Source organism: Elephas maximus, chromosome 17, assembly GCF_024166365.1.
Source record: "Elephas maximus indicus isolate mEleMax1 chromosome 17, mEleMax1 primary haplotype, whole genome shotgun sequence".
NCBI classification, from domain to species: domain Eukaryota; kingdom Metazoa; phylum Chordata; class Mammalia; order Proboscidea; family Elephantidae; genus Elephas; species Elephas maximus.
The window spans coordinates 3428498-3500586 of NC_064835.1; positions in this window are offsets into that span (position 1 = coordinate 3428498).

The following is a 72089-nucleotide window of genomic DNA, read 5'->3' on the forward strand; positions in this document are numbered from 1 at the left end:
TCTTCTTTAGTGAAGTGTCTATTCATACCTTTTGCCCATTTTTTAATTGGGTTATTTGTCTTTTTGCAGTTGAGTTTTTGCAGTATCATGTAGATTTTAGAGATCAGGCGCTGATCAGAAATGTCATAGCTAAAAACTTTTTCCCAGTCTGTAGGTAGTCTTTTTACTCGTTTGGTGAAGTCTTTGGATGAGCAACGGTGTTTAATTTTTAGGAGCTCCTAGTTATCTAGTTTTTCTTCTACATTCTTTATAATGTTTTGTATGCTCTTTATGCCATGTATTAGGCCTCTTAGCATTGTCCCTATTTTTCTTCCAGGATTTTAATCATTTTAGATTTTATATTTAGGTCTTTGATCCATTTCAATTTAGCTTTTGTGCATGGAGTAAGGTATGGGTCTTGTTTCATTTTTTTGCAGGTGGATTTCCAGTTATGCCAGCACCGTTTGTTAAAAAGACTGTCTTTTCCCCATTTAACTGTTTTGGGGCCTTTGTCAAATATCAACTGCTCATATGTGGATGGATTTATGTCTGGATTCTCAATTCTGTTCCATTGGTCCATGTATCTGTTGTTGTACCAGTACCAGGCTGTTTTGACTACTGTGGCGGTATAATAAGTTCTAGAATCAGGTAAAGTAAGGCCTCCCACTTTGTTCTTCTTTTTCAGTAATGTCTTATTTATCCAGGTCCTCTTTCCCTTCCGTATGAAATTGGTGATTTGTTTCTCCATCTCATTAAAGAATGTCCTTGGAATTTGGATCAGAATTGCATTAAATGTATAGATCACTTTTGGTAGAATAAACATTTTTATAATGTTCAGTCTTCCTATCCATGAGCAAGGTATGTTCTTCCACTTATGTAAGTCTCTTCTGGTTTCTTGCAGAAGTGTACTGTGGTTTTCTTTGTATAAGTCTTTTACATCTCTGGTAAGATTTATTCTTAAGTATTATCGACTTGACGGCACTGGGTTTATTTTATCTTCTTAGTGGCTACTGTAAATGGCATTGATTTGGTGATTTCCTCTTCGATGTTGTTTTTGTTGGTGTAGAGGAATCCAACTGATTTTTTTATGTTTATCTTATCTCCCGATACTGTGCTGAACTCTTCTATTAGTTTCAGTAGTTTTCCGGAGGATTCCTTAGGGTTTTCTGTGTGTAACATCATGTCATCTGCAAATAGAGATACTTTTACTTCTTTCTTGCCAATCTGGATGCCCTTTATTTCTTTATCTAGGCTAATAGCTCTGGCTAGGACCTCCAGCACAATGTTGAATGAGAGTGGTGATAAAGGGCATCCTTCTCTGGTTCCCGTTCTCAAGGGAAATGCTTCCAGACTCTCTCCATTTAGGATGATGTTGGCCTTTGGCTTTGTATAGATGCCCTTTATTATGTTGAGGAATTTTCCTTCTATTCCTATTTTACTGAGAGTTTTTATCATGAATGGGTTTTGGACTTTATCAAATGCCTTTTCTGTGTCAATTGATAAAATCTTGTGATTCTTGTGTTTTATTTATGTGGTGGATTACATTAATTGTTTTTCTAATGTTGAACCATCCTTGCACACCTGGTATAAATCCCACTTGGTCATGGTGGATTTTTTTTTTTTTTAATATGTTGTTGAATTCTATTGGCTAGAATTTTTTTGAGGATTTTTGCATCTATGTTCATGAGGGATATAGGTATGTAATTTTCTTTTTTTGTTGTTGTCTTTAGCTGGTTTTGGTATCAGGGTTATGCTGGCTTCATAGAATTAGGTAGTATTTTGTCCTTTTCTATGCTTTGAAATTCCTTCAGTAGTAGTGATGCTAACTCCTCTCTGAACGTTTGGTAGAACTCTGCAGTGAAGCTGTCAGGGCCAGGGCTTTTTTTTGCTGTTGTTGTTGGGAGTTTTTTGATTACCTTTTCAATCTCTTTTTTTTTGTTGTTATGGGTCTATTTAGTTGTTCTACTTCTGTTTGTGTTAGTTTAGGTAAGTAGTGTGTTTCTAGGAATTCATCTATTTCTTCCAGATTTTCAAATTTGTTAGAGTACACTTTTTCATCGTAATCTGATATGATTCTTTTATTTTCAGTTGAGTCTATTGTGATATGGCCCATCTCATTTCTTATTCAGGTTATTTGTTTCTTTTCCTGTGTTTCTTTAGTCAGTCTGGGCAATGGTTTATTAATTTCGTTATTTTTTTCAAAGAACCAGCTTTTGGCCTTGTTAATTCTTTCAATTGTTTTTCTGTTCTCTAATTCTTTTAATTCCACTCTTTTATTGTTTGCTTTTTTCTGGTGCCTGATGGCTTTTTTTTGTAGCTTTCTTTCTGTTTGTTCAAGTTGTAGGGACAGTTATCTGATTTTGGCTCTTTCTTCTCTATGTATGTGTGCATGTATTGATATAAATTGACCTCTGAGCATTGCTTTTGCTGTGTCCCAAAGATTTTGATAGGAAGTGTTCACAGTCTTATTGAATTGTATGAATTTCTTTATTCCCTCAATGTCTTTTATAACCCCATCTTTTTTGAGCAGGGTATTGTTCACTTTCCAAGCATTTGGTTTCTTTTCCCTGGTTTTTCTGTTATTGATTTCTACTTTTATGGCCTTGTGGTCTGAGAAGATGCTTTGTAATATTTCAATGTTTTGGATTCTGCAAAGGCTTGTTTTATGATGTAATATGTGATCTATTCTACAGAATGTTCCATGTGCACTAGAAAAGAAAGTTTACTTTGCACCTGTTGGGTGGAATGTTCTTTATAAGTCTATGAGATCAAGTTGGTTGATTGTAGCAATTAGATCTTCCATGTCTCTATTGAGCTTCTTACTGGATGTCCTATCCTTCACTGAAAGTGGTGTGTTGAAGTCTCCTACTATAACTGTGGAGCTGTCTATCTCACTTTTCAATTCTGTTAAAGTTTGTTTTATGAATCTTGCAGCCATATCATTGGGTGCATAAATATTTAATATTTAATATGGTGTATCTTCCTGGTGAATTGTCCCTTTAATCATTATATAGTGTCCTTCTTTATCTTTTGTTGTGGATTTAACTTTAAAGTCTATTGCGTCAGAAATTAATATTGCCACTCCTTCTCTTTTTTGATTATTGTTTGCCTGGTATTTTTTTCCCATCCTTTGAGTTTTAGTTTATTTGCATCTCTAAGTCTAAGGTGTGTGTCTTGTAGGCAGTATATGGATGGATCGTATTATTTAATTCAGTCTGCAACTCTCTGTCTCTTTATTGGTGCATTTAGTCCATTTACATTCTGCATAATTAGAGATAAGTATGAATTTAGTGCTGTCATTTTGATACCTTATTTTGTGTGTTGTTGACAATTTTATTTTTGCACTTTTTTGTGCTGAGTTTTTCTTTGTAGAATGTGTGTTCTTCCTTTTCATAGTAGTTGAATTTATTTTTGCTGATTTGTTATGTTTATCTTGGTTTTTGTTTTGAAATATGGAATTCTTAGCCTCTTTGTGATTACCTTAGTATTTACCCCTACTTGACTAATTAAAAACCTAACTTGTATCACCCTGTATCACCTTGGTTTCATCTCCATATGTAAGATCTATGCCTCCTGTATTTAGTCCTTCTTTTTTGACTATTGTAATCTTTTACATAATGACATAAATAATTCCCTGTTTTGAGCAATTTTTAAAAAATTAATCTTATTTTATTTTTGTGATTTCAGTATCTGAGTTGATATCAGGATGTTTTGTTCTGTGACCTTGTGTTGTGTTGGTATTGTTGATTTTCTGACCAAAGAATTTCCTTTAGTAATTCTTGCAGTTTTGGTTTGGTTTTTACAAATTCTCCAATATTCTGTTTATCCATAAATGTCTTAATTTCACCTTCATATTTGAGAGAGAGTTTTGCTGGATATATGATTCTTGGCTGGCAGTTTTTCTCCTTCAGTGCTCTGTATATGTCATCCCATTGCCTTCTTGCTTACACGGTTTCTACCAAGTAGTCCGAACTTATTGATTCTCCTTTGTAGGTGACTTTTCGTTTATCGTTGGCTGCTTTTAAAATTCTCTCATTATCTTTGGTTTTGGCAAGTTTGATGATAATATATCTTGGTGATATTCTTTTGGGATCTATCTTTTATGGGGTTCGATGAACATCTTGGGTAGATATCTTTTCATCTTTCATGATGCCATGGAAGTTTTCTGCCAACAGATCTTTAGCTACTCTCTCTGTATTTTCTGTTATCTCTCCCTGTTCTGGAACTCCAGTCACATGCAAGTTAGTCTTCTTGGTAGAGTCCCACATGATTCTTACGGTTTGTTCATTTTAAAAAATTATTTTCTCTGATTTTTCTTCAACTATATTGCCATCAATTGCTTTATCCTCTGCATTCCAATTCTGCTCCTTCTGACATCCTATTGAGTTGTCTAATTCTGTAATTTTATTGTTAATCTTTTGGATTTCTGAATGCTGTCTCTCAATGGATTCTTACAGCTTATTAATTTTTTCACTATGTTCTTGAACAATCTTTTTGATTTCTTCAACTGCTTTATCAGTGTGTTCCTTCGCTTTTTCTGTAGATTGCCTTATTTCATTTCTGAGGTCATCCCTGATGTCTTGAAGCATTCTGTATATTAGTTTTTTATATTCTACATCTGGCAATTCCAGGAATGTATCTACATCTGGGAATTATTTTGATTCTTTGATTTGGGGGGCTGGTAGAAGCAATCATGGTCTGCTTCTTTATGTAATTTGATATCGACTGCTGTCTCTGAGCCATCTATAAGGTATTGTAATGTTTTCTTTTATATTTGCTCACTGAGTCTTATCTTCTTGTTTCGTTTTGTTACAATACACCCAGAGAGCTACTAGATTGTGCTATCTTGATTGCTGTAGATTTTGAATCACTTATGTCCTGTTACCAGCTGATCTGAGCTGTTACCAGGTATATAAGCCTATGAGTCCATTCACTATTCTTGAATATAATCAGCTCAGGTGTCCTGAGAGCTGGTCCCCTAGTGTGTGGTATAGGTTCTCACCTATTAACTTAGAGGAGTAGTGGTGATAGTTGTATGTGCCAGTTCCTAGTAGCAGCAGGGTGTCACACTCCAAGGAAAGCAGGATGCTAACAGCCTTCCCTCAAGTTTCAGTAAGGTAGGAGTGGCTATATTCTCTAGAACACTCTGGTGGGTGGACTCTGCAGCTGTACCTTAGGCACCCAATGCTTGCACCTCTATAGATTGGTAGGCGTCACTATCCCTGGTCCCCTTTAGCAGGTGGCTAGGTGGTGCGGGTGGAGCCTCAGCCCTCAGTTCCCCATTGTGGATCAGTGAGGGCTCTGTTTAATAGGTAGAGAGGTGTGTGACCTCCGAAACTTGCCTTTCCACTGCTCAGCTAAAACACTTACAGTCAGATCACTATCAGAATTGCCTTTGCATTATAATAGCCACCTGGTTACCTGTAGGGATGAAAGCCAAAGACTGTGGGTCTCTTATGCCTGGATAGAGCTGGTTCTGTATTGTTATTCCAGGTTAGGGAAGTCAGGGAAGGATTTTTCCTTTGATTGTTAAATGCTGCTTTTCTCAGGCCAGGAGCATGGGTTAGAAAAAAAAGAAGAAGAAGAAAAAAAAAAAAAAAAAACCTGGCAGTGCACTTCACTCTCTGGCCCAGGGAATTCCAATGTTAATGAATCTGGCTGGGGCAGGGAGGGGAGGGATCAGATAGTTAGTAGAGGGTAGCATGGAAAGTTGGACAAAGTTACTTATCTTGTTTGGTGGGGGCTGTTTTTTCTGAGATTCCAGAGGAGTGTGTAGCTTGTGCTCTGGCTGGTTCCCCACTGAGACTGCCCCAAAGGTTTAGGGCTGCGTCCTGTGCCTGTGCCATTTCAGGAAGCTGCAATCAGCTCCTCCACGCTTAGTCCAAAGCTCAGCGCCAAGGTTTCCTGTCTGGGATGCTGCGCTTCAGGCTCCAAAACCAGTCGCTGCTTCCCTGTGGCTTTTCGTTTGCCTGTCAGCCGCGTTGGAGTGCAGCCTGTGTGCACTGGCTGGGTCCCCTCTGAGGTTGGCCCCAAGGGTTAGGCCTGCATCCGTGCTTGCCCCGTTTCAATAAGCCACAATCAGCCCCACTACTCTGGCACCAGGGAACCACGAGGGCTCAAGGCTGCGGTGTGGCACACTAGCTCCGGAAGTGGTCGCTGTTCAGCATGTGGCTTTTCACTCCCCTGTCACTCAGGCGAACTCCTTAGTTCTGTGTTTGATGGTCAGAGTTCATAGATTGTCATGTACGTGTTTGATTCACTGGTTTTTTTGAGTCTTTGTTGCAAGAGGGATAAGCAGAAGCTTCTACCTAGTCAGCCGTCTTAGTCCTACCTCCCCAGCACTGCTTTCTTGGTGGCATGAGGTACCAATATCTCTCTGCTTGCTTCTCTTTTATACCTCAAAAGAGATTGGCTTCAGACACAACTTAATATTGTGTATTGAGTCCTGCCTCATCAACATAACTGCAGCTAATCCCATCTCATTAACATCATAGAGATAGGATTCACAACATCTAGGAAAATCACATCAGATGACAAAATGGTGGACAATCACATAACACTGGGAATGATGGCCAAGCCAAATTGACAGATATTTTGGGTGGGCACAATTCAATCCATGACAGTGGCTATGGGTTGGAACCAACCTGATGGCACCTAACAACTACTACAACTCTTGTGTGTCATAGTAGAACTGTGCTCCATAGAATTTTCAATGGCTGATTTTTTTTGGAATTAGATCTCTCCAGCCCTTTCTTCCAAGGCACCTCTGGGTTGATTTGAATTTCCAGTTTTTCAGTTGGCAGCTGAGCACGTTACCTGTTCCTACCACCCAAGGAATCCATTTTAGAGAAGGAGGAAAAAGTTGCCCAGGGAAGGCAAGTGTCCTCCCAAAGAGCACTCAACTAGTTGGTGTTGCTATTAAATCTGAGTTGGTTCCCTATTGGGTCCTCTGTTGTGTCTCAAAGGGGTAGAGAAAGGGAGGGACAAAAAGAAGGAAGAAAGAGGTAGATAACTGTTAGAAGAAAGAGAAAGGCTATACTTGTTTCCTAACATAGGTGGTGGTGGGGTGGATAGGAGGTGAGGGGGCACTTCATCACTCTCTGGGAGTACTCAGCATATGATCTTAACCACCACATTATATTAAGTTTACCCTTAGAGGTTATTATCACTATCATGATCTGAAACCAGACGTGACTTATGGTAGGAAGTTGCCTGCTCTTGTCGTAAGTTAGGGCAAAAGGCAAAGCTGTTGTATCAAAACACCCAACTGCACAGTGGTTTAAAGAATGTTGGAGCTTATTTCTCTCTCATTTAGCAGTCTTTGGTGCGAAGGTGAGCTGATTTATTCCACAAGGTCATTCAGGAACCCAGCATCATCCCCAGAACTGTGTGACTGAGGCTGGGATGCAGGCACTTCTGGGTTCCAGAAGGAACCTGGAGGAGGACATGGAGGTATTTTAAGGCCAGGATTGGCAGTGGCACATGTCACTTTACTCACTTTCCAATGGTGAGAATTTCAGTCCCATGGATGCAGGGAACCTTGGGAAATGCAGTCCTTTCTGAGTAGTTACAATTCTGTTCCTATAAAAGAAGCAGAGAGAGAGGGAGGGGAATTTTGGTGACCAACAAGTGTCTCCACTGTAGCTCTCAAGGGAATTTATTTACGGTTTCAATCATTCTTCCAGTCAAGAAGCACCTACTATGTGTCAGGAGGGAAGGCAGCAGTGGTTCAGTGGTAGAATTCTCACCTTCCATGCAGGAGACGCATGTTTGATTCCAGGCAATGCACCTCAGTTACAGCCACCATGTGTCTGTGAGTAGAGGCTTTCGTTTTGCTGTGATGCTAAACAGATTTTAGTGGAGCTTCCAGGCTAAGAGGGATGAGGAAGAAAGGCCTGGCAATCTACTTTGAGAAATCAGCCAATGAAAACCTTATGGGTTACAATGGGCCAATTTGTTGTGCCTGGGGTCACCATGGGTTGGGGGCTGACTCGACAGCAGCTAAAACAACAACGTGTGTCAGGCAGGCTTAGGAGTGGGAGCACCAAGCAGGGGCATTGAGGTTAGATTTTTTTTTTTTAGATTAAGGTATGTTCCACAGAGGTGGAAATTTTGGACTGAATTTAGAAGATGAGTAGACATTAGAGAAGAATAGTTTAGGCAGAAGAAACTGTTTGTGCAAAGGCTTGGTGGTGGATGGCATAAGTGAAGAGTTAAGTGTGGCAGAGTGGCAGGAGACGGCCTAGAGAGGGCAGGCAGAGGCTGAACATGCAGTGTCTTAATGATGAAGCAGAAGTACACGAACTTTAAATTAATAGTTTTGTGGAGGGAATCCGCTGGCATCTACACATGAAAGGGAACTTGAATGGGACCGGTTCCTCAAATTTTAACCTGTGGCGGTTAAGATCGTGTGTCACCTTGGCTGGGCCATGATTCTCAGTGTTTTGGCAGTCGTATAATGTTATGATCACCTCCCTGTTGAGATCTGATATGTGATCACCACCGTGATGGAATCTGCTGGGAGTAGCCCATCAGTTCAAAGGGAGTTTCCTTGGGCGCGTGGCCTGCATCGACTACAAGCAGAAGTTCTGGCAAGACTTGGGGAGTTTTTGCTTGTGCTGGATCCTGCAGCTAGCTCCTGTGCGCCTGACCTCTGGTTCTTGGGACTTAAGCTAGCAGCTTACCTACGGTCTTGCCCGCTGATCTTCGGATTCATCAGTCTTCGCAGTCTGTGAGCAGGAGCCCTGCTCTCTCACCTGCTGATCATGGGTTCACCAGTCCCTGCCTCTATGTGAATCAGGAGAAGCCTCTTCCCTGACCCACAGACTTGGGATGTTCCAGCCTCTACATCCTCGTGAACCATTTCCTTGACATAAATCTCTCTCAATACATATATTTACATGTATGTTTACTGGTTTTGCTTCTCTAGAGAACCCAGTCTAATAAAAAAATTTTTTTTTTTATTAGTCTAATACATAACCTTTATTGAAAAGAAACTAAAAAGAGCATGAACTGGTGATGGTTGCACAACATTGTGAATGTAACTAATGCCACTGAATTGTATGCTTAAAAAATGGTTACAATGGCAAATTTTATGTTATATGTATTTTACCACAGTTAAAAAAAAAAAAAATAACTACACGGACTGAGTTTTTGCTGTCCCCTGCACGTGGGTTAAGAATGGAATCAGCCAGAAGGTGGGAAATGAACCACTGTTGTTTGCCACTGTGAGATGGTCTTGCTCAAGCCCATCTGGACTATAGGGTGGAGTTGGGGTGGTATGCTCTGGAATGGGTGGGTATAGAAGAGGGAAATCCAGGGCACATATTATTTTTTGAGACAAGTCTTAGGCTGGGTGAGGCAAGATCTCTCTCTGACTCAGTCTCCAGAACATGAAGGTGCCTGGTGCGTTTCTGGTGGTGGGAGATGAGTGACACCCGGCCCTTGAAGATGAGTGGGTGTGAGGTGGGATGCAGATGGGTAAGGGCCTTAGGCTACACCTGGCCTATCTAGGTCCCTTCAATCTCCTCCAATCCTCCAGGAAATTCATGGTAAAAGTGGCAGCCTGGTCTCAGGTGTCTGTGTGGAATTGGAGAAGGAGATTTTTCAGTAAGAACTGAGAAGTGGCATCAGAGCAGGGTCCTCTCCCTAGTGGCTGGAGTGGCCTTCATGGTTGGGGGCCCCCTGGTGGAGGGCAGCTGTGCCTGCAGAGCAGTGAGCTCATGGGCAGCAGGGTGGCAGCCTGATGCGGAGGCCAGAGTGGAAGGACTTCCACTTCTGGGACTTGCTCTTGAGCCCCTGTGAGGCAGCCATGGCACCCCTCAGAGACGGCTGCAGGACATGCTGATAGTTGGGCTGGTGGGGGCTTAGGCCTAACACCTTAGATGATCACAGTTTGGGAGCTGAAAGTAAATGTGATCTGGCTTTGTAGTCACCAGCTGGTAAGGTCTAGAATATTCTTGATATGCTTACATTACTCCCTCCCTCATCACCAAACCACTCTCGAGGGGCCCCTCTCATGGCTCTCATTGATGGTGAAAGCTCATTCTTTTATTTATTTATTTTTTAATTCTTCAAAAAATTTCTGCTTCAGCCTCTCAATTTGTATTTGTGTCTCCATATCTCCTCCACATTCCTCGTTCCCTCTCTCTCTTTTCTTCCCACCACCTTTCAGTGTCCTCTGCTCTTGCCTCTCAGCACTTGGTCACCTCATGTTTCTTAAATGTTTGTTCTCTCTCTAGCCTCTCCAAGACCTGCTGCAGAGAAGCTGCTGTTTCTCCACAGGCAATGGGGAGGTTCTGCCTGCCTGTTTCCTGAGCTGCAGCCTTTTTCTCTGGTCACTGGTTTCAGGGGGCCTTTTCCACACCCACTGAGCTGCCAGTGTATGATGAAAGGGGGTGCTCTGCTTTTCTGAAATAAAGTATGGGGGGCAGAGCTGATGACTTTGGTCTTCCCAGCACTGGCTTCCCAGGGCAGGCATTTGCCAACTTGCCTCTTCAGTCATCTTTACTCTTACAAGTTGCTGCTTTCTTGCTATCCATCTCTTGCGAATGGGTTTTTTTGGCAATAGGTGTCAAAGATATTTTTGTTGTAAGGGTGGCTGGGGCTGTCATGTGGAGGTGGGAGCAATCACAATGAGCTGATCACAGCCCTCAGAGGCCTGGGCACCAACTGTGGTAAAAAAATGTGAAGTTGAGTCGTGAACAGTTTGTTCTGAACAGTCAGTGATGCAGGGTCAGAGTCTTAAGAAATGACAGTAGCCTATGGCCAGGCCTTTCCCAGCATGGAGTTTGTGGTTTTAGCAGGCTACTGCCCCAGGGCAGGGACCAGGGTGCAGGTACCTGTGTGCTTGGCTAGATGACCTTTAAGGTTTTCCCCAAGATCCTGTAAATGCTGATAACACAGACACTAGAACTATGGTGACCATGTCTTCCCAACCAAATGTCAGGCCATGTGGTCTGGTCATTCATTCATTCATTCATCACAAATATTGAGAAACAGCATTCTAAAATTAAGGCTTGATGGTGTGACTGAGGCTTTTAACTAAAATGTAGGCCCCAAATCTTTTTTTTTTTTTTTTGTTAATTTGACTGTTCCTCAGAATTTTCTTCTCCTTTGCGTTTCTCAGAAAAACATGCTAACTAGGTCAAAGGTTGCTAACTGAGTTAAGATTGCTATGGAAGCCTTTAGACTCGCACAGGTGTTCCAGAAAGCACGTGACTTTAGTGGTTAAGCTTGAACATGTAGAAAGATATGCATATGGTTAGAATAAGCTGATATATTGCTTAAAGGTTTTCAAAACCCTTTTCCCCCTTGAACCTTCGATTAATTTTTTGCATATATGCTTTAAAGAATATAATGCTAACCTAACTCCATTAACTCCTTTGTCCCTTTTCTGTGACATAACCTAGTCTACTGTCCTCAGAAACACAGGCCTGCAAGTGTCTAGATGGCCTGCATAGACTATATCCAAACTTTCCAGGGAACCAGTGGTCAGCCAACTCTCGGAAAGGAATGAGCCCTTAGCCAATATCCTGCTGATGTATAAAAAACCCAAACCCATTGCCACTGAGTCAACTCCAACTCATAGCAACCCTATAGGACAGAGTAGAGTTGCCCCATAGGGTTTCCAAGGAGTGGCTGGTGAATCCCAACTGCTGACCTTTTGGTTAGCAGCTAGGCTCTTAACCACTGTGCCACCAGCACTCTGCTGATATACAGGTCAACCAATTAAAACTTTTCTATGATTTCTGTAGACTAGCCCCCAAGAAAATCTAACACCTCCCCTTAAATACTGTAAATGTCAACCAATCAGAAATGTTTTAGCTGTACCCTCCTCTTGTGGGGTTTTGCTTTTTTAACCCCAGCTCTGGGAGCCCTGGTGAATTTACTTTTTCCCCAGTTTAAACTGTACTTTGATTTCCACAACAAACTTTAAAATTTTACCTTTAACAAAGCATTGATGTTTTTCAATGCTAATACAGTATTTGTTCAACTTTGTTATGGATTGAATTGTGTCTCCCCTAAAATGTGTATTGTAAATCCTAACTCCTAAACCTGTGGGTATAATCTGATTTGGGAATGGGTTTTCTTTGTTATGTTAATGAGGCAGTATTAGTGTAGAGTGTGTCTAAAATCAATCTCTTTTGAGATATAAAAAAGAGCAGATTGAGCAATCTATGATGCAAGCAAGCAGAGATGGGGGAAGAGAGATGCCAAGCCACATGAAGATCACTGAGGAATAGAAGCTCAAGAGACAAGGACATTTCTCTAGAGCCAACAAAGAAAGAAAGCTTTCCTCTAGAGCTGGTGACCTGAATTCAGGTTTCCAGCCTTCTAAACTGTGAGAAAATAAATTTGTTTGTTAAAGGCATCCATCTGTGGTACTTCTGTTACAGCAGCGCTAGGCAACTAAGACAAGCATAGTGCTAAGGGCTGGAGACACAAAGATGGAGATATAAAAACACAGTTTCCACCTCAGAATAGCTCAGGATTTGGTTGAGGAGACAGACCCACATACATGTAATTGTAGTGTAGTGTGGTAAGAACAGGATCCATTTATACGTGGGGTATTTTGAGCATAGAGGAGAGATACCTAGCCCAATGTCAGGGGCTAGGGCAGACTTTCTGGAGCAACAACCAATGGAGTTTAGTCTTAAGGAATAAGCAGGAATTAGCCAGGCAAGGCATGTAACAGTTGCTGTCACATTGACTGTGACTCATGGCTACCCCATGTGAGTCAAAGTAGAATTGTGCACTATAGGGTTTTCAATGGCTGATTTTTCAGGAGTAGATTGCCAGGACTTTCTTTTGAGGCACCTCTGGGTGGTTTCAAACCTCCAATCTTTTGGTTAGCAGCTCTCAGCACATTACCTATTTGGACCTTCCAGGGACAAGGGGGGTGTAAAGGTCGGGAGAGGAAAAGCAAATTCTTTTCATTTCTGAACCACCCAGTTTAACCGTAACTTGGTGAAACAAGGCCATATAAAAAGGGAGATGACAAAGCCCAGGCCCCTTGATTTTACAAACCAAACTTTAATCTCCTTTCTTTTGTACAAGGGTCTCAAACACAATGACCAGCCACCTAACCTCTAACCTGTAGATCCCCTTCACAGTTCCTCCCAGGGGCTTGTGGCAACCTAAAATTCCCTGGGGTCTGCAGATGACTGTGCCCTGATAAGTCTTCCTTCACTCAGGGACTGCCTACGATGTGTGCCCTTAGCATCCAGTGCAGACAGCCCAAAGGGTACTCACCAAATCTTTGATTACAGCAGTGTGTGTGTTATCCTCTTATCCGCCAGGATGATAAACAAGAACTTGGCAGTTAGAGGTAGCCATGACAGTTATATATGTTGTTAAGTTTACAGGGGAACATGGGCCAGGTCAGAAAGATAAAGCTGTGAGACGGCCCCCTGTGGCAGCCACGGCGCCAGGAATCACCCAGGAAGGCTCTTCCAGGGAAGGGCACTGTCTTAATCATCTAGTGCTGCTATAACAGAAATACCACAAGTGGATGGCTTTAACAAAGAGAAATTTATTTCCTCACAGCAAAAAAAAAAAAAAAAAAATTCAAAGTAGGCTAAAAGTCCCAGTTCAGGGGAAGGCTTTCTCTCTCTGTTGGCTCTGGAGGAAGGTCTTTCTCCTCAATCTTCCCCTGGACTAGGAGCTTCTCTGCGCAGAAACCCCAGGTTTAAAGGATGCACTCTACTTCTGGTGCTGCTTTCTTGGTGGTTTGAGGTCCCCCTTCTCTCTACTCAGCTTCTCTCTTTTATATCTCAAGAGATTGCCTAAAGACACGATTCAATCTTGTAGGTTGATCCCTGCCTCACTGACACAACTGCCACCCATCCTCCCTCATTAACATCATAGAGGCAGGATTGACAACACATAGGAAAATCACCCAATACCAGGAATCACGGCCTAGGCAAATTGATACACACATTTGGGGGAACATAATTAAATCCATGATAGGCACCTCTGCTGTTCTGTACTGGAAGTGGGAGGCTCAGGCCTCCAGTGGGCCTATTCCCACCTGGGCCAATTTCTCTTCTAAGGACTCTGGAGATTAGCCCCCAGGCTCCATTTCCTGACTTTGCCTCTGGCCTCAGGTTTTCCAAGCAGTTAACAGGAAGTCCACTGCTATTTGGACTGAGAGGACTAGCTACATTTACAGGGAAAATGTTAAGTGACATAGGAAGCATCAAAAGAAAATGGAAGGAATACACAGAGTCACTGTACCGAAAAGAATTGGTAGATGTTCAACCATTTCAGGAGGCAGCATACAATCAGGAACAGATGGTACTGAAGGAGGAAGTCCAAGCTGCGCTGAAGGAATTGGTGAAAAACAAGGCTCCAAGAATTGATGGAATATCAACTGAGATGTTTCAACAAATGGATGCAGCGCTAGAAGTGCTCACTCTTCCATGCTAAGAAATTTTGAAGGCAGCTACTTGGCCAGCCTTCTGGAAGAGACCCATATTTATGCTTATTCCCAAGAAAGGTGATCCAACCAAATGTGGAAATTATCGAACAATATCATTAATATCACACTTAAGTAAAATTTTGCTGAAGATCATTCAAAAGTGTCTATAGCACTGTATTGACAGGGAACTGCCAGAAATTCAAGCTGGATTCAGAAGAGGATGTGGAATTAGGGATATCATTGCTGATGTCAGACGGATCCTCACTGAAAACACAGTACCAGAAAGATGTTTACCTGTGTTTTATTGACTATGAAAAAACATTCCACTGAGAGGATCATAAGAAATTTTGGATAACATTGTGAAGAAGGGGAATTCCAGAATGCTTAATTGTGCTCATGAGGAGCCTGTACATGGATCAAAAGGCAGTTGTTCAAACAGAACAAGGGGATACTTTGTGCTTTAAAATCAGAAAGGTGTGTGTCAGTGTTGTATCCTTTCGCCATACTTATTCAATCTGTATGCTGAGCAAATAATCTGAGAAGCTGGACTATATGAAGAAGAATTAGGCATCAGGATTACTGGAAGACTAATTAACAATCTGAGATATGCAGATGACACTACTTTGCTTGCTGAAATTGAAGAGGACTTGAAAAACTTACTGATGTGAAATCAAAGACTGCCTCCTTCAGTATGAATTACACCTCAACATAAAGAAAACAAAAATCCTTCCAGCTGGACCAATAAGCAACATCATGATAAACAGAGAAAATATTGAAGTTGCCAAGGCTTTCATTTTACTTGAATCCACTATCAATACCCATGGAAATAACAAAAAAAACCCAAACAAACCCAGTGCCATCGAGTCGATTCTGACTCATAGAGACCCATGGAAACAGTAGTCAAGAAATCAAACGATGTGTTGCATTGGCAAATCTGCTGCAAAAGACCTCTTTAAAGTGTTAAAAAGCAAGGATGTCACCTTGAAGACTAAGGTTTACCTGACCCAAGCCATGATGTTTTCAGTCACATCATATGCTTGCGAAAGCTGGACAGTGAATAAGCAAGACTGAAGAAGAACTGACGCCTTTGAATTGTGGTGTTGGCGAAGAATGTTGAATATACCATGGACTGCCAAAAGGAGGAACAAGTCTGTCTTGGAAAAGTACAACCAGAATGGTCCTTAGAAGCAAGGATGGTGAGATTACATCTCACACATTTTGGACGTGTTATCAGGTGGGATCAGTCCCTTGAGAAGGATATCATATTTGGTAAAGTAAAGGCTCATTGAAAAAGAGGAAGAACTTCAGCGAGATGAACTTACACAGTAGCTAAAACAATGGGCTCAGGTATAACAATGATTGTGAAAATGGCTCAGGACCTGGCAGTGTTTCATTCTGTTGTACATAAGGTTGCTATAAGTTGGGACAGGCTCCACGGCACCTAACAACAACAACAACAACAGGAAGACCATGGAGGCAATGGGGTTTTATGAAGACAGGCAGATCTGAGTTTGAATTTTATCTCTGTCACTCCCTCCTGGGCAACCTTGGAGGGAGGCTTAGCTTCTCTGAACCTTGATTTCCTTATCTATAAAACGGGGTTAATTATATCTATTTTTGGAGTCCCTGGGTGGTACAAACGGTTAAGTGCTTGACTACTCACTGAAAGGTTGGCAGTTCAAGTCCACCCAGAGGTGCTTCTGAAGAAAATCTTGGCGATCTGCTTCCAGAAGATCACAGCCATTGAAAACCCTATGAAGCCAGTTTTACTCTGCACACATGAGGTCACCATGAGTCAGAATCAACCAGATGGCAACTGGTTATATATAACAAGACATGTTGAGTCACCATGAGTTGGAATTGACTCAACGATAACTTTTTTTTTTTTATCTAAACATTTAAAATGTATTTCTAAACAGAATGGACTGCCTCAATCACAATTACTGGGGATCTCCATAGCAGATCAATGGCAACTGGTTTTTTTAAATATCTTTTTTTTTAATGGCTGTTGTGAAGATCAAAGGGGGTAACACAAATAAAGCACATTCGTCAACACATTTCATCTCTCTGCCCTGGCTATAGCTACTTTCATTCATTAAACAATTACTTAATGTCTTTTTATTGCTAAGCATAGTTCTGGGTTGTGGGGAAATGAACAAAACAGACAAAGTCTCTGCTCTCACAAAGCTCACATTGTGATGGGGGAGCTAGAAAATAAGCCAGCAAAACAAATAAAAACAGGATAGTTTCAGATAGTGATAAGATCTATGAAAACAAGGAAATAGGCTGATATGGGAGAGAGTGACTTGGTGGGAGGCCTGAGAAGGCTTATTTAGACCTCGACCTGTAAGCTTAGAAGGAGTTGGCCTAGCCAAGACCTGGGGAATAGCATTCATGGCAGAGAAAACAGCAAGTACAATGTGCTGTAGAGGAAAGGCACTTGGCATATTCAACAGTAGAAAGAAGGTCTTTGAAGCTGGAGCCCCATGAACTCTGTGGAATGCAGTAGGAGATGAGATGGTCAGCAGAAGATAGGTCCAAGTGCTCAGGGGCTCTGGGGGACATTTTACATGTTAGAGGCAAACACTGTGTCTTAGCTATCTAATGCTGCTATAAGAGAAATACCACAAATGGATGGCTTTAACAAACAGAAATTTATTCTCTCACAGTTTAGGAAGCAAGAAGTCTGAATTCAGGGTGCCAGCTCCAGGGGAAGGATTTCTGTCTCTGTAGGCTTTGGAGGAAGGTCCATGTAATCATTCTTCCCCTGGTTGAGATGCTTCTCAGCACAGGGACTTTGGATGAAAAGGATGTCCTCCACTCCTGGCTCTTCTTTCTTGGTGGTAGGATGTCCCTCTCTTCTCTGTTCACTTCTCTCTTTTACATCTGAAAAGAGATTGACTCAAGATACAACCTAATCCTGTAGGTTGTGTCCTGCCTCATTAACATAACTACCTCTAATCCTGCCTCATTAACATCATAGAGGTTAGGATTTACAACACATAGGATAATAACATCAGATCAAAAAATGGAGGACAACCACACAATAGTGGGAATCATGGCCTAGCCAAGTTGACACACATTTTTGGAGGACACAGTTCAATCCATGACACTGCAATACTGGACATCTGGGGATCCATGAAAATGACCATTTCAGGGTAGTTTTCGGTTTTGACAGTATCCTACATGCCTTTTGATGATGTCACATCTTTGCAAAGCTAGGTTTTCATTGGTTGCTGTGATAAAAACGTAAGTAAACCAAAACCAATACTGTTTCAGTGGAGTTGATTCCGACCCATAATGACCCTGTAGGACAGAGCAAAACTGCCCCATAGGGTTTCCAGGGGGTGGCTGGTGGGTTCAAACTGCCAACCTTTTGTTTAGCAGCCTAAGCTCTTAACTACCAAGCCACCGGGGTTCCCAAAAATAAGTACCATGGGAAAAGCAATATAGAATAGGAAATGGGGTGTCAGTGTCTAATCTGATTCCAGGGTTTGAGAAGCTGTGCAGTGCCCAAAAAGCACACTAATAATAAACAGAAGGTTAAGCATTTCTTTTGGCCTAGAGGTGTTGTGAAAAAATTACTGAGATACTCCAAAAAAAAGCCAAACCCATTGCAGTCAAGTCGATTCTGACTCATAGGGACCCTACAGGACAGAGTAGAACTACCCCAAATGGTTTCCAAGGAGCAGCTGGTGGATTCGAACTGCCGACTTTTTGGTTAGCAATTGAACTAAGGGCACCATAAAGAGAGAACATTGGAAACCTCTCTCTGGGTTGGGTAGTGGCTGGCAGATTCGAACTGCTGACTTTTTTGGTTAGCAGCCCAACTAAGGGCATCATAAACAGAGAACATTGGAAACCTCCCCCTGGGCTGGGCAGTGAGCTGTCAGGAAAATTTCTCCCCTCCCTATCTGTAGGCCTGATACGGTGTATTTGTCTTTTCACAGATCTTAGGAGTTTGTGTGTGTTAACCTGAAAAGGTCATCTAGATTTTCTAACTAGGTGTGCCCCCAACCTGCCTGACCGTTTGGATCACCTGGGAGAACTTCACAAGAGTAGTTTCTGGGCCTCGACCCCGGGGTTTTGAATTCGGTGGGTCTGAGGTAAGGCCCAGGAATCTGAACTTAAAAATCTCTGCTTTAACTTGCAACCCTTTAAGTCAGGAAGGGCCAGGTGGATAGGGTCCTGATTTGGGGGTCCTGTTGGTTATCCTGTGTACCCGGGGGCCGCACTGTGGGCTGGGGAAACTGGCTCTTCAGAAATCTCCAGGCGGTAAGGGGAGTGGGAGTCCTGTCCTACAGAGCCCTTGGGGAGGTCCGTGCGGGCCGCAGTCATCCCCACACATCCAATCTGAAAGGAAGACCCGAAGGGAAGACGCTTCTCTCTCTAATAAGCCCCTGCCGGGAGAGTCGTCACCTTGCCATGCCCAGTGATGACGTACCGCCCCTGCGACGGGCGCCCAACACCCCGAAACGCCTAGGGAAGGGAGCTTGGGGCGGGGCCGGAGATGGCTGAGTGCGCGATGGGAGAGAGGCGGCCGAGAGGTGGCAGCAGCGGCCCGCCCGGCGCCCCTAGCCTCCCGGCGTGTCGGGGACGCGGGGACAAGGGCAGCTCCGGGTGGACACACCCCTCCCGCGGGCGCGCAGGAGGCTGCTCGGGCAGACTCGGGAGAGGACCTGGGAGAGGCGATGGACTCCTCTGGGGTATCGGTTGGCCTTGGAGCTCGGAATGGACCAGACTACAGGACCTGTTTTGCTTGTGGTTTGGTTTGTACACACACGGATATGTGGGGGCGAGTCACTGCGTTGAGTAACACCAAAGTGAGCCAAGGCGTGAGTGTACGAGGCCCTCGGTACACAGGCGGGAGCCACTGTCTCAATATGATGCGATGTGAGCAATTTTTTGCGGGGGGGAGGGGTAGAGGGTGAAAATACCAACTTCGCTGATGTTCAAAGTACCACTATTAGAGATGCATTCTTCTGTCTTAAATATTTGTCCTCTCTTCCAAGCCCTGGAAAAGCACTGCATTAGAACTTGAACTCTTTAGGGTGTGTGAATGCCTTGATTTGCTCTTTCTTCCCGTGGAGAGATAGGTTAGGCCAGAGCACTCAGGAAACAAGAGGACTGACAGCGCAGTAATTGGTGCTTGCTAATCAGGCACTCCCTCGGAAAGTCTCAGAACATCTGCCTTGGAGAGAAAGCTCTTTGGTCCTGGAAAACCAGTAAACCAGTTGCCATCCAGTCAATTTCCACTCATGGCGACCCCATGTGTGCCAGAATAGAACTGCACTTCATGGGTTATCAGTGGCTGATTTTTCAGAAGCAGATTGCCGGGCCTTTCTTCCAAGGCGTCTCTGGGTGGACTAGGACTGCCAACCTTTCGTTTAGTAGCCAAGGGAGTTAATCCTTTGCACCATCCAGGGACTCCAGCAGCCTCATATCTACTTTGTGAATGTTTTATTGAGATTACTGAGGGACTAGTACAGTATGATTAGTTCAATGTGTTGCATGGCCATCATCATCATTATTGTTATTATAAAAATGGAAGTATTTATACTTTTAACAGTTCCTTCTACACCTATGAGAGGGTAGCATTCACAGTGAGCAGAAACTCTGCAGTCCTTCCATGCTAGATTTTAGGAAGCCTTTTTTTTTTTTTTTTTTTACCAGAAGGAATTCCCCATCCATGGGTAAACAAACAAACAAAAAAACCCATTGCCATCAAGTTGATTCTGACTCATAGTGACCCTATGAAGAAGAACTATAGGTCAGAGTAAAACTGCCCCATAGGGTTTCCAAAAAAGCAGCTAGTGGATCCAAACTACCGACCTTCTGGTTAGCAACCATAGCTCACCATAGCTCTTCAACCACTGCACCACCAGGGCTCCAAAAGTTTAAGTATCACTTGAGACTTGTTCTCCACAGGTTGTTTTTTTTCAACAAATTTAACTCTCATTTATTCATGTAACAAATTAAAATCTATCCTTGTTAATTGCCGTCAAGTCAATTCTGACTCATGGCAACCCCATGTGTGTTGACTAGAGGCCTTCAGATGACAAATACCTTGAGGCAGGGGTGAAGTTTTATTGATCTTTTCAAGGACAGCCCCTTACTCTCATATGTAATGTCTTTCTAAAAATGTATATGAACACCCTTCAATCAGTAGTTCTCTGATTGTTAAAGTCAAAAATAAAATGGTATTTTTAGGACACAACTGTGTCAAATGAAGTTTTTTGCATATTTTTATTTCTCTCCCCACCTTTCCCCCGACCTGGAAATTTATTAGTTGAATATGAGTTTGGCCTCTGGGTTATTATTAATTATTTTGATGTTATGTCTTGTTTCTAGAGTTATTTTTGACATTTATACTCAGTCTTGTAACTGTATTTAAACAATTGTTTCAGACCTATCTCCATGTGTAATTGCCTTCAGTGTTCACTGCTTGTGCTTTTGTACTTCGATTCTCTCATTCTTGAGCTCCTAATTTTAACTCATCACTTGGACAGCTGGAGTATATTTTATAGTGATTTAAAAAATATGTGAGTGGGAGACATTCTGAGCTCTTGTATATGTAAGAATGCCTTTCTGTTGTTTCCTCCTGAAAGAGAAAACTCAGCTGTGAGTAAAAATCTTGTCTAAATCTTTTCCATGTGAAAATTTTACACATTATTGTTGCCAAAGAGAAGACTGAGATTAGCATGGTTTTTATTCCTTTATAAATATTCCAACTTCTTTTTTTTTCTAGATGTATATAGAAAGCTTTTTTGTTTGTTTCTAATTTAAAAAATTGCTAGGATATTTCTGGTTATGAGTCTTTCTTTGTTACTTTAATCTGGAACCTGGTGAACCCATTTTATTCCCCTCAGGTTCCCTTTTTCCTATCCTTTTTTGGAAAGTTTTCTTTAATTATATCTTCAATTATTGCTTCTCTTTTGATTGTTCTGGATTCTTCAGAAACATTTATATATATATATATTTCATTGTGCTTTAGATGAAAGTTTACAGCTCAAATTAATTTCTCATTCAAAAATTTATACACATGTTGTTTTGTGACATCGGTTAAAATCCCCACAATGTGACAGCACCCCACTCCTTTCTACTCTGAGTTCCCTATGCCCATTAGTACAGTTCCTGTCCTTTCCTGCCTTCTTGTACTGCTTTTGGACAGGAGCTGCCCATTTGGTCTAGTGTATTTGATTGAACTAAGAAGCACATTCCTCACATGTGTTATTTTTTGTTTTATAGGCCTGTCTAATCTCTGTCAGAAAAGTGAGCTTCGGGAATGGTTTCAGTTCTGGGTTAGAAGAGCATCTGGGGGCGATAGTTCCAGGGGTTCCTCCAGTCTCTGTTAGATCGGTAAGTCTGGTCTTAAGTGAATTTGAATTCTGTTCTACGTTTTTCTCCTGCCCTGTCCAGGACTCTCGGTTGTGACACCTGTCAGGGCAGTCATTGGTGGCAGCTGAGTACTACCTAGTTCTTCTGGTGTCAGGCTGATATAGCGATATGTTTATATTTCTTAGGCTGAATATTCCTGGTCTTCCATATCTATCATCTTCCATTTAATTACTGTATTTTATTGAATCTAGGAAACCCTGGTGGCAGAGTGGTTAAGAGATCAGCTGCTAACCAAAGGGCCAGCAGTTCCAATCCACCAGATACTCCTTGGAAACCCTATGGGGCAGTTCTACTTTGTCCTATGGGGTTGCTGAGTCTGAATCAACTCGACAGCCACAGATTTGTTTTTTTTTTTTTTGATATTGAATCTAAGATAGTATTGATTATAAGACGTATTATTATTTTATGTGTAACTAAGGAAGATAAATGTGCTGTTGATTAAGCTATGACATAATGCTATAATTACAGTTCTGTGAAACTAATAAGTCAATCACGGGGTCTCTCTCCTGTTTTAAAATGTTTCATTTATTTTGAGGCATTTGGCAGTTTTTCCTGCTTTCAATTGCATTGTTTTTAATATGCTAGGCAATCCTCTTTGTATGCATATCAGTTACAAAATATAACACAACTTCTACTTAAAAATACCTTACTTTCTTAGGTCCTGTAACTCGCTTGTTTTTTCTTAAAGAAAAAGAAAAGAAACTGCAGTCATTGGTCTGACAACAAATATTTGCTTCAGTAATATCAAATTACACCCTGCTGTTCCAATTCCACGCCTTTCTACGTACACAATAACTTCCTGTTTCAATGCCAAATCATAGTGTAGTCTTTTAAAAGACATTTTAAATGGCAATTAAACTCAACCCGTGTAATTGCCACAATGTATATAACTCAGTTGAGGTGCTCACGACATGAACAGCTGAGACCAAGTTCATCCATGCCCAGGGCTTGACAACCTCATCATGACAGTTCCCTGGCCAGTCATGATAGGAAGTTGTGACTGATTGTAAGACCCAACCTGGTTTCAGAAATATTGAAATGTGGAAAACTGGGCGTGTCAGACTCAATGAGACGTGATGGTTTCAATTCTTTGACCCCTTTCTCTGCATTTTGAAAGTGTTTCTCAAAGTTGCCACCTATAATACTTATTTGACTTTCTACTGTACCAATTCCACTCATTTACTGCCTCCTCATTCATTAAAAAAATTTTTTTTTTGTTTTGTTTTGCTTAGTTTTCACTTCACTGTTTTAATTATTGTTTAATCATTTTATTTTCTTGGAAATATTTTCTTATGACAACCAGGTTCCAGTCCATCTGTTCTTGGAGGCCATTGGTCAAATTCTCCTGTATAGGCCTGAAGCTCCCTATTATTAACCATACAACTGAGTTCTAGTGAATTGAAGTGATGTGTGTGACTTTCAGGACTGTCCTAAAACAGCCTTCCATGAGTTCTCCTGCATGTTCTTTTTTCTCTGTTTCCACTGAGTGCCAGGAAATGACTTTGACAACCTTGGAGGACACATGCTGAAGATGGCAGAAACTTTGTTAGCCTGGGTGCCCAAGGGTGGAGAGCTGTTCTTGCCAAATGGGAGCATTTGCCTTGGGCTATTATGAAAGTGACAGACTTTTATTTTGTTTGAGTCAATATGCAAATGTGGAGTGTATTTATAGGGCAGCTAGTTACTCTAACAGTACATATTCTGAAATTACCATGTACCTTTTCTAAATTTTTTTGAAAATTGCCCTGAATTTTATTTTCTTGATTATTTATTATCACTAGAAGAGAGAGAGAGAGAGAATAACTTGTACAATGAAATGATCTCAAATGTGGTAATGAAATTATTGGATTTTAATGCTTCCATCATTTCTTAAAAAAAAAAAAAACTTCAGAATACCATCCTTTCCCCTTGCCTGTTTGTAGGCAAAATGCTCTGCCTGTCTACACACCCCACCCTTCTAAAAGATTTGCTTAGACATTTTATGAAAGAAGCAAGCAAAAAAGAGGCTGAAGCCCAAGTGGATAATATCCAAATATTATTTGACCCAAAACAAGATAAAATATTAAAAAACAAAACAAAAAACTTCACCCTTTTAACTAACTGCTGTCTCTTGGTGTTCTAAAAGTTCTTCCTCATTGTTTGTTTTAAAAGAATCACAATTAGGCCTGCTATAGCATGAACAAGGTCCTACAACATCATATTTTTGTAAGAACCTAAAATATCATCTCAAGTGGCAACATTTGAAACTTGCCCTGGTATCAGTTTACATCAGCTTACCCTCTATATGGTTTTTAGTTTCAATTTCGTAGGATGGTCTTGCTTTTTTCATATTATAGAAGCCTATTTCTTAAAATTTTCTTCTCATTTCTAAGGTAAGTCATCTACAGAGATATGCTCCTTTTTTTTAACTTTCTGGGAGATGCTTTCTTTCCCTTATGTGGTACTGTTTTTCTGTAGTTCCTATGAGGATTTTCCCCCATACCCTCCACTTTAGTTACCTTTAAACAAGTACAGTTTTATCAAGACTTTGTGCTTCTTACAGACAGGAAGTAGGGATTGTCCTTGGCTTTTTTACTACCCCATTCTTAGCTCGAAAAAAGGTATTTGCAATGAATAAGTCGTTGGTCTTGCAAAATTCTATCGTGTGATTTCCAGTGTCCTTTCTATCACCAAAGCCATATTTTCCAAATACTGAGCCTTCCTCTTTATTTTGAACTTTCTCATTCCAATAACCAGTAATTATCAATGCACCTTGATTACATGTTTGATCAATTTCAGACTGCAAAAGTTGATAAAAATCTTCAATTTCTTCATCATTGGCATTAGTGATTGGTGTGTAAATTTGAATAATAGTCTTGTTAACTGGTCTTCCTTGTAGGCATATTGATATTATCCTATCACTGACAGCACTGTACTTCAGGATAGAGTTTGAAATGTTCTTTTTGACGATGAATGCAACACCAGTCCTCTTCAATTTGTCATTCCCAGCATAGTAGACCATACGATTGTCTGATTCAAAGTGGCCAATAGCAGTCTATTTCAGTTCACTAATGCCTTTTTTTTTTTTTTTTTTAATGCCTAGGATGTTGATCTTTACTTTTTTTTTCAACGACATACCCAAAACCCAGTACCGTCGACAACATAAGCAGTGGCAGTACGTGTGGACCTCGCTGGATGGAATACACAGGAATAACATCAACTACATCTGTGAAAAGAGATGATAGAGAAGCTTGATGCCATCAGTCAGAACAAGACCAGTGGATGACTGCAGAAATGACCATCAATTACTCATATGCAAGTTGAAGTTATATATGAAGAAAATTAAAACAAGTCCACGAGAGCCAATGTATGACCTTGAGTATGTCCCATATGAATTTAGGGACCCTCTCAAGAACAGATTTGACTCAGTGAACACGAATGATCATAAAACAGGTGTGTTGTTTGTGGAGCACATCCAGAACACCATAAAAGAAGAAAGCAAAAGGTCATTAAAAAGATAGGAAGGAAAGAAAAGTCCAAAATGGATGCCAGAAGAAATTCTGAAACTGGCTTTCGAATGTAGAGTAGCTAAAGCAAATGGAAGAAATGATAAAGTAAAGAAGCTGACCAGATTTCAAAGGGAAGCTAAAGAAGACTAAACCAAAAAAAAAAAAACCCGAACTGGTTGCCGTCAAGTCAATTCTGACTCACAGCGACCCTATAGGACAGAGTACGCGAAGACTAAGTAAAGTATTATAATCAAATGTGCAAAATCAAAAGAGAAGAACACACTTGACATTTATCAAGCTTAAAGAACTGAAGAAAAAATAAAAGTTTCAAAAAGCAATACAGAGGAGGCGGAATCAAGATAGTGGAATAGACAGACGCTTCTGGCAAGCCCTCTTTACAACAAAGACCAGAAAAAAACAAGTGAAGCGAGTATATTTATGACAAGCTAGGAGCCCTGAGCATCAAAGGCAAACTTAGAAAATGAACTGAGTGGCAGAGGGAGGAAGAGACAGTTCAGAAGTGGAGAGGAGTTTTCCAGACCTAAATCGCAGGGAACATCAGGGACTATTCCTGGAGTGGCGGCAGCGGCAGGCTGGTACTAGCCTTCGGCTGCAGTTTCCTCAGGGAGAAGCAGCCAGCCACACAGCCTACTCACACCTCCGGAACCAGAGAAGAACGGCACTCTCAGCAAAAGCTAAGTACTTGTGTATATGTTACCATGCCCCCTCTCCAAGCCAGCTTCAGCGGCTGAATTCCCTGGGCCTGAAATAGGCCCTGTTGAGTGCCTAGAGCCATTATCCTGGCCTTGGAGAAGGAAAAAAATTGCAATTAGGGGTAAAGATAATTTGCCAGCTCCACTAACTGGGGCAGCTTAGGACAGAAGCGGCTCCTGTCCAAGCATAAATGGTCCATGGACTTTGAGTACCTTTCCCCTCTGTGTGGACCTGTGTGGGCCTATTTCAGGAGAATAGGCCCTTGTTGACAGACGCCAGTTGTTTCAGCTGTGCAGCGGAGAGGTGGGTGTTTGATGTTTGATATTGCTTTGCTTATTAAACAGGGTCCTCACCTACCCACATCAGGGGCCTAAGGACTGGTAGCTCCACTCAGGTCACCCAGCCACTCATGACAGAAGTCCAAGGATAACTGGTACCTCCCAGTCATTACAACCAAAAACATTGGGTGCCCATGGTCCGTCTGCAGAACCCACCCACCTGTATGATCTATGGATCAGGAACATGCATTCCTCAGAGACACATGGGGGATGATTCTTCACCCCCAGCCTTGTTTAGAGTGTGATCCCCTGCTGCAACCAGATACCAGTGCCTGTACCAATCACCCCTGCCACTCTAAGACTGTAGGACAGAGCCTGTACCACACACTTAATGATCAGCTACCTGGAAACCTGAGATGAATTCATACAAGAAACCTGAATGGAATCCTAGACTGATATACCTGATAACAGCTCTATCCATCTGGGGGCAGGCTGTCAGAGCTGTAAAGGTGAAAATAATCAAGTTTGTTCACTCAAGCTAGGATACAGTAAGCAAACATAAAATAAACAAATACAGTAACTTATAAATGCCTCAGAAACAACAGTCAATATCAAGTCACATAAAGAAACAGACCTTGATCACCTCAACAGGCTCTCAAAACGAAGAATCAAGGGATCTTCTAGATGAAAGTGCATTCCTGGAATTACCAGAGGCAGAATACAAAAGATTAATATACAGAACCCTTCAAGACACAGGAAGGAAATGAGGCAATATGCAAAACAAGCCAAGGAACACACAGAAAAAGCAATTAAAGAAATTAAAAAGATTATTCAGGAACGTAATGAAAAATTTAATAAGCTGGAAAAATCCATAGACAGATAGCAATCAGAAATTCAGAAGATTAACAATAAAATTACAGAAGTAGACAACTCAGTAGAAAGTCAGAGGAGCAGAATTGAGCAAGTGGAAGGCAGAATTTTTGAACCTGAGGATAAATCACTTGGCACTAATGTATTTGAAGAAAAATCAGATAAAAGAATTTTAAAAAATGTAGAAACCTTAAGAATCATGTGGGACTCTATCAAGAGAAATAACCTACGAGTGACTGGAGTACCAGAACAGGGAGGGATAACAGAAAATACAGAGAGAATTGTTGAACATTTTTTGGCAGAAAACTTCCCTGATATCGTGAAAGATGAGAAGATATCTGTCCAAGATGCTCATCGAACTCCACATAAATAAGATCTTAAAAGAAAGTCACCAAGACTTATTATAATCAAACTTGCCAAAACCAAAGTTAAAGAGAGAATTTTAAGAGCAGCTAGGGATAAATGAAAAGTCACCTACAAAGGAGAGCCAATAAGAATAAGCTTGGACTACTCGGCAGAAACCATGCAGGCAAGAAGACAATGGGATGACTTATTTAAAAAATTGAAGGAAAAAAAATGGCAGCCAAGAATCATATGTCCAGGAAAATTGTCTCTTAAATATGAAGGTGAAATTAGGATGTTTCCAGATAAACAGAAGTTTAGGGAATTTGTAAAAACCAAACCAAAACTACAAGAAATACTAAAGGGAGTTCTTTGGTTAGAAAATCAATAACATCAGGCATCAACCCAAGACTAGAACACTGGGCAGAGCAATCAGAAGTCAACCCAGACACGGAAATCATAAAAACAAAGCAAGATTAAAAAAAAAAAAAAAAAAAAGCTCAAAACAGGGTAACAGCAATGTTATTATGTAAAAGAAGACAACACTAAAACGGTAAAGAGGGACTAAGAAATGTAGTCATAGATCATCCATATGGAGAGGAAGATAAGGCGATACAAAGAAATAGAAGTTAGGTTTAAATTTAGAAAAATAGGGGTAAATAATAAGGTAACCACAAAGGAGACAAGCTATTCTACACTTCAAAATAAAATACAAGAACAAAATAGAGATTTGGCAGAAACAAAATCAAGAAAAATGAATATGAGGAAAGGAACAACATATAAAGAATATCTACTCAGCACATAAGATTAAGTGGGAAAAAGAAACTGTCAACAACACACAAAAAAAGACATTAAAATGATAACACTAAATTCTTACCTATCCATAATTACCCTGAATGGAAATGGACTAAATGCACCAATAAAGAGACAGAGAGTGGCAGAATGGATTAAAAAACACAATCCGTTTATATGCTGCCTACAAGAGACACATCTTAGACTTAGAGACACAAATTAAAACTCAAAGGATGGAAAATACATCAAGTAAAAAACAACCAAAAAACAGCAGGAGTGGCAATATTAATATCGGACAAAATAGACTTTAAAGTTAAATCCATCAAAAAGGATAAGGAAGGACACTATATAATGATTAAAGGGACAATACATCAAGGAGATATAACCATATTAAATATTTATGCACCCAATGACAGGGCTGCAAGATACATAAAACAAATTTTAAATCAGCGTGGAAAAGTGAGACACTTCCACAATAATAGTAGGAGACTTCAACACACCACTTTTGGTGAAGTACAGAACATACAGAAAGAAACTCAATAAAGACACGGAAGATCTAAATGCCACAGTAAACCAACTTGACCTCATAGACATGTACAGAACACTCCATCCAACAGCAACCAGGTATACTTTCTTTTCTAGTGCACTTGGAACATTCTCTAGAATAGACCACATATTAGGTCATAAAGCAAGCCTTAGCAGAATCCAAAACACTGAAATATTACAAAGCATCTTCTCTGACCATAAGGCCATAAAAGTGGAAATCAATAAAAGGAAAAGCAGGGAAAAGAAACTAAACACTTGGAAACTGAACAATACCCTGCTCAAAAAAGACTGGATTATAGAAGACATCAAGGATGGAATAAAGAAATTCATAGAATCCGAAGAGAATGAAAACACTTCCTATCAGAACCTTTGGGACACAGCAAAAGCGGTGCTCAGAGGCCAATTTATATCAACAAATGTACACATCCAAAAAGAGGAAAGGGCCAAAATCAAAGAGTTATCCTTATAACTTTAACAAATAGAAAGACAGCAACAAAAGAAACCATCAGGCACCAGAAGAAAACAAATAATAAAAATTAGAGCAGAACTAAATGAAATAGAAAAACCATTGAGAGAATTCACAAGACCAAAAGCTGGTTCTTTGAAACAAATCCACAAAATTGATAAAGCATTGACCAAAATGACAAAAGAAAAACAAGAAAGGAAGAAAATAACCCAAATAAGAAATGTGATGGGTGATATTACAACAGACCCAACCGAAATTAAAAGAATCATCAGATTACTATGAAAAATTGTACTCTAACAAATTTGAAAACCTAGAAGAAATAGATGAATTCCTAGAAACACACTACCTACCTAAACTAACACAGAGGTAGAAAAACTAAATAGACTGATAACAGAAGAGATTGAAAAGGTAATAAAAAAACTACCACCAACAACAAAAAAAAGCCCTGGCCCAGATGGCTTCACTGCAGAATTTTACCAAACTTTCAGAGAAGAGTTAACACCACTGCTACTAAAGGTATTTCAGAGCATAGTAAAGGCTGGAATACTTCCAAACTCACTCTATGAAGCCACTATACCCCCGATACCAAAACCAGGTAAAGACACCACTAAAAAAGAAAATTACAGACGTATATCCCTCATGAACTTAGATGCAAAAATCCTCAACAAAATTCTACCCAATAGAATTCAACAACATATCAAAAAAATAATACACCGTGACCAAGTGGGATTCATACCAGGGGTGCAGGGATGGTTCAACACTAGAAAGCAATTAATGTAATCCATTATATAAATAAAAGACAAGAATCACATGATATTATCAATTGATGCAGAAAAGGCATTTGACAAAGTTCGACACCCAGTCATGATAAAAACTCTCACCAAATAGGAATAGAAGGAAAATTCCTCAATATAATAAAGGGAATTTATACAAAGCCAACAGCCAACATCATCCTAAATGCAGACAGCCTGAAAGCATTTCCCTTGAGAACAGGAACCAGAGAAGGATGCCCTTTATCACCACTCTTATTCAACATTGTATTGGAGGTCCTAGCCAGAGCAATTAGGCTAGATAAAGAAATAAAGGGCATCCAGATTGGCAAGGAAGAAGTAAAATTATCTTTATTTGCAGATGACATGATCTTATACACAGAAAACCCTAAGGAATCCTCAAGAAAACTACTGAAACTAATAGAAAAGTTCAGCAGAGTATCAGGATTCAAGATAAACATACAAAAATCAGTTGGATTCCTCTACATCAACAAAAAGAACATTGAGGAGGAAACCACCAAATCAATACCATTTACAGCAGCCCTCACGAAGACAAAATACTTAGAAATAAATTTTGCCAGGGATGTAAAAGACTTATACAAATAAAATTACAAAACACTTCTGCAAGAGACCTAAATAGGTGGAAAAACTTACCTTGCTCATGGATAGGAAGACTTAACTTTGTAAAAATGTCTATTCTACCAAAAGCCACCTACAGATACAATGCAATTTCGATCCAAATTCCAACAACATTTTTTAATTAAATGGAGAAAAAAAATCACCAACTTCATATGGAAGGGAAAGAGGCCCCACAGAAGTAAAGCATTACTGGAAAAGAAGAACAAAGTGAGAGGCCTCACTCTACCTGATTTTAGAACCTTTTATACCACCACAGTAGTCAAAACAGCCCTGTCCTGGTACAACGACAGATACATAGACCAGTGGAACAGAATTGAGAATCCAGACATAAATCCATCCACATGAACAGTTGATACTTGACAAAGGCCCCAAAACAGTTAAATGGGGGAAAAGACAGTCTTTTTTAACAAATGGTGCTGGCATAACTGGATATCCACCTGCAAAAAAGTGAAACAAGACCCATACCTCGCTCCATGCACAAAAACTAACTCAAAATGGATCAAAGACCTAAGTATAAAATCTAAAACAATAAAGGTCATGGAAGAAAAAACAGGGACAATGCTAGGAGCCTTAATACATGGCATAAAACATTATACAAAAGATTACTAACAATGTAGAAGAAAAACTAGATAACTGGGAGCTCCTAAAAATCAAGCACCTAGCCTCATCCAAAGACTTCACCAAAAGAGTAAAAAGATTATCTACCGACTGGGAAAAAGTTTTTAGCTATGACGTTTCCGATCAGCGTCTGATCTCTAAAATCTGTGTGGTACTGGAAAAACTCAACTGCAAAAAGGCAAATAACCAAATTAAAAAAATGGACAAAAGATACATACAGACGCTTCACTAAAGAAGATATTCAGGTAGCTAACAGATACATGAAGAAATGCTCAGGATCATTAGCTGTTAGAGAAAGCAGATCAAAACTACAATGAGAGTCCATCTCACTCCAACAAGGCTGGAGTGTTTTTAATCCAAAAAACACAAAATAATAAATGTTGGAGAGGCTTGGAGAGATTGGAACACTTATACACTGCCGGTTGGAACGTAAAATGGTATAACCACTTTGGAAATCGATTTGGCGCTTCCTTAAAAAGCTAGAAATAGAACTACCATACAATCCTGCAATCCCACTCCTTGGAATGTACCCTAGAGAAATAAGAGCCTTTACACCAACATCTGTTTATTGCACACCCATGTTTATTGCAACACTGTTTACAATAGCAAAAAGATGGAAGCAACCAAGGTGCCCATCAATGGATGAATGGATAAATTAATTATGGTATATTCACACAATGGAATACTATGCATCGATAAACAACAGTGATGAGTCTGTGAAACATTTCATAAAATAGAGGAATCTGAAATGCATTATTTTGAGTGAAATTAGTCAGTTGCAAAAGGACAAATATTGTTTAAGACCACTATTATAAGAACTCGAGAAATAGTTTAAACAGAGAAGAAAATATTCTTTGATGGTTACGAGACGGGGAGGGAGAGAGGGTGGGAGAGGGGTATTCACTAATTAGAGAGAAAAGAACTATTTTAGGTGACGGGAAAGACAACACACAATACAGGCGAGGTCAGCACTACTGGACTAAATGAAAAGCAAAGAAGTTTCCTGAATAAACTGAATGCTTCGAAGGCCAGTGTAGCAGGGGCAGGGTTTGGAGACCATGGTTGCAGGGGACATCTAAGTCAATTGGCGTAATAAAATCTATTAAGAAAACATTCTGCATCCCACTTTGGAGAGTGGCATCTGGGGTTTTAAACGCTAGCAATCGGCCATCTAAGATGCATCAATTGGTCTCAACCCACCTGGATCAAAGGAGAATGAAGAACACCAAGGACACAAGGTAATTAGGAGCCCAAGAGACAGAAAGAGCCACATAAACCAGAGACTACATCAGCCTGAGACCAGAAGAACTAGATGGTGCCTGGCTAAAAGCGATGACTGCCCTGACAGGGAACACAACAGAGAACCCCTGAGGGGACAGGAGAACAGTGGGATAAAAACACAGACCCCAAATTCTCGTAAAAAGCCCAGACTTAGTGGTCTACTGAGACTACAAGAACCCCGGTGGTTATGGCCCTTAGACCTTCTGTTGGCCCAGGACAGGAACCATTCCCAAAGCCAACTCTTCAGACATGAATTAGACTGGACAGTGGGTTGTAGAATGATGTAGGTGAGGAGTGAGCTTCTTGGATCAGGTGGACACTTGAGACTATGTTGGCATCTCCTACCTGGAGGGGAGATGAGAAGGTAGAGGGAGTTAGAAGCTAGGGAAATAGACATGAAAAGAGAGAGTGGAGGGAGGGAGCATGCTCTCTCATTAGGGGGAGTGCAAACGGGAGTATGTAGCAAAGTGTATCTAAGTTTTTGTGAGAGAGAGTGACTTGTTTTGAAAACTTTCACTTAAAGTACAATAAAAATTTAAAAAATAAAATCTTTGAGTGGCAATTTTGAAGGAGTCTGTGGGTGAAATACTGAACACCGCAGGAAGCATCAAATGAAGTCTTTGTACAAAGAATAATTGGTCGAAATTCAATCAGTTCAGGAGGTAGCATATGATCAAGAACTGATAGTATTGAAGGAAGAAGTGCAAGCTGCATTGAAGGCGTTGAGGAAAAACAAGGCTCCAGGAATTGTTGGAATACCAACTGAGATGTTTCAACAATTGGTTGCAGTGCTGGAGGTGCTCACTTACCCATGCCAGGAAATTTTGAAGACAGCTACCTGGACAACCACCTGGAAGAGATCCATATTTGTGCCCATTCCAAAGGAAGCTAATCCAGCAGAATGTGGAAGGTATCAAACAATATCATTAATATCACACTTAAGTAAAATTTTGCTGAAGATCATTCAAAAGTGATTGCAGCAGTACATCTACAGGGAACTGCTAGAAATTCAAGCTGGATTCAGAAGAGGACATGGTATGAGGGATATCGTTGCTGATGTCAGATGGATCTTGGCTGAAAGCACAGAATACCAGAAAGAAGTTCATCTGTATTTTATTGACTATGCAAAGGCATTCAACTGGGTGGATCACAACAAATTATGGACATTTTTTTTTATTAACTTTTATTGAACTTCAGGTGAACGTTTACAAATCAAGTCAGTCTGTCACATATAAGTTTATATACATCTTACTCCTTACTCCCACTTGCTCTCCCCCTAATGAGTCAGCCCTTTCAGTCTCTCCTTTCGTGACAATTTTGCCAGCTTCCAACTCTCTCTATCCTCCCATCCCCCCTCCAGACAGGAGATGTCAACACAGTCTCAAGTGTCCACCTGATATAATTAGCTCACTCTTCTTCAGCATCTCTCTCCTACCCACTGTCCAGTCCCTTTCATGTCCGATGAGTTGTCTTCGGGAATGGTTCCTGTCCTGTGCCAACAGAAGGTCTGGGGACCATGCCTGCCGGGATTCCTCTAGTCACAGTCAGACCATTAAGTATGGTCTTTTTATGAGAATTTGGGGTCTGCATCCCACTGATCTCCTGCTGCCTCAGGGGTTCTCTATTGTGCTCCCTGTCAGGGCAGTCATCGATTGTGGCCGGGCACCAACTAGTTCTTCTGGTCTCAGGATAATGTAGGTCTCTGGTTCATGTGGCCCTTTCTGTCTCTTGGGCTCTTAGTTGTCATGTGACCTTGGTGTTCTTCATTCTCCTTTGCTCCTGGTGGGTTGAGACCAACTGATGCATCTTAGATGGCCGCTTGTTGGCATTTAAGACCCCAGACGCCACATTTCAAAGTGGGATGCAGAATGTTTTCATAACAGAATTATTTTGCCAATTGACTTAGAAGTCCCCTTAGAGCATGGTTCCCAAACCCCCGCCCTTGCTCCGCTGACCTTTGAAGCATTCATTTTATCCCGGAAACTTCTTTGCTTTTGGTCCAGTCCAATTCAGCTGACCTTCCATGTATTGAGTGTTGTCCTTCCCTTCACCTAAAGCAGTTCTTATCTACTAGTTAATCAGTAAAAAACCCTCTCTCTCCCTCCCTCCCTCTCCCCCTCGTAACCACAAAAGTATGTGTTCTTCTCAGTTTATACTATTTCTCAAGATCTTATAATAGTGGTCTTATACAATATTTGTCCTTTTGCCTCTGACTCATTTCGCTCAGCATAATGCCTTCCAGGTTCCTCCATGTTATGAAATGTTTCACAGATTCGTCACTGTTCTTTATCGATGCGTAGTATTCCATTGTGTGAATATACCACAATTTATTTACCCATTCATCCATTGATGGACACCTTGGTTGCTTCCAGCTTTTTGCTATTGTAAACAGAGCTGCAATAAACATGGGTGTGCATATATCTGTTTGTGTGAAGGCTCTTGTTTCTCTAGGGTATATTCCGAGGAGTGGGATTTCTGGGTTGTATGGTAGTTCTATTTCTAACTGTTTAAGATAACGCCAGATAGATTTCCAAAGTGGTTGTACCATTTTACATTCCCACCAGCAGTGTATAAGAGTTCCAATCTCTCCGCAGCCTCTCCAACATTTATCATTTTGTGTTTTTTGGGTTAATGCCAGCCTTGTTGGAGTGAGATGGAATCTCATCGTACTTTTAATATGCATTTCTCTAATGGCTAATGATCGAGAACATTTTCTCATGTGTCTGTTAGCTGCCTGAATATCTTCTTTAGTGAAGTGTGTGTTCATTTCCCTTGCCCACTTCTTGATTGGGTTGTTTGTCTTTTTGTGGTTGAGTTTTGACAGAATCATGTAGATTTTAGAGATCAGGCGCTGGTCGGAGATGTCATAGCTGAAAATTCTTTCCCCGTCTGTAGGTGGTCTTTTTACTCTTTTGGTGAAGTCTTTAGATGAGCATAGGTGTTTGATTTTTAGGAGCTCCCAGTTATCTGGTTTCTCTTCGTCATTTTTGGTAATGTTTTGTATTCTGTTTATGCCTTGTATTAGGGCTCCTAGGGTTGTCCATATTTTTTCTTCCATGATCTTTATCGTTTTAGTATGGACAACATTTTGAAGAATGGGAATTCCAGAACACTTAATTGTGTTCATTAGGAACCTGTACACAGACAAAGAGTCAGTCGTCCAAACAGGACAAGAGGATACTGTGTGATTTAAAATCAGAAAAGGTATGCATGAGTGTTGTATCCTTTCACCATACTTATTCAATCTGTGTGTTGAGCAAATAATCTGAGAAGCTGGATTATATGAAGAAGATCGAGGCATCAGGATTGGAGGAAGACTCATTGAACTAAAAATCCCATTGCCTTCCAGTTGATCCTGACTCATAGTGACCCTATAGGACAGAGCAGAACTGCCGCATAGTGTTTCCAAAGAGTGGCTGGGTGGATTCAAACTGCTGACCTTTTGGTTAGCAGCCGAGCTCATAATCACTGCACCACCAGGCCTCCAATAATCTGAGAAGCTGGACTATGTGAAGAAAAACACGGCATCAGGATTGGAGGAAGACTCATTAACAACCTGTGATATGCAGATAACATAGCCTTCTTGTTGAAAGCGAAGAGGACTTAAAGCACTTACTGCTGAAGATCAAAGACCACAGCCTTCAGTATGGATTACTCCTCAACATAAAGAAAACAAAAGTCCTCACAACTGGATCAAAAAGCAACATCATGATAAATGGAGAAAATATTGAGGTTGTCGAGGTTTTCATTTTACTTGGATCCACAATCAACACCCATGGAAACAGCAAGCAAGAAGTCAAAAGATGCATTGCATTGGGCAAATCTGCTGCAAAAGACCTCTTCAAATTTTGAAAAGCAAAGATGTCACTTTGAGGACTAAGATGTGCCTGATCCAAGCCATGGTTTTTTAATCACCTCATATGCGTGCAAATGCTGGACAATGAATAATGAAGACTAAAGAATTGATGCCTTTGAATTATGGTGTTGACGAAGAATATTGAACATACCATGGACTTCCAGAAGAACGAACAGATCTGTCTTGGAAGAAGTGTGACCAGAATACTCCTTAGAAGCAAGGATGAAGAGACTTCCTCTCACGTACTTTGGATATGTTATCAGGAGGGACCAGTCCCTTGTGAAGCACATCAAGCTTGGTAAAGTTGAGAGTCATCGAAAGAGAAGACCCTCTAATGAGATGGATGGATGCAGTGTCTGCAACATTAGGCTCAATTATAGCAATGGTTGTGAGGATGAAGCAGGACTGGGCAGTGTTTCATTCTGTTGTACATAGGATCACTATGAGTTACAGCCCACTCAATGGCACCTAACAGCAACGACATTCTTAGCTTGGATCCCTGGTAGTGCAATGGTTAAGTGCTTGGCTGCTAACCAAAAGGTTGGGTGTTGGAACCCTCCAGTGGCTCCATGGGAGAAAGACCTGGTAATCTCCTCCTGTAAAGATTGCAGCCTAGAAAACCTTATGAGGCAGGTCTACTGTGTCACATGGGGTCACTATGAGTTGAAAATTGACTCGATGGCACCTAACAACATTTTTGGCTTAAGGAACCCTGGTAGTGAAATAGTTAAAGCTGGGCAGCTAACCAGGAAGGTCAATAGTTTGAACCCACCAGCTGCTCTGTGGGAGAAAAGACTTGGTGATCTGCTCCAGGAAAGATTTCAGCCTAGAAAACCCTGTGAGGCAGTTCTATTCTGTCATGCAGGGTCACTCTCAGCTGGAATTGACTACATGGCACAGAACAACAACAACAATGTTCTTAGCTAAGTCTGTAGCTTGAGGGCCAGCTGAGCTGCATAGCTCCAAAACAATTTTCAGAATTGATGGGCATTTATCTTGTGTAGCCCTGCTGAACTGATGTGGAATATTCTACTTCTTCTGCCCATTTTACAACATTCAGAACCTGATGGAGTATGTGCAAATTTTACTCTCTGGCGTGAATTGCCTTTGTCCTGCCTACAGAGCATTAAGTGTGGAAAAAATACTTCCAAAATGGGATAGCTGTGATGGTTAGGTTGTGTGTCAACTTGACTGGGCCATGAGTATCAGTGGTTTAGCAGTTATGTAATGATGTAGTTTGGCAGTTATGTTATGATGTAATTTGGCAGCTATGTAATGATGTAGCTATCCTTCATTTTGTGATACAATGTAATGACCTCCATGATATGATCCGATGCAGTCAGCCAATCAGATGTAAGGGGAGTTTCCCTGGGGATGTGGGCCTGCATCCAATATATATATAGATGCTCTGGCAAAGCTAACTTGCTGGGTTTTGCTTGCTCTGGATCCTGCCTCCAGCTGTCATTATCTGACTCAGTTCTCAGGATTTGAGCCAATGGCCTGCTGTATTGCCTGCCCATCTTGGGATTCACTGGCCTCTGAGGCCTGTGAACCAGCAGCCTACCATCTGACCTGCCGATCTTGGGTTTGTCAGCTACTGTAGCTATGTGAATCAGGAGAAGCCTGCAGTCTGATGCCTGACCCATGGACTTGAGACTTGCCAGCCTCTGCAACCATGTGAGCCACTTGCCGTTGAGTTGATTCCAACTCATAGCAACTCTATAGGACAGAGTAGAGCTGCCCCATAGTGTTTTTGAGGAGGAGCTGGTGGATTTGAGCTGCTGACCCTTTGGTTAACAGCTAAGCTCTTAACCACTGTGCCACCAGAGGTCCTTTGTATCTATCTATACATATACACTTCACTGGTTTTGCTTCTCTAGAGAACCCAGCCTAAGACACTAGTCTTCTCCCGCTTTCTGCTCTATGGTTCCCAGTAATCACATTTGATGAATGGATTTAGATAGGTTTGGGAGGAAAGAACAGTTCTGTGGTCCAACCAAACAGTAGTACCATAGTAAAGAGCCAGGTTTTTGTTTGGTTTGGCCATGGTTTCTGAGCTGGAGGTAGAAAGTGGGAGAGAAAGGAAAAGTTTTCCTATCATCTTTCAGGTGGATGGGCGTCTTAGTTATCTAGTGCTAAAAAAAAAAAAAAGTGCTACCATAGCAGAAATACCACAAGTGGATGGCTTTAACTAAGAGAAGTTTATTTTCTCACAGTAAAGTAGGCTGAAAGTCCAAATTCAGGGTGTCAGCTCCAGGGGAAGGTTTTTTCTCTCTGTCAGACTTCTCATCAATCTTCTGCCTGTCTAGGAGCTTCTCTGGGCAGGGACCCCGAGTCCAAAGGGCATGCTCTACTCTAGGTGTTGCTTTCTTGGTGGTATGAGGCCCCCAACTCTCTGTTTGCTTCTCTTTCCTTTTATTTCTTGAGAGATAAAAGGTGGTACAGGCCACACCCCAGGAAAACTCCCTTTACATTGGATCAGGGATGTGACCTGGGTAAGGGTGGCATCACAATCCCACCCTAATCCTTTTAACACAAAATTACAATCACAAAATGGAGGACAACCACACAATACTGGGAATCATGGCCTAACCAAGTTGATACACACATTTTTGGGGGGACATAATTCAATCTATGACAATGGGCTACTCTGTTTTATAAGGAGAAGCATGGATGTTTGTCTCAGTGTATCTGCTTCATTAGCCTTACTGAGTTACTAGAGATTCTTTCGAGATTCTGGAAAGAAGTTTTTAGTCAGTCCTCATATTTTTATCTTCTTTCCATGTCATGAGTAATTTAGGGAGATGTTTGGAGACATTTCATCAGGAGCTTCTACATGGACCTGGTATTATTTTACTTTTAAAAGCTAGGTCTAGGAATTCATTGAGTTTACTTATTCATTATGTTCTGTATGCCTTAAGCCATTTAATGAAGCATCCAGTGGTTCCAAGTTGACTTCAGAGGGGCCGGGGATAGGTGAGACCTCTTTTGATAGCTTGTATCCATGTCAAACAGTCATCAAATGGCCAGTGATTTCTCTCACTTGGGGTCTTACTCAGGGTTCTTTTGGCTGTTAATAATAGAAACTGACTACAGTCAGTGCAAAGAAAAAGTTTATTGGGACATTTGAGTGTCTTACAGAATCTAAGAGATTCTGGGAGCAGTATCTCTGAACGGGTTAAGAGCTTTGACCCCTCATTCCCTCTCTGCCTCTGCTACATTTTGAAAGAAGCATTAGTTGTAAACAAAGTCCTGTTCAGGATATGCACGTGACTATTCTTTGCTTCTCCACGTGCATAGTGTAAAATGGATGCCTGATAGTTCCTGAGTTTTCTATTCAAGTAATCCAGCTCATACTGACTGGGTCTCTCTAAATCCTAATTCTAAGCCCCAGGAAGAGAGAAAATTACATGGTCCTGGCTTGGGTCAAGTGACTACCCTGGTCCAATCAACTGTGGTTGTGTGTTTATGTGTATGTGATGGTACGAGTGTGACTGCCGGCTCCACCTAAGGGGTTGGGGCAGTTCCCAGGGAAAGAGGGTCACCATGAGCTGGGCAGAGTCCTAAAAGGTACCTACCACTCTCGGATTAAAACTCATTAGATCCTGTCTTGAGGGGAGATGGAATCCAGGCCATGATCCTCCTCGCAGACCATGGCGTTACTCGGGTGGAATGGAGCACCAGTCTTCTCATTGTGCGTCAGGGTCTTAAAGGCCTGGATTTTCTTCTGGACACTGCTTTTCACATAAAACTTTAGACTTCAGGCAATTTTATAAACTTTACAAATTTAAATCTCAGTTTTAAAATTCGTAAAATGGGAACAATAATACCTTCTTTGTTTACCATCTGTAAAACAAAACAAACCAGTTCCCTTTTAGTTGATTCTGACTCATGTAGTAGAACTGTGATCTATAGGGTTTTCTGGCTGATTTTTCGGAAGTAGATCATACAAGTCTTTCTTCTGAGGTGCCTCTAGGTGGACTCGAACCTCCATCCTTTTGCTTAGCAATTGAGCATGTTAACTTCTTTCATCACTCTGGGAGTTCTTACCACCTGTAAAGTACTTTAATTAGGATCCAAATCTAAATACAAGGTATTCTTATTACTTGATGTTATATGGACCATTCATAAATATCCAACCACATTCCAATAGTTAATAGAGATTTGTACCATCACATCAGGAGGAGAATTGAGAACTCAGAAAGAGCGGTTAAACAATTCATCTCATGTCATAAAGTAAATTAAAGGTGGAGCTGGGATTAAACATAAAATTCTGACCTGATCCTCACCCGCTGAAGGATCAAACTTGAACACAGTTCTTCTCCACGTCCCTCTTCTTTCCCGAAAACCCTCCTGTCTCACTTTGCAGTTTACCCCTTCCTGATCTAGCAGAAAAAAGAGACTCCACGTTGAGATTGAACGAGAGGTCTTGCCTAGCCCACATGGTGAATAATTCTCTGTACCCTGGACAAGACTTTGTAGCTAATCCTGACCGGTTTGTAGGGCTGTCAGGCCTGTGAGGTCTGACCTGATTGCTCTTTCTTCTCTTCTTTCAATGCGTCATATACCAAGGAGTGTTGTGAGGGAGATGTGAAGGGACAGGGTAAGCAGGAGACTCAATAAGTACTAAGATAGGCGAATCCAGTTGGCTATTTTTCCCCCTTCCATGTCTTCTAGAAACATTGTGGGGGTGAATTGAGGTTAAATTATATGACAAAACCAGAAGAAATGAAGGCTCACTTTTGTTTTGAAGCTGCAGAGGAAATGTGGCATGAAAAGCAAAAAGGGTAGGTACTACCATAATAACATTCATGGTTCCTGGGTCACACAACTCCACAGACAACCCCATGGGGTGGTTATTGCTATTATCAGTTCTATCCCGATGAGAACCCTGGAGCTCAGAGATGTGAGGTAACATTCCCGAGATGACATGGTTAGTAAATGTGAAGCTGAGTCTGACTCCAGGCTTTTTCCTCTTAACAACCATGTGTTAATGCCCACCTGGGTGGTTAAAAAAAAAACTGATGCCTGCACTGCAGTCCCACAGATTCTAATTTAAGTGATCTGGGGTGTGGCCTGGACACTGGGATTATTAAAACTCCCCCAGGTGATTCAACATCCATCGGAGGCTGAGAACCACTGCTCTATGCAGCCAATTTAGTGGCTGGCCACCTTCTGAGCTAGCCTCTGAGCTGGTGTTTCCCAGACTTTAACATGCGTTAGAAACTGCTGTGGATCTTGTTAAAAATCAGACTCTGATGCAGTAGGTCTTGTTGAGCCTGAGCTTCTGCATTTCTAACTAGCTTCCAGATGCTGCTGCTGATCCTGGAACCATAGCAAGGTAATCTGACCAACATGCTTCCTTAATACCAACCACCTGCAGGGCTTTTACTGTCACATGACCCAGGTTCGGTCATTCGACCAGATGCATCCACTGCCCCTCTGGTGTGAGGCTCAGGCTGCTTGTGTGACTGTACTTTGAGCTGTGGTGCCCCTTCCCTCTACCACTGGGTCTGCTGCTGTGGGTTGTGAAGCAAGTATCCTTCCAGCACCTGCTTCTGGTTCTAGGATCTGGTGCCTCCCAGTTACTGCATCTGGTGATGTCAGTGCATTCTTGAGGTGTGACAGAGCAGGGGGGAGGCCATGCTGTGAAGACCCCAAAGCCTGCTACTGGGGCCAGATAGGTTTGAGTCTTGACTCTGCCACTTACTGGCTGTCTGACCTCAAGCAAGTTACTTGACCTCTCTGAGCCTTAATCTCCTCACATATTAGGGGATAAAGATCCCTATGCCATAGTTTTGCTGTGGGATTATATAAGATGATGTAGGTAAGGTGCCCACATCAGGGACTGGTATGCTCAATAAACAATAATTATATCATTAAGGCCATCACCTGTTGTCAGTTTGTCATACTGTGGTGGCTTGCATGTTGCTGTGATGCCATTGGTTTTTCAAATACCAGTGGAGTCACTCATGGTGGACAGGTTTAAGTGGAGCTTCCAGAGTAAGACAGACAAGGAAGAAAGACCTAGAGATTTATTTCCGAAAATCAGCCAATGAAAACCCTATGGATCACAACAGAATAGTGTCTGACATGGTGCTGGAAGATGAGCCCCCTAGGTTGGGAGGCACTCAAAACACACAGTGGCCACAACAATGGACTCCAGCATACCAGTGATCATGAAGATGGCACAGGACCAGGCAATGCTTCATTCTATAGTACATGGGGTCACCGTTAGTTGGAGCCAACTTGACTGCAACTAAGAACAATATTATTTAAGAGGCTAGGAACTAAACCTTTATAGAATGTTTAGCATGTGCCATACCTGCAAAACCAAACCGTTGCTGTTGGGTCGATTCTGACTCATGGTGACCCTTAGGACAGAGTAGAACTGCCCCATAGAGTTTCCAAGGAGTGCCTGATGGATTTGAACTGCCGACCTTTTGATTAGCAGTTGTAGCTCTTAACTACCACGCCACCAGGATTTCCCCATACCCTGTACCAGATGATTAATAGACATCATCTTATTTGAGCCTCAGAACCACCCTGCAAGTTAGATATTATTTTCTCTGTTTTACAGGTGAGGTATTTGAAAACAGAAAGGATGCACAGCTAGCATGCTGTAGGGTCAGGATTGGCATCCAGATCTCTCCGATTTCGAAAGCCTTTTGCGGGTCCCCTTTGCCAGAGTTGTGGCTGGTTTGATAGTCTAGACAGGAGGCTCCATGGATGGTTGTTGACTTAGCTGTTTAGGGGGAGCAGCACCCAGAAGGCCAGAAGCAGCCTGGCTGCTCTCCATTTGCCGTTGGAGGACAGGCTGGCATAGGAGCAGTAGGTGAGAGAGAGAACCACCAGGCTAGAAAGTGACTTAGATAGGCAGACAGAAATAATAGTGCCTGTCTGGCCCCTGCCCTGCCAGCCAGGAAATGTAGGGGCTGCAGGAACTGTAGACTTCTGGACCCTCCATGAGCGTGAAAAGCAATTTTCCTGTGCCCTACGGGATTGAGAATGAACTGCCTGCAGCAGCTGCGAGTTCAGTGGATGGGGAATGAATGAGATTTCCCTCAGCTGAGGCCTGGGGTGGAAGGAGGGCAGTCAGCAGCCTTCCACTGCTATCTCCAAGCAGAAGAGCTCTGGGGGGCCCAGGCCCAGCAGTCTCACCGTCTCCTGTCAGTCCCAGGTGCCAGTCAGCAGTCTCTGCCTTTGTCACATGTGGCACCAGGCTGGTCATGTAGAATGTAAAGCATGCCCCTAATAAAGCAGCAGCGTTGGAGCTGGGAATATGTTGATGAGAAACTGGAAGTGGATTGAGGGGCTGCAGGGAGCTTGCAGCTCAAAGACACAAACAGCATGACCATTGTGGTGAATGTGGTGTTTGTCCTGTCTCTTGCAGAGGACCCTCTGGAATCCCAGGTGCTGCTCAGGGGATTGAGGAAACCCTGGAAGGAGAATTGGTGACAACTGAGAGATGAGGCTTAAGACGTCACATATGGCTGTCCCAGGGTGTCTACATTTCGTAATGCTGCTGTAACAGAAATACCACTAGTGGGTGACTTTAATGAACAGAAATTAATTTTCTCACAGTTTAAGAACCTAGAAGCCCAAATTCAGGGTGTCTGCTCCAGGGGAAGCCTGTCTGTCTGTCTGCTCTGGGGGAAGGTCCTTGTTTATTATCAGCTTCTGTTCCTGAGTCCCTTGGCGATCTTCACTTGGCATGTCTCTTCCCCTCCGTTTGTGCCTCCTCGATTCTGTGGGTAATTTGTTCTTTTTATGTCTCAGAGTCTACTGACTTAAAATACACCCTACACTGATATGGCTTCATTAACATAAAGAAGACCCTATTCCTAAACGGAATTACATCTACAAATACATACAGGGGTTGGGGTGTACAACACACAATTTGAGGGGACACAATTCAATCCGTAACACAAGGTGAGACTAGTTACTTCGTCTACTGTCTCCTCCAGCCAAGCAAGCTGCTGCGAAATGACCCAGACTGCTCCTCAGGGCTGTGATAGGATGGCTGTGCCCTGCTATGAAGTTGGATATTGGTGTTCAGTTTGCACTGCCCTCTTATATATCTTAGCAAGGTGCTAAGACGAACCCATTTTATGGATGAGGAGACTGAGCTAAAAGAAACTCTTCAAAGTCTCCTGCCTTCAAAGTTGGAAAACGGAGTCACCCGCCCTGCTTCACACCAGCTCTTCTAGCTCCAAAGCCGGTCCTACTTTTCTGGAAGAAAAATCTGTAAATTTTATATAATTACAACAACAACAACAAAAAAGCCATGATGTATGCTTTTATATATATTTTTTATGCTTTGTTATTGATATAGCTAGTTTCAAATATTTTTGGAAAGTTCTAGTATGTTTTCAACAGTTACCAAAACACTTTTTCACTGAGACTGGGGTGTTGGGGCTTGCATCCTTATAATTGCTAAGTTGAAATTGTTTAATTCATTTAAATTCTTATTTATTTTTTACCTTTTCATCTGGAATTAATTTTAGACTTAGAAAAAAGTAGTAAAAATAACACAAAGAATTTCTATATACTTCTCACCTAGTTTCCTCGAATGTTAACATCCCATAGAACCTAGAGTACAGTGATCAAAATCAGGAAATGAACATGGTTGCGTATAATACTATTATCAATTCTACAGATTTTATTCGAATTTTGTCAATTTTCCCACTGATGCCCTTTTTCAGGCCCAAGTCCAATCCAGTATCACCTTTCCATTTGGTTGTCAAATCTCCTTAGTTTTCTTTTATCTGAGATAGTTCCTCAGTCTGTCTTTGTCTCTCATGACCTTAACACTCTTGAAGAGTACTGTTAGTTGCTGTTGATTCTGACTCATGGTGACCCCGTGTGTCCAAAGTAGAACTGCTCCATGGAGTTCTCAAGGCTGTGACCTTTTAGAAGCAGACCACCAGGCCTGTCTTCCAGGTGGGTGGGTTCAAACTGCTGACCTTTCGGCTAGTAGTCTAGCGCTTAATCATTTGCGTCACCCAGGGACTCCTCTGAAGAGAATATAGGCCAGTCATTTTGTAGAATGTCCTTAATTTGGATTTGAGTAATGTTTCCTCGTGACTGAAATCCAGGTTATCCTTTTGGCAAGAATACCACGTAAGCGATGCCGTGTCCTTCTCAGATCATCCTATCTGGAGGCATATGACCCCTGTTTGTCCCACTACTTAAGATGTCAAGTTTGATCTCTTGTTTAAGGTGGTGGCTGCGAGGTTTCTCCACTTTAAAGTTACAATTTTCCCTCTTGTAATTAAGAAGTATTTTGCGGGGGAAATACTTTGAGACTTTGTAGATACTCTGTTTTTTTATCATACTTTTGCCCACTGATTTTAAGATTTATTAATGATTCTAGACTGAAAGAATTATTACTGAGGGGCTTGATTCATTTTTAAATGTGAAGACTATACATTTATAAAGCAAAGATAAAAGAAATGTCTAGGCATGTAGGCATGATTGTATTGCTTCTTACACCTCTATTTTCTTTGTTCTTCTCATAGTTGTGGTCTAATTTAGTACAGCTTAGTCAGTTGTTGGTGCATGAAGTGTTGAACGTCACATCTACGCCACCATGTTTACTTTTAGGGAAACAATATTTCAACTGATGCTTGATCATTCTGTCTGATTCATTCTTGTCTTTCAGAGCAAACAGTCCCTTTGGAGTTCAGAACTACTTTCTAAATTTGATCTGAACTTAAGTTCTGTCTCCCTTTATTTAGGCTGAAGATATGTGGGGTTACTCTGAGAGCCTCAGCAATACTAATTTCTACTCAGTACCAGCCTTTGCTTGGTGAATGACTCAGCATTTTAGCATTTGACATTTTAAAAGAGCTAGACCACTTTTGTATTAAACTGGTGTTGTATATTAAAGTTAAACCCTAAAGCAAGCCTGGGTTCAACGAAGGTTAGACAAAGATAAGACAATTTGTCACACCTACCAGTCTGCGAAGTACACGGCAGACATGAAATGAGATTCTGAAACCAGAGCGGGCTGGGAATGTTAACTACAAATTTTAATGCAGAGAAACTCTTCTCTGAGGTGGCTGTAGCTCTGGGTCTGACAGACCCTCTCTTGACTTTGTATAGACTATTCGAAGGAATTCTGTTACTAGTCACTAATAGATGCAGTGGTTAAGAGCTCTGCTGCTAAACAAAAGGTCAGCAGTTCAAATCCACCAGCCACCCCTTGGAAACCCTAAGGGGCAGTTCTACTCTGTCCTATACGGTCCCTACAAGTCAGAATTGACTCGATGGTGACGGTAACAGGTTAGTTGTCATTGAGTCAATGTCAACTCTTGGCAACCCCACACGTGTCAGTGTAAAACTGTGCTCTGTAGGGTTTTCAATGGCTGATCTTTTCAAAGTAGATCGCCGGGCCTTTCTTCCAAGGCACTTCTGGGTCGACTTGAATGCCAACCTTTTGGTTAGCAGCTGAGTGCATTAACAATTTGCACCACTCAGGACAGAGTATTTGAAGTAGGCTTAACAGTGAAACTTCCAAATTGGGAAAGAAGTAAATTTGAAGAGGGTTGTTATTGATTTTTGGTTCATACTGAAGAAGAATTGAGGATTTCGAGAAGAAAGGCTTGCTACATGAACATCTAGCAGGCAGGCTATCAATCTGGGGATTGTACTTTCCCCATTGCTTATCCTGGGCTGCACAGAAGTGCTGATGCTTTTCCTGTCCACAGAAATACTGGCTGGGAGGGCTGGCTTTACACAGCAGCATGACTGTTTATCTTAGTACATCCTTCTCTGTCTGTATCCTGCCTGCAAAACAGCTGCCCTGGAGTGACCAAAGGTGCTTTCCCTTTGCCAGCCTCCTTACGGCTTGCTCTTCCTGAGTACGGTAGTGGAGGAGAGGTGACCAGTGGATAAAGAGGAAGAAAGCAGAGAAAATGTTTGCAGCTATTCCTGCCTCTCTCCCTTTCCAATATTCTACCATCTTCATCCTGATACCCTGGGCATCTCATTCTCCCAGTGAAGCCCCAGATTTAACCTCAGCTCTCCTAAAACGAAAAATTCAAAGTAGTTTCTGTTGAGTTGACTCCAACTTATGACGACCACCTGTGTTTCAGTAGATGTATGCTCCATAGGGTTTTTTTTTTTAATAATAATTTTTATTGTGCTTTAATAAGTGAAAGTTTACAAATTAAGTCAGTCTCTCACACAAAAACGCATATACACCTCGCTACACACCCCCAATTACTCTCCCCCTAATGAGACAGCCTGCTCTCACCCTCCACTCTCTCCTTTCGTGTCCATTTTGCCAGCTTCTAACCCCCTCCACCCTCTCATCTCCCCTCCAGGCAGGAGATGCCAACATTGTCTCAAGTGTCCACCTGATCCAAGAAGCTCACTCCTCACCAGCATCCCTCTCCAACCCATTGTCCAGTCCAATCCATGTCTGAAGAGTTGGCTTCGGGAATGGTTCCTGTCCTGGGCCCTCAGAAGGTCAGGGGGCCATGACCACCGGGGTCCTTCCAGTCTCAGACCATTAAGTCTGGTCTTACGAGAATTTGGGGCCTGCATCCCACTGCTTTCCTGCTCCCTCAGGGGTTCTCTGTTGTGTTCCCTGTCAGGGCAGTCATCACTTGTAGCCGGGCACCATCTATTTCCTCTGGTCTCAGTATGATGTAGTCGCTGGTTCATGTGGCCCTTTCTGTCTCTTGGGCTCCTAATCGCATTGTGTCCTTGGTGTTCTTCATTCTCCTTTGATCCAGGTGGGCTGAGTCCAACTGATGCATCTTAGATGGCTGCTTGCTAGTGTTTAAGACCCCAGACGCCACTCTTCAAAGTGGGATGCCGAGTGTTTTCTTAATAGATTTTCTTATGCCAGTTGACTTAGATGTCCCCTGAAATCATGGTCGCCAGACCCCTGCCCCCGGTACGCTGGCCTTCTAATCATTCAGTTTATTCAGGAAACTTCTTTGCTTTTTGTTTAGTCCAATTGTGCTGACCTCCCCTGTATTGTGTGCTGTCTTTCCCTTCACCTGAAATAGTTCTTATCTACTATCTAATTAGTGAATACCCCTCTCCCACCCTCCCTCCCTCCCCTTTCTCATAACCACAAAAGAATGTTTTCTTCTCAGTTTAACTATTCCTGAAGTTCTTATAATAGTGGTCCTATACAACATTTGTCCTTTTGCAACTGACTAATTTCACTCAGCATAATGCCTTCCAGGTTCCTCCATGTTATGAAATGTTTCACAGATTCCTCACTGTTCTTTATCGATGCATAGTAATCCATTGTGTGAATATACCATAATTTATTTATCCCTTCATCTCATGATGGGCACCTTGGTTGCTTCCATCTTTTTGCTATTGTAAACAGTGCTGCAATAAACATGGGTGTGCATATATCTGTTCATGTAAAGGCTCTTATTTCTCTAGGATATATTCCTAGGAGTGGGATTGCTGGATCGTATGGTAGTTCTATTTCTAGCTTTTTAAGGAAGCCCCAAATCGATTTCCAAAGTGGATGTACCATTTTACATTCCCACCAGCAGTGTGTAAGTGTTCCAATCTCTCCACAGCCTCTCCAACATTAAGTATTTTGTGCTTTTTGGATTAATGCCAGCCTTGTTGGAGTGAGATGAAATCTCATTGTAGTTTTGATCTGCATTTCTTTAAAGGCTAATGATTGTGAACATTTCCTCATATATCTGTTAGCTACCTGAATATCTTCTTTAATGAAGTGTCTATTCATATTTTTTGCCCATTTTTTAATTGGGTTATTTTTCTTTTTGCAGTTGAGTTTTTGCAGTATCATGTAGATTTTAGAGATCAGGTGCTGATCAGAAATGTCATAACTAAAAACTTTTTCCCAGTCTGTAGGCAGTCTTTTTACTCTTTTGGTGAAGTCTTTGGATGAACGTGTTTGATTTTTAGGAGCTCCCAGTTATCTAGTGTTTCTTCTACATTCTTTGTAATGTTTTGTATACTGTTTATGCCATGTATTAGGGCTCCTACAGTTGTCCCTATTTTTTCTTCCAGGATCTTTATTGTTTTAGATTTTATATTTAGGTCTTTGATCCATTTTGAGTTAGCTTTTGTGCATAGAGTGAGGTATGGGTCTTGTTTCGTTTTTTTGCAGATGGATATCCAGTTATGCCAGTACCATTTGTTAAAAAGACTGTCTTTTCCCCATTTAACTGTTTTGGGGCCTTTGTCAAAATATCAACTGCTCATATGTGGATGGATTTATGTCTGGATTCTCAATTCTGTTCCATTGGTCTATGTATCTGTTGTTGTACAAGCACCAGGCTTTTCTGACTACTGTGGTGGTATAATAGGTTCTAAAATCAGGTAAAGTAAGGCCTCCCACTTTGTTCTTCTTTTTCAGTAATGCCTTAATTATCCGGGGCTTCTTTCTCCATAGGTTTTTCAGTGTCTGATTTTTCAGAAGTAGATCGTCATGCCTTTCTTCTGAGGCACCTCTGGGTGGACTCAAACCTCCAACCTTTTGGTTAGCAGCCTAACGCAAACTTGTTTGCTCCTACCATGCAGTCTTAAAGCTGACACTACCCATAGCCCTCAGACCCTCTTTTCCACAGGCTTGTGATAGTACCACCTTCTTTGACACTCTGACCTAAAATCCACATCATTCGTTCACTCATTTATGCATTCATTGTGCAATTATTTATTACTGCCTGTTATAAGGCAGACAAGGGATTGTGCTAAGTACTGGAGATACGAAAGTAAAGTAGACACAGTTCTTGTCCTCAAGGAACTCCTGGTCTAGTGAGAGAGACAGGTTTTTAAGTGCATAATTATAATGCAATAATAATATAGCTAGTCTTCCACCATCTGTCTAGCATTGTAGTGCCTCCTGAACCAGGCTTGCTCACCCAGCTTCCTGTCCAGGCCAGTCTGTCTCCCAGATGATAGGCAACTTTGCTGGTGGCATCACTCCCACCACACAAAGCAGTAGCTCCCAGGGCTTGGGGCTTGGTGCCTATATGTTCCCTGACACCACACAGCCATCAGCCTGCAAAATCTCATCCCTCACCAACAGGCTGAATTTGAGCTGAAGGCCAGTTGTCATGGAGTTGACCCTGACTCATGGTGACCCATGTGTTCCATAGTGTTTTTAATGGCTGATTTTTCAAATAGATTGCCAGGACTTTCTTCCAAGGAGTCTGTGGATGGACTCAAACCTCCAAACTTTTGGTTAGCAGCTGAGTGCATTAACCATTTGCACTTCCCAGCTACTCCTGCATTTGAGCAGATCCCCTTTCTCCTCATTTACACTGAAATACAAAACCCTGTTGACTGCCCCCTGGTGGTAAGTAGAGTTTAGACCTTAGTAACCTGGAAGCCCTGGTGGCGTAGTGGTTAAGTGCTACGGCTGCTAACCAAGAGGTCAGCAGTTCGTATCCGCCAGGCGCTCCTTGGAAACCCTATGAGGCAGTTCTACTCTGTTCTATAGGGTCGCTATGAGTCGGAATTAACTCGACGGCAGTGGGTTTGGTTTTAGAGGCCTAACTCTCAGGAGGGGGATCTCATTCCTTTCCATTGACTCTGGAGAAGCGTGGCTACTAAGTAATTTCCCAGTAAGTGTAACAAGAGCATCTTAGCAGAGCAGACAGCCTGAGCAAAAACAAGAGGCATCACTGTGTTGGGGTCTATTTAGAGTCTGTGCCTGGTGGTGTAGGGTGTCACTGGGAGATAAGGTGGGAGAGGGAGGTTGTGACCAGGTGGTAAAGGGCCTCAGAGGCCCAGCTAATACGGAAAATCCACCTCTCTCCTGAAGCCTGGTAGTGATGTGACCAGACCAGGAGTTACAAAGATCATGGTGACTGTAACTGTGTGTGTGTATGTAACAAAAGCCTACTAAAAGTAGGAAATAACCTAGAACCAGCAAATGTATAGAGATCAAGGAGTCCCTGGGTGGTGCAAACAGTTAAGCACTCAAGTACTAACCGAAAGCTCGGCTGTTCAAACTCACCCAGAGGCACCTCAGAAGAAAGGCCTGGTAATCTGCTTCCAAAATGTCACCACCTTGAAAACCTAAGAAGCAATTCTATTCTGCAACAAATGGGATTGCTACGACTCAGGACTGACCTCACAATAACCGGTAAAGAAATCAGAATTTAATAGTGGTTACCAGGGATGAGAGGGAGGGGAGAGTGAGAAATCCTTGTTTAGGAAGTAGCGATTTTATGTTTTTGGTGTTGGGAAATTTGGCAAGGGATATTGGTGATGGTTGCACAGCATGATTGATGTAATTGGCTTCACTGAATTGTACACCCAAAAAATGTTAAATTGGCAAGTGCTGTGCTATCTATATTTTCACAACAACAATAACAATAATAATAACAATAAAAGGCTGCTAAGAAGGATTTAACCGGCTGCACAACTTTCCTGGGGTGAGCCTGGGACTGGGGCTGTCCTGTTCCCTTGGTCTGAAGATGTGCTATGAGGTGCGATATAGCCTATAGATTGGGGCAAGATGCTTGTCCCGCTTCACGTTGGCTCTTGATCCAAGCAAAATAAACAGCAAGATTTATGCTTCACAGGATAAATGGGTAGCCCGAACCAGTCAAAAGAGTGAAAAATTAATTTTGTCCTTGGAAAATAAGAAAGAATGGACCTTTGAGGACTTTTGCCCAGGCTCCTTAGCAGAAGTGTGGGAGATATTAGATCAAAGGTTTCTCATTTCCCCATGATCCCAGCCAGATCCAGTTTCAAGGACTTCTACTCAGAGCCAAGAAGATGCTCAACTCCCCCAGTCCTCAAATGACTCCAAAGGCAGAGAGACGGCGAGCAACTTGGGCATCAGAAAACCCTGACCTGGGTAATGAGACGAGAGGCAGAAGTGCCCAGCAGTGACATTAAGTGGGATTTATTTTCATCATCTCAGGTTCCCTATTGTATGGCATGCTGCTTCACCACCTGCAAATGCAGCCATATTTTAGGATACAGCTCCGAGGGTTTCGGGACTGTTTCAGAAATAATGGCTCTGTGTGCTGCCACGGCATAGACATGCCCTTTCCAAATATCCCAAACGGAAGGTGACCTGCCGATTAAGTACAAGGCGATATACCACACATTCGATTAGAATGACATACATTTAATCACAATTGTCTAATGGTATTTGAGATTTCTTATTTAACCAATAACGGAACTACCCAGCGATTAATGTTCCTGGAATTGAGGCTGCCCTCCGCAGCGCAGTGTTGATTTTAATCTTTCTATTTTATATTCTCTTTCTGTTGCCGGAGTTACTAAAGATGCTCTAATGAGTTGTATTAAAACATCAGTTTCTTTTTTTGTTGCCCCCACAAGTTTATCATGGTTTTTAATCAAAATACTGAGTTAATTTGTTGGAAGGAGTTTTGGACATCAGGTTTTTTTGCCTGGATGGAGAAGCCAGGGTAGGAGATAGCTTGGTTCATTTTCCTCTGATTCTACAGGCCATTTTGCCCCCCTCTGTAGAGGTTTGGGAGTCCCTGGGTGGTGCAAACAGTTAAGTGCTTGGCTGCTAACTAAAAGGTTGGCAGTTCAAGTCCACCCAGAGCTGCCTCAGAAGAAAGGCCTGGCTATCTACTTCTGAAATATCAGCCATTGAAAACCCAATGCAGCACAGTTCTATTCCATGAGTGGAAGTCAACTCAGTTGCAACTGTTTGTTTTTGGTGGAGATTTAAGAACAGGGCCAGCTGCGTTGGCCTGTGGCACCATACTTGGTCTAATATTCTACTGTTGGCATCTTGGATGTCTCAATGTTTTTTGAATAAGGGGTCCTACACTTTCATTTTGTACCGACGCTTGAAAATTATGTAGCCAGTCCTGATGGGGGATCTGTCAGAAGTGGCGTGGGTTGGTTGTCAGAGAGCAGTTCATGAGAGGCTGCCCCAGACTCCGTGACTCAAGTTAGTGCTGCAAGGTTGTAGGTTGAGGAGTGAGGGAGAGGTGGGTGAGTGGGTGGCGGGCAGGTGAGGTGTGATCTACCCCTGGGTCTCCCACTTAGCTTTTTTGTCCCCAAAACTCCCCACTTTTTCCAGTCCTAAAGCTTAAAGCTTAGTCTGTAGAAATACCAAATAAAGGTAGATACCCATGAAAGGGACATTAATAGAAATTCTTTTTTAAGAGAGAGATGGAGTTCTTTTTTCTTAAATCCATTTTTCAAAAATCATAACAATGGCTAACATTTATTGAGCACCTCCCATGGCCCAGGTACTAGTCTACACACTTTAACACTTACAACAACCCTATGGGATAGGTACTATGATTAACCTCAACTTGGAAACTGAGATGAGAGAGGTTAAGTAAAATGCCTAAGGCCATACAGCCAATAAATGGCAAAACCAGGCTTAACTCCAAATTTATGTTGTAGCATTGTGGAAAGAGATGGGCTTTGGAAAGGGGCAGATCTGGATTTATTGCTGCTTCTGCTGTTTGTTAGCTGTGTGACCCTCAGCAAGACACTTAACCTATCTGAGCCCCAGTTTTTGCATTTGTAAAATGGGATAATAGAACATAACAAGTAGGATTTTTTTTTTTTTTTTTAAAGATTAAACAAAATAATACACACAAAGCATCTAGCCTCATGCCTGGAACAACAGCCAATTAAATGCAAGTTCTCTTTCTCTGCCCCCTTACAGATTTGAACCCAACCTGTCCTCCTGCAGAAAGCCTTCTGTCACTGCCCTCCATGCATACTCCTACCTCATTTGCTCTACTATTTCCTTAAGAATTGTATTTATAACATTAAATTGATATATAAAACCAAAACCCACTGCCTTCGAGTTGATTTTGATTCATATGTATGTTATATTAACTTATTTATCAATAATTTGTTGAGCACATGGTGGTTTATTAATTTTGCAGTTATTGTGTTCTGACCATGAACAAAGCACCAATCTAGGCACTATACTATTTTTAAGGCACTGTTGTGAACTGTGAGGTGTATCAGACAGGTGAAGGATACAATTTTGCCTCAAGGGACTCAGAATCTACTTGGGAGATGCAATATGTAAACGAGTGAGATATGAATATAACTAAAAAAATTCTATGATTGTGTCATATGAGTATACAGAGGAGGATAAGAGTGCAGGAATTCATTTATTCATTTATTTAAATGTTTATTTTAAATGTCTGTGTTAGGTGCTGTGCCTGGTACTGGGAATGTACTGATGAATAAAATCAGTGGGCTCCCTGTTCTCATGAAGCTTATATTCTAGTGGTGAGGAGAGACACTGAATAGATAGATACACACATAATTAGCTCCAGTTGTAATAAGTGATATAAAAGAGAAATATGGGAGTGATTCATGCTCAGAGGAGCTGGACAGATCATTACAGGCTGGCGTTGTTAGAGAGAGTTTGTGGGAGAGATCACATAGAAAGACGGTAAATGTGAATAGCTGGAGAGCAGAGTTGGGGTCCATTTACATAGTAGACATAACATGACCAAAGGCCAGGATGTAGGAATGAACAATTAATGCTCAGATGATAACAGCAATCCCTTATTTTTGGAGTGTACTTTATAAATTTCACGGTGCTTTTTTTTTTTTTTTTTCACATACATGATGTATTAGTCAGGAAAGACTAAATTATGCTACTGTAACAAACAACCCATATAGATAATGGTTAGCTTCTCATTCATTGTACTTGTTCACTGTGGGTTGGTGGGGGGCATTGCTTGTCACTCAAGGACCAACCAGGTCCGTCTCAATCTGTACCTTCAGGGTCACCACAGCAGGGGGAAAGGAATAGTTATCTATTGCTACATGAAAAATTGCTCCAAAATTTCACGGCTTAAACAAGCACACATTTATTATGTCACAGTTTCTTTGCGTCAGGAATCCAGGCACAGCTTAGCTGAGTCCTCCCACTCAGGATCCCTCATAAGGCTTCAATCAAAGTGTCCACCAAAGACTGCAGCCCTTGCAAGGTTCAACAGGGACAGGATCCACTTCCAAGCTCACTCATTGGTTGTGGGCATTATTCATCTCCTAAAGAGCTGCCGGATGGAGAGAAAAGGCAAGATGAGCCAGAGAGAGAAAATGCGAGCATGACGGAAATCCCGGTCATTTGTTACCTAAACTCAGAAGTGACATCCCATCACTTTGGCCATATTCTGCTTGTTAGAGGCAGGGCACTCCATCCAGCCCACACTCAAGGGGAGGAGATTCCATAAAGGCGTGAATACCAGGAGGCTAGGCTCTTGGGAGCCATTTTATTTATTTATTTATTTATTTATTTTGATTGAACTTTAGATGAAGGTTTACAGAACAAACTAGTTCCTCATCAAATAGTTAGTACACACATTGTTGAATGACATTGGTTAACAACCCCACAACATGTCAACATTCTCCCTTCTCAACCCAGGGTTCCCTATTACCAGCTTTCCTGTTCCCTTCTACCTTGCACTCCCTGCCTCAGGCCTGGTGCACCCCTTTAGTCTTGTTTTGTTTCATGGGCCTGTTCAGTCTTTGGCTGAAGGGTGAACCTCAGGAATGGCCTCATTACTGAGCTGAAAGGGTATCTGGGGGTCATACTCTCTGAGTTTCTCCAGTCTGATAGGCCAGCAAGCCTGGTCTTTCTTTTTGAGTTAGAATTTTGTTCTACATTTTCCTCCAGCTCTGTCTGTGATCCCTGTCAGGGCAGTTAGTGGTGGTAGCCAGGCACCATGAAGTTGTACTGCACTCAGTCTGGTGGAGGGTGTGGTAGATGTGGTCCTTTAGTCCTTTGGACTTATCTTTCCCTTGTGTCTTTAGTTTTCTTCATTCTTCCTTGCTCCCGAAGGGGTGATCATGGGAGCCATTTTAGAAGGGGCCCACCACAGGCTCTTAAAGGTTCCATCTAGAAGAGCTGCATGGCACATGGCCACCCCTAACTTCACGGGGGACAGGGAAATACCGTCCTACCATGTCTGTGGAAGGAGAGCTGGACTATCTGTGAGCAGTTCTGATGGCTAACATAAATGATCTGGTAGTCTAGAGACTAGTTTATGAGGTTAGAAGTTCTGCAGAGAGTTTTAATTAGGGAAAGCTTAGGAAGTTAAGTTGAGGTTTATGAGATTAATTAACTTCGAGGACATGGGGAGTCAATGAATATTTTTGAACAGGAGTATTCATTCCTCAGGGCTGCCATAACTAAGTACCACAAATGGGTGGCTTGAAACAACAGACATTTGTCTCACAATTCTAGAGGCTAGAAGTCTGAATTTAGGGTGTCAGCGAGCCACGCTTTCTCTGAAGGCTCTAGGCGAGAATCCTTACTTGTCTCTTTTAGCTTCTGGTAGCCCCAGGTGTTCCTTGGCTTTTGACAGTCTTGCTCCAATCTCTGTCCCCATCTTCACATGGCTGCCTTCCCTGTGTGTCGTCTGTCTCTGTGTCTCTCCACTTCTTATAAAGACACCAGTCATATTGGAGTAGGGCCCACCCTGTTCCAGTAGGACCTCATCTCGACATCTGCAAAGACCCTCTTTCCAATGAAGGTCACATTCACAGGGACTGGAAGTCAGGACTTCAGCGTATCTTTTTGGGGGACACAATTCAACCTGTAACAGCAAGTGAGTAATTTAACAAGTGATTCTTAAAACTATTATTATTAACTAGCTTTTAAATCGATAAAGTAAAAACTCATGTGTAAGGTGAAAATTCAAACTCCCAAACTACAGAGAGATACATGATGAACAGCAAGTTTTTTTTCATCCTCAGCTCCCTCCCCAGAGACAACCATTTTTTTGTTTTCTTATATATCTTGGGAAATATTTTAGGGATATATAAACTATAAAAAAAAAAAAATATATGTGCATATTCTGCCCCCCTTTTGAAGCATCAATGGCTAAGTGTTCAGCTACTAACTGTAAGGTTGGGGGTTTAAGCCCATCCAGAGGCACCTCAGAAGAAAGGCCTGGTGATCTTCTTCCAAAAGGCCACAGCCTTAAAAACCTTATGAAGGGCAGTTCTGCTCTGAAACACATAGGGTCACCATGAGTTGGAATCGACGACACAGTAACAGTGTTTAGTTTTTTTTTTAATGCATACATTGTTCCCCATCTTACTTTTTCCACCTTACCATATACCTCGGAGATAATTTCACATCAGCACCTATAGGTCTGTCTCATTGAAGGTGAGGCTTTAGAAAGATTTAAACTGCTGGCCTGGAGGAACAGAGCACAGAGAGAATGGAGGGAGCTAGATCAATCTAGAGGCTCTTTGAATAATTTTGATTATTTCTTTCAGTCATTCATTTATCATTTATTTAGGTCTTTGCTGGGCTCTGTGATATCAAGTCACCTAAGAAATGATCCTTGCTTTCAAAGAGCTCACAGGAGCTCAGACAAGTAAACAAATAAATCACAATACAACATGCTTCGCTGGAGTGAAGTGATGTTGTAACTGGAGGGAAGTGATGGGAGTCTGGACTGGGATGTCTCCATGAGATAAAAAATAGGAGACGCTGTGAATACTGTTTCTTTGGGAAAAAATGTTAACAGGTATAGGCTGATAAAGGGTAGCTCCAGGCCCTCCTGAAACAGTGAAATGACCCATCTTTCGGTTCTTTTTTTACCGTCCTTCCGACCCTCCAGGCCCCTCCCACAACACGTGACCTTATCGACCCAGCGTCTGATGCAGACCAGCTTTGCCCAACAGACTGAGGAGAAGGCTAAGGAGGCTCACGTCAGAATCAACGGATTCCCTGTCATCTCTCAACCACTGCCAATAGCATCTCTGGCTCCTGCCTGGCAGCAGTACAAACGGTGAGGGAATTCTTGATTATGCAGGAAGATGAGCCTGGAAGCTGAGCCTCTGATTCATTTTTGATGTTCAGTGTTATGACGCAAGTTCCCCAGCCATCTGTTCTCAGGAGGAACACATTCCATATTTTGATTATTTTATTTTTATCTTAATTAAGTAGCAACTTCCCATCGTGTGGCATCTTAACCTGAGCAGTTGTGGCTGGGAGGCAGCGGGCTTGAGCAGACTGATGGGGAGCGAGAGATAAACCACTTGGTATAATGCTGGCGTCTGATGCAAAGTCCTTTCTGTACGGCCCTTTCACCTTCCTAATTGAAGAGGAAATTGCAGGCCCTGCAGTGGGCACTGAAATGCTTAGAGTGCCAGCCTCCTGGGGCTTATTAGACAAACAGGGCACAAGACAGAAACATCAGGATCTGCCGGTTACAGCCAGAGGCCTGCAGGGAACCCAGGCTGGGAAAGGGAGGCAGGAGTCCTGAAACCTAGAAACAGCAGTTTCTTAAAATGGTTAAAGGCAAAAGGGGAGTAGCTGCAGTTTCCCGAGAAAACAAAAGCGTTGCCATCCGGTTGATGCTGACTCATGGCGACTCCATGTGTGTCAGAGTAGACTGCACTCAATGGCTGATTTTTCAGCAGTACATCTCCAGGTCTTTCTTCCAAGGCACCTCTGGAGTGACTCAAACCACCAACCTTTTGCTTAGCAGCTGAGCATGTTAACCATTTGCACCATCCAGGGACTCCAGTTTCCTATTAGAAAGAGCCAAAATATTTTAGCCTATTGACTGACATTAAGAGATTTAAATTTTTCCAGCCAAAATGTCCAATTTTGTTTCAGGAGCTGGCTCTAGGATCCTACAAGATGAGCGAGATGGAGTAGAAAGTAATAATCCAGCCATTTGTCTCAGTTTGGGTTTCCCTGAAAGGTGAGGTGGGAACAAGGACTTGGGAGCAGTTAGTTTATTTCCTCTTCCTGGGAAGAGGAGTAAGTGAGCAAGGAAAGCGAGACTAAGGAGGCTAAGTCAACATTTTGCTGATTACCCTTGTGGGCAGCTGGGGCTCAGTTCTGCTGAGGGCCGTACAGGCTTATCTCTTTGAATGAGTGGAGGCTGGAGAATTGATGCACTGACTTCCAGTCTCATTGGTTGAGGGTTGCCTTGGGAACCTTGATCCCCATAAATGCAGACTTCCCCTGTATTCTTAGATCCTGGGATTTATATAAAAAAGCCCCTTGACAAACAAGGGGTTGTGCAAATGGTTAATGCACTCAGCTGCTAACTGAAAGGTTGTAGGTTCAAATCCATCCAGAGGCACCTCAGAAGAAAGGCCTGGCTACCTACTTCTAAAAAATTAGCCACTGAAAACCCTATGGTGTACATTTCTACTCTGACACACGTGGGATAGCCATGAGTTGGGGTCAACTTGACAGTAACTGGCTTTGGTATTGATGGACAAGTAGAGAGACATGAAAGGCGCTTGAGGTGGTTCTCTGGAGCCTGCATGCCAACTGTTTCTCACAGCTGCGGCTGAAAGCTGAGGTGGGCTGCGGGGATGGGGTCTGGGGCATGAACAGCATTTCAGGCACTCCTGGAGAAAGAGAGTGGGGATGGGAAGAAGCAATGCTACTTAGTCACCCTAAGTGACCAGTACATGAGTTTTGTTGATATAGCAGGTCCCAATCTCAGTCTCCAAACTCAAGTGGGTTTGAACTCTCAAATTCTCTAACCGTCTATAAATTAACTTAATTTTGTCTCTGCATCCTCTAGTGCTATGCTGGGGGGAAATTTAATCTCATTCTTGGGACTTTCCTCCCTATGTGCCAACCTCCTTCCCAGCTCCGTGGTTGGTTCTAGGTTTCTGTAAGCCACTAGAAACCTCCGGGCAGGAAGCTTTTTGCTTATGCAGGTGATTCCAGGGGTGGGCTGGGGGAGAAGGGCCTCTAGGACACCTCCAGGAGTGCTATTTTTCTACATAGAGAGGAGGAAGCATGACCCACCTCTGGAACCCTCCACGATAACCTTTTTCCCAGTCCCATGAGAATGGCCACTGAGCCACTTCAGAACTCTAAGGAGACTCATACATGTATATCTGATAAAGGCCTGGACTCTTTTAAAGCAGAAGACCTTAGAAGATTTTCTACCTCTAGATTTTCTATCAAAGACAGTCATAAATATGCACAAGGTTTAGGCTTGGCTATGAAGGACAGAACTAGAAAGAAGGGTCTGGCAATCTACTTCCAAAAATCGGCCAGTGAAAACCCTGTGGATCACAACAGTCTGATCAGAAACCCGTCATGGGGATGGTGCAGGATCGGGCAGGGTTTCATTCCATTGTGCCTAAAGTAGGCATGAGTCCCAGGCCAACTCTGCAGCCACTAGCACCAGCAACACGAGTGACAGAAAGTTCCAATCCAACAGTGGGTGAAACTAAATTGAAGTTTATTTCTCTCTCATGCAAATATAGGTAGCCCTGAACTGGTATAGTGGTTCTACAATCATTGAGAACCCAGGCTCCTTTGCTCCTCCATCTTTAATGTGAAGCTTCCATCTTGTGGCCCAAAATGGCTGTTCAAGCTCCAGCCATTATGTTCGCATTCCAGACAATAGGAAGAAGGAACGGAGGAGGAGTCATCTTTTCTCTCTTTAAGGATTCTGCCCAGAAATTATACTTACCTTTTACTGTAGTTTTTCCTTGGCCAGAATTTAGTCAATTGGCTACACCCAGTAGCAAGAGAGATTGAGAAAGGTAGCCTTTGTTCCTCGAAGCCCTGCCCAGCCAGAGATCAGAGACTATGTATGGTTGAAGGGGAGAATGTGGTAATTTCTGCCACTTCGGTTAAGGTAAACATAAAACTTCCAGCAGAGAAGAGTTATATAAAAAAAAAATCCAGATGGGAGCGTGAACTAAAAGAGCTTGCCCTCTTGAGTTTCACCTTCTGTTCAGTGACGCCACCCCATTCACGAATACACAACTTCCCCTTTGAAATTTATACTCAGGAAGCAAAATACCTCCTTTCCTTTTTTGTCTTTAGCATGAATGGGATCTCCTGGTATCTTCAAAGGTCTTCATTAAATACTCGGGTGTAAAAAGAAGAAGATAAACAAAGAAAATACCAGTGCTTAGCATCCTACAACTTACAGGTTTGGATCTTAAGGTAACTGCCTTCCGTCCCCAAATGGCTGTCATAAATATGCAGAAACCGAGCCTGGCTTTGTTTCTTTTATCTGCTGTGCACCAGTGCAAACATGGAGGGGAGTAGCTTTACTTTTTTTCTGGAACAAGACACAAGACCATTTGCAAACTCTGTCATCCCAGTGTGTTTAACCATTTAGATGTAGCTTTCTGCTAAGGACAGGATTTATCAGTGGTCCACTGTCAATTCTTGGTATTAACAGTAAGAATCTTCCCCTCCAAGTGGGGAAGACCTTGGCCCTTTAGGCTCACAGGGCAACTGGACCTTCACCACATGTTAAATAGTCCATCTCAGAGATCCTTTCATATCAATCCCTATAGATCTAATTCATTCTTTTTGACAGTTGCATACATAGCCCATTGTTTGAATGACTCCGATTTATTGAACCAGACTTCTATTGCTGAAAGCTGTAAGAACTGATGTTCCTATCATAGAATTGCATGTTTATTTTTTATTTTTTTTAATAAGGGAACAGTGTAAGTTTAGAGGGGGCATAGTGAGGAGAGGACGAGTTGGGCTTGTGGGTTGGGAAGATCAACTTTTCCCATTTCACTATATATATATATATATATAATTGTACTTTAGGTGAAGGTTTACAGAACAAATTAGCTTCTCATTAAATGGTTGGTACGCGTACTGTTTTATGACATTGTTTAACAACCCCATGACATGTCAGCACTCTCCCTTCTTGTTTGGGTTACCTACTACCAGCTTTCCTGTTCCCTCCTGCCTTCTAGTCCCTGCCCCTGGGCTGGTGTGCCCCTTTAGTCTCATTTTGTTTTACGGGGCTGTCTAATCTTTAATGAAGGGTAAACCTCAGAAGTGACTTCATTACTGAGCTAAATGGGAGTCCGGGGGCCATACTCTCAGGGTTCCTCCAGTTGCTGTCAGGCCAGTAAGTCTGGTCTTTTTTCCACTTCACAATATTTTTAAGGGTTGACCTCATCTGGGATGCTTTATCAAAATGGTTCAATAAATTATGGACAAGAAGTGAACTTTTCTAAATCTACTGGAAGCTAAGGGCAAGTCTATGGGTGTCTTCGGGGTCAGAGAAAAGAATGGAGTCATTAGCCCGAAAACCGGATCCATTGAATCAGCAGGTGGGTTCACAAACTTTTAAAGCTCATAGCTCAAATCAAAACCTTGACCTCTAACACTCAAAGGGTTGATGCAAAAAGCAGAGGCAGATAACAGCAAAGATGAAAGCTTCAGAAATCCGTAACGAGTAGAGCAAATGGCCTTCAGTTTCTTCACCAAGCTTTCCAGTCCAATACGATTTTTCTTAAATAGCACTGGTTTCAACAGTTTGTAAAGCCAGCATCCTTCCATGTTTTTGGGGACTTTAGCCTCCCAAATCTGTTTGCTTTTCTTCCCCTCCCTTTGCTCCTCAATAAGAATTCAGCGATCCTTCTTTTTTTTAACTATCAAAATCGGCTCTAAAAAAAGACACAAAAACTCATTCACATCACAATTTAAATTCCCAATAACTGTTTGAAGTGACATCAGGTTGGGAAGGAAATATATATATACATATGGAAACCCTGGTGGCATAGTGGTTAAGAACTACTGCTGCTAACCAAAAGGTTGGCAGTTTGAGTCTACCAGGCACTCCTTAGAAACCATATAGTGCAGTTCTAACTCTGTCCTATAGGGTCGCTATGAGTTGGCATCAACTCAATGGCAACAGTTTTTTTTTTTTTTTGGTTTTTATATATATATATATATATAAAACCCATGATTGTCGAGTTGATCCTGACTCATAGCAACCCTACAGGACAGAGAACTGCCCCATTCAGTTTCCAAGGAGCAGCTGGCTGACTTTCTGGCTAGCAGCCAAACACTTAACCACTGTGTCACCAAGGCTCTTGTGTTACAGACTAGAACTGCTCCACAGGGTTTTCTTAGCTACAATCTTTGCGGAAGCAGATTGCCAGGCTTTATCTTCTGTGGTACACCTGGGTGGGTTTGAACTGCCAACCTTTAGGATAGTTGTTAATGCTTGCTGTCGAGTTGATTATGGCTCATACTGACCCTGCTGGACAGAGTGGAACTACCCCATAGAGTTTCCTAGTTTGTAATCTTTACAGGAGCAGATTGTCAGGTCTTTTCTCTGGCAGAGCCATTGGTGGGTTCAGACCTTGGAAGAAAGAGCTGATGGTCTGCTTCCATAAAGGTTAAAGCCTGTGAGAAACTAGATTGTGCTGTAAACTTTTACCTAAAGTACATTACAAACAAACAAAAAACTACAATGAGATAGCATCTCACCCTGACATTACTGGCACTAAGGAAATAAAACAAACCAACAGAAAATAACAAATGTTGGAGAGGCTATGGGGAGATTGGAACTCTTATGCACCCCTGGTGGAAGTGTAAAATGATATAACCACTATGGAAAAGGATATGGTGGTGTGATTATTAAGGTTATGTGTCAACTTGGCTAAGCCACGATTCTCAGTGTGTTGGCAGTTATAAAATGTAGTTTGGCAATCCTATGATGTTGTGGTCACTTCTGTAATGAGATTTGATATAATGTGATCACCTCCATGATGGAATCTGCTGTGAGCAGCCAATCAGTTGAAAGGGGTGTGGCCTGTGTTGAAAATATATATATATATATATATATAAATAAAAATGTACTTTCTGGCAAGGCTCATGAGCTCACTCTGGATCCTGCAGCTGGCTCCTGTTCATCTGACCTCCAGTTCTTGGGACTTGAGCTAGCAGCTTACCTGCAGTCTTGCTTGCTGATATTGAGCTCTGCCGATCTTCACAGCCTGTGAGCAGGAACCCTACTGTCTGACCTGCTGATTTTGTGTTCTACAGCCCCTGTGGCTATGTGAATCAGGGTAAGCCTCCATCTTGACCCACGGACCTGGTATGTTTCAGTGTCTACAATCGCATGAGCCATTTCCTTGATATAAATCTCTCTTTTATATATATATTTATAAGCTTTACTTGTTTTTCTTCTTTAGAGAACACAGCCTAAGACGGATGCCTTCTTAAAAAGCTAGAAATAAAAATACCATATGATTCAACAATCCCACTCCTAGGAATATACTCTAGACCCATGTTCACTGCAGCGTTATTTACAATAGCAAAAAATGGAAACCACCTAAGAGCCTATCAACAGATGAATGGATAAACAAATTATATTATACACGCACAATGGTTATTATATACTATTATATTATATACTACACAATGATAAAAAACGATGAATCTGTGAAATACCTCACAACATGGATGAATCTGGAGGGCAATATGTTGAGTGAAATACGTCAATCACAAAAGTCAAATATTGTATGAGACCACTATTAGAAAAACCCAAGAAAAGACTTACACACAGAGAAAACAATCTTTCATGGTTACAAGGAAGGGGAGGGGTGGGGAAGGGAAGTCACTAACTAGGTAGTAGAGAAGTGTTAACTTTGGTGAAAAAAAAATTTTATAGCCTAGGAAACCCTATGGGGCCGTCCCACTGTGTCCTATAGGGTTGCTATGAGATGGAATTGACCCAACAATAAAAATGTATTAACTTTATTTCACACTTTATATTATGGAAATTTCAAACATACACAAAAAATAGAAAAATATATTGAGCCCTCATGTATTCATCACGGAACTTCAACATTTATGAACAATCTTCCCTTTTTTCCTGGATTATTTAAAATTATTTTAAAGCTCTCCACTTAACCCACACATATAAGAAGGTATATTTAAAGGGATTAAAACCTTACCAGAAGCTTAGTAGGATGGTGGTGGCCTGGGTTGCGAAGGAAGGAGGGGCAAAGTCAAGGCTCAGCAGAAAAGAATTCTGGGGTTGCATGGCAATGCCTCCCCTGAAGGCAAGTGAAGAAATAGTGACAAGCATGTCACAACTCCCCACTTGCTGTCTCTGCTTTCTGTCACAGGAATTCAGCTCTTACTCCAATAATTTAGGCATTTACAGCTGGGGGGAGAGGAGTTTTTGGAGGCATTTGCTTTTCCCCTACCATCCACTTTTTTGGGATGTGGTGGTTCCCAACTCTTTGATGTGTTGTGAATGTCAGACTGGACACAGGCTGGCTGCCAGGGAGTCTCTGTGGAGGGGAACAAAGCGAGGCAGGGCTTCAGGTGATAGCATGCAGGCTGCAGAGCGAGAGGGAGGGAGCCACAGAACTTGCCATTTGGAAGGACCATGGGCTCTGGGTCTCCTGCAGGACCAGCAGCTCTGAGTGTTAACCAGGCTCTACCCTCTGTCCAAAATGAAGATGTCACCAAGACAGAAGGAAATGCCAGCCATGCCCTTTGATTTGCTAGTTTTTCCAGCACCAGTTTTGTCCTCAAAACTCCTTTCTGGCAGTCAGTGTAGCCCAAGGGCAGCTTCTTTTCAATGTGTCAGAAGTCAAGAGGTAGTCCTCTGTGTGAGTAAGGTGTGTGAAGTGTGAGTGGGCATGGGAAGCAGGGCAGGTAGGCTGAGGGCAGGTGGGCTGGTTGTATCCAGTGGCACCAGTATGTGGATTGGGAAGCTGCTGTCATAGACTTCCCTGTGCAGTAATCTCTGCATACTAGAAATGGCTTCAGCTTTAGTTGGCTAGCTGAGGACTAGATGTTCTTGGTTTGACCAAATGACGTGATGGTTCAGATTCAAAAAACTGAATTGACTCCTAGACTGATATACCTGATAACAGCTCTAGCCAGCTGGAGCTCCAAAGGTGAAAATAATCAAGCTAGCTCACTCAAGCAACCCATAGGGGTATACCAAAACAAAACAAGGCAAGCAGCTACAACACAGTAAGCAAGCATAAACTAATACAATAACTTATAGATGGCTCAGAGAAAACAGTCAATATTAAGAAACAGACCATGACCACCTCAACAGGCTCTCAAAACAATCCAGGGATCTTCTAGATGAAAGTGCATTCCTGGAATTACCAGATGCAGAATACAAAACTTTAATATACAGAACCCTTCAAGATATCAGGAAGGAAATGAGGCAATATGCAGAAAAAGCCAAGGAACACACAGATAAAGCAACTGAAGAAATTAGAAAGATTATTCAGGAACATAATGAAAAGTTTAATAAGCTGAAAAAAATCCATAGACAGAAAACAATCAGAAATTCAGAAGTTTAACAATAAAATTACAGAATTAGATAACTCAGTAGAAAGTCAGAGGAGCAGAATTGAGCAAGTAGAAGCTAGAATTTCTGAACTCGAAGATAAATCACTTGGCACTAATATATTCAAAGAAAAATCAGATAAAAGAATTAAAAAAAATGAAGAAACCTTAAGAATCATGTGGGGCTCTATCAAGAGAAATAACCTACAAGCAACTGGAGTACCAGAACAGGGAGGGATAACAGAAAATACAGAGAAAATTGTTGATGATTTGTTGGCACAAAATTTCCCTGATATTGTGAAAGAGGAGAAGGTATCCATCCAAGATGCTCATCAAACTCCACGTAAGGTAGATCTTAAAAGAAAGTCACCAAGACATACTATAATCAAGCTTACCAAAACCAAAGATAAAGAGAGAATTATAAGAGCAGCGAGGGGTAAATAAAAAGTCACCTACAAAGGAGAGCCAATAAGAGTAAGCTTGGACTACTCGGCGGAAACCATGCAGGCAAGAAGCAATGGGATGACATATTTAAAAAATTGAAGGAAAAAAAATGCCTGCCAAGAATCATATATTCAGCAAAACTGTCTCTTAAATATGAAGCCGAAATTAAGACATTTCCAGGTAAACAAAAGATGAGGAAATTCACAAAAACCAAACCAAAACTACAAGAAGTACTAAAGGGAGTTCTTTGATTAGAAAATCAACAATATCAGGTATCAACCCAAGACTAGAACACTGGGCAGAGCAACCAGAAGTCAACTCAGACAGGGAAATCCAAAAAAACAAAGCAAGATTTTATATATATAAAGCCCAAAACAGGGTAACAGCGATGTAATTATATAAAAGAAGACAACATTAAAATAATTAAGAGGGACTAAGAAATGTAATCATACACCTTCCACATGGAGAGGAAGATACGGCAATAGAAAGAAATAAAAGTTAGTTTTAAATTTAGAAAAATAGGGGTAAATAATAAGGTAACCACAAAGGAGACAAACTATGCTACTCATCAAAATAAAATACAAGGGAAAAATACAGACTCAGCAGAAACAAAATCAACAACAAAAAATATGAGGAAAGGAAAATATATAGAGAAAATCTACACAGCACATGAAATCAAGTGGGAAAAAGAAACTGTCAAAAATACACAAAAAAGACATCAAAATGATAGCACTAAATTCATACCTATCCATAATTACCCTGAATGTAAATGGACTAAATGTACCAATAAAGAGACAGAGAGTGGCAGAATGGATTAAAAAACAAGATCCGTCTATATGCTGCCAAGAAGAGACACACCTTAGACTTAGAGACAAAAACAAACTAAAACTCAAAGGATGGAAAAAAATATATCAAGCAGACAACAATCAAAAAAGAGCAGGAGTGGCAATATTAATTTCTGACAAAATAGACTTTAAACTTAAATCTATCATAACGGATAAGGAAAGATACTATATAATGATTAAAGGGACAATACACCAAGAGGATATAACCATATTAAATATTTATGTACCCAGTGACAGGGCTGCAAGATACATAAAACATCAGCATTGAAAAGTGAGACAGACAGCTCCACAATAACAGTAGGACATCTCAACACACCACTTTCGGCGAAGGACAGGACATCCAGAAAGAAGCTCAATAAAGACACGGAAGATCTAAATGCCACAGTAAACCAACTTGACCTCATAGACATGCACAGAACACTCCACCCAACAGCAACCAAGTATACTTTCTTTTCTAGTGCACATGGAACATTGTCTAGAATAGACCACATATTAGGTCATAAAGCAAGCCTTAACAGAATCCAAAATATTGAAATATTACAAAGCATCTTCTCTGACCATAAGGCCATAAAAGCGGAAATCAATAACAGGAAAAGCAGGGAAAAGAAATTAAACACTTAGAAACTGAACAATACCCTGCTCAAAAAAGACTGGATTATAGAAGACATTAAGGATGGAATAAAGAAATTCATAGAATGCAATGAGAATGAAAACACTTCCTATCAGAAACTTTGGGACACAGCAAAAGCGGTGCTCAGAGGCCAATTTATATCAGCAAATGCACACATCCAAAAACAAGAAAGGGCCAAAATCTAAGAATTCTCCCTACAACTTGAACAAATAGAAAGAGAGCAACAAAAGAAACTGTCATGCACCAGAAGAAATCAAATAATAAAATTCAGAGCTGAACTAAGTGAAATAGAAAATGGAAAAACAATTGAAAGAATTAACAAGAGCAAAAGCTGGTTTTTTAAAAAAATCAACAAAATTGACAAACCACTGGCCAAACTGACAAAAGAAAAACAGGAGAGGAAGGAAATAACCCAAATAAGAAATGAGATGGGCGATATTACAACTGAAATTGAAAGATTACTATGAAAAACTATACTCAAATTTGAAAACCTAGAAGAAATGGATGAATTCCTAGAAAGACACTACCTACCTAAACTAACACAAACAGAAGTAGAGCAACTAAATAAAGCCATAACAAAAGAAGAGATTGAAAAGGTAATCAAAAAACTCCCAACAAAAAAAAGGCCTGGTCCAGACGGCTTCACTGCAGAGTTCTACCAAACATTCAGAGAAGAGTTAACACCACTCCTACTAAAGGTATTTCAGAGCATAGAAAAGGAAGGAATACTACCAAACTCATTCTATGAAACCACCATATCCCTGATACCAAATCAGGTAAAGACACCACAAGAAAAGAAAATTATACACCTATATCCCTCATGAACATAGACACAAATATCCTCAATGAAATTCTACCCAGTAGAATTGAACAACATATCAAAAAAATAATTCACCATGACCACGTGGGATTCATACCAGGTATGCAGGGATGGTTCAACATTAGAAAAACAATTAATGTAATCTACCACATAAATAAAACAAAAGACAAGAATCACTTGATTTTATCAATTGATGCAGAAAAGGCATTTGACAACATTCAACACTCATTCATGAAAAGAACTCTCAGCAAAATAGGAATAGAAGGAAAATTCCTCAACATAATAAAGGGCATTTATACAAACACAACAGCCAACATCACCCTAAATGGAGAGAGTCTGAAAACATTCCCACTGAGATCAGGAACCAGACAAGGATTCCCTTTATCATCACTCTTATTCAACATTGTGCTGGAAGTCCTAGCCAGAGCAATTAGGCTAGATAAAGAAATAAAGGGCATCCAGATTGGCAAAGAAGAAGTAAAAGTATCTCTATTTGCAGATGACATGATTTTATACACAGAAAACCCTAAGGAATCCTCAAGAAAACTACTGAAACTAATAGAAGAGTTCAGCAGAGTATCGAGATACAAGATAAACATGCAAAAATCAGTTGGATTCCTCTACACCAATAAAAAGAACATCGAAGAGGGAATCATCAAATCAATGCCATTTACAGTAGCCACCACGAAGATAAAATACTTAGGAATAAATCTTACCAGAGATGTAAAAGACCTATACAAAGAAAACTACAGTACACTTCTGCAAGAAGCCAAAAGAGACTTACGTAAATGGAAGAACACACCTTGCTCGTGCATAGGAAGACAACATTGTGAAAATGTCTATTCTACCAAAAGCGATCGATACATTTAATGCAATTCCGATCCAAATCCCAACAACATTCTTTAATGAGATGGAGAAACAAATCACCAACTTCATGTGGAAGGGGAAGAGGCCCCGGATAAATAAGGCATTACTGAAAAAGAAGAACAAAGTGGGAGGCCTTACTTTACCTGATTTTGGAACCTATTATACCACCACCACAGTAGTCAAAACAGCCTGGTACTGGTACAACAACAGATACATGGGTCAGTGGAACAGAACTGAGAATCCAGACATAAATCCATCCACATATGAGCAGTTGATATTTGACAAAGGCCCCAAAACAGTTAAATGGGGAAAAGACAGTCTTTTTAAAAAATGGTGCTGGCATAACTGGATATCCATCTGCAAAAAAATGAAACAAGACCCATACCTCACTCCATGCACAAAAACTAACTCAAAATGGATCAAAGACCTAAATATAAAATCTAAAATGATAAAGATCCTGGAAGAAAAAATAGGGACAACACTAGGAGCCTAATACATGGCATAAACGGTATACAAAACATTATAAAGAACGTAGAAGAAAAACTAGATAACTGGGAGCTCCTAAAAATCAAACACCTATGCTCATCCAAAGACTTCATCAAAAGAGTGAAAAGACTACCTCAGACTGGGAAAAAGCTTTTAGCTATGACATTTCTGATCAGCACCTGATCTCTAAAATCTACATGATACTGCAAAAAGACAAATAACCCAATTAAAAAATGGGCAAAAGGTATGAATAGACACTTCGCTAAAGAAGATATTCAGGTAGCTAACAGATATATGAGGAAATGTTCACGATCATTAGCTGTTAGAGAAATGCAGATCAAAACCACAATGAGATTTCATCTCACTCCAACAAGGCTGGCATTAATCCAAAGAGCACAAAATAATAAATGCTGGAGAGGCTGTGGAGAGATTGGAACACTTCTACACTGCTGGTGGGAACGTAAAATGGTACAACTACTTTGGAAATCAATTTGGTGCTTCCTTATAAAGCTAGAAATAGAACTACCATACGATCCAGCAATCCCGCTCCTAGGAATATATCCTAGAGAAATAAGAGCCTTTACACAAACAGATATTTGCACACCCATATTTATTGCGGGACCGTTTACAGTAGCAAGAAGATGGAAGCAACCAAGGTGCCCATCAATGGATGAATGGATAAATAAATTATGGCATATTCACACAATGGAATACTATGCATCAATAAAGAACAATGATGAACCTGTGAAACATTTCATAACATGGAGGAATCTGGAAGGCATTATGTTCAGTGAAGTTAGTCAGTTGCAAAAGGATGAATATTGTACAAGACCGCTATTAAAACTCATTTAAACTGAGAAGAAAACATTCTTTCGTGGTTACGAGAGGGGGGAGGGAGGCAGGTGGGAGAGGGGCATTCACTAATTAGATAGTAGATAAGAACTACTTTAGGTGAAGAGAAAGACAGCACACAATACAGGGGAGGTCAACACAATTGGACTAAACAAAAGGCAAAGAAGTTTCCTGAATATTCTGAATGCTTTGAAGGCCAGCATAGCAGGGGCAGGGGTCTGGGGACCATGGTTTCAGGGGACATCTAAGTCAATTGGCATAAGAAAATCTATTAAGAAAACACTCGGCATCCCACTTTGAAGAGTGGCGTCTGGGGTCTTAAACACTAGCAAGCAGCCATCTAAGATGCATGAATTGGTTTCAACCCACCTGGATCAAAGGAGAATGATGAACACCAAGGACACAAGGCGATTATGAGCCCAAGAAACAGAAAGGGCCACTTGAACCAGAAGAACTAGATGGTGTCCGGCTGCAACCAATGACTGCCCTGACAGGGAACACAAGAGAGAACCCCTGAGGGAGCAGGAGAGCAGTGAGATGCAGACCCCAAATTTTCATAAGACCAGACTTAATGGTCTGACTGAGACTGGAAGGACCCCGGTGGTCATGGCCCCCAGACCTTCTGTTGGCCCAGGACAGGAACCATTCCTGAAGCCAACT